Genomic DNA, 72,089 nt, shown 5'->3' on the forward strand with positions numbered 1-72,089 from the left:
TTGGGGAGTTGCTCCTCCCGGCACCGCTGGCCATGGGTCCTCCCTACTCACAGCCGTCTCAGTCCTACCAGAAGTGCCCCAACACTTCTTCCCACCCGGAATTCCCACCTGCTCCTCTTCGGTGCTTCCAGTCCTAGAATATTATGGTCAGTAGAGATGCCGACCCAGTCACCACCCTCATTTTACAGATGGGAAGATGAGGCCCAAGGAGCAAGCTGGGTTGCCCAGGCTCACAGGGTTGGTAGAAGAACCCTTAAGTAGAGCACAGGCCGCCTGGGCCCCTGTGGTCCTCTTTCCACTAGACTTGTCCTCATTTCATGCCCACCTCTAGCTCCTCTGCCCTGACACCCAAGGCTCCTTGGCTGTCTCCCCACTCTCATCCCTGAGAGCCCCGGCTGGGCTCTCTTCAGCCTGGCAATTGAGTGTGTCCATCTTCTTCCATGGCTGTTCTTGTACGGGAGTGCAGTCTCCCCAGTGAAAGCGTGACCTCCTTTTTTTCTTCTCTCGTCTCCGTCAAAATTCCCAGCAGAGGCCCAGTTACCCACAACTCTTTGGTAAATGCTTCTGGCTTGGTTAATTCATTAATCACTAGCATCTTTGATTTTCCCCCACTGGACTACCTCCCTCGACCAAAGAGGAAGTAGAGAATTTTAAACCAAAGAGCTGCCGCAAACACAGAAAACCTTAGATATTCCAGACCCTGTCTAGTTCATCTCTGGACTCCCAGTAATTTGAGTGAGACAGTGGGTAGGTGGGTGTCACAATGTCCTGAGTGGTCAGAGGGGCTGCTCCAGGGGTCCCAGCTCTTGAAGAAGAGCCTTTGTGGGGAGCCCTTGGAGGCGGGCTCGAGGGATGGATGTGGGGAGATCCCAAGGCTCTGGGGGAGCCCAGTGTCCCTGCTTATAGGATACTTGTGATCCATACTGGACCCTCCTCTTTTTGGCCAGAGCAGTGACTAAGCCGCCACCTCTCCCCTAGACGCTGTCACTGACCAGAGGGAAAGACGAAGGCGCAGGAAGCCAGGGTCCTAGTCCACAATTAACTCCTGAGCTCCCCTGTTTTTCACAGGACTTTTCTCCTGTGATTTTCTCCTTCTTTAGCTTCTTTCTGGTAGTGTTTGCAAATGGTCAACACAGTGATGTCAGCCCAGATTGTCCCAGCAGAGCCCCCTCCCTGTCCTGGCTCCTCTGCCTGCTCCCCTGGGTAACCCGTTGCCCAGCTGGCTGCTGCCTGGGGGTGGAGAGACAAAGGCCCCCTCTTTGGATCAGGCCATGACCTGTGCTCACTGGAGCTCTTACGCATCTCTGTCATTCCTGCCTTTATCAGATTAGCTTTAATTAGACAAATGAAAATCACATGGAGCAGAGGGGGAGGCAGTCTGAGCTTGCAGGAGCGCCTTTCAAAGAAAGGAGGAGGGCAGGGCGGCCATCAGGCAAGGGGAGAGGTAGATGGTGGCCGTACCAGTGTGTGTGCGCGCGTGCGTGCGTTTGTGTGTGTGTGTGTGTGTGTGTGTGTGTGTGTGTGTGTCTGCCTTCACACAAGGGCCTTTCACAAGGAAAGGTCCAGGAAGCTACCCAGAAAAGCACAATGTGCCATCATTAACTTAGAAGGAACCTTGGAATCTTCTATCAAGAAGGGCTGGAGCATTTTGTGAGTCGCAGACCAGACCCCTTTGGGGATCTGCTGAAGGCTCTAGAGCAGTGCTGTCCAATGGAAATGTAATGCGAGCTATGGATGCGATTTTTAAGTAGCGACATTTAAAAAAGTAAAAGAAAGATTTATTTTAATAATTTTAATAACATATTTTATTTAACTGAATATATCCAAAATGTTATCATTTCAACATATAATCAATTAAAAGTTACTGAGATATTTTATATTCTTTTTTCACACTAAGTCTTCAACATCTGCAGTGTGTTTTACATTTACAGCCCATCTAATTTGGACTAGCCACATTTCAAGTGCTCAGTAGCCACACGTGGCTACTGGCTGCCATGTTTATGGTGACCAACTGTCCCAGTTTGCCCAGGACTGTCCTGATTTTAGTACTGATGGTCCCATGTCCTGGAAAACCCCTGGGTCCTAGGCAAACTTGGATGGTTGGTTGCCTTAGATTGGATAGCATAGCTCTAGACCATCTCCTTGGAACAACGCACAGACAAGAGTTGCTCTATAATCTTTGGTGCCCTCTCATGATTCTTAGTTGGGGAACCCCAGATCCCATTTAACAGATAAAAAAAGAGTGATCCGGAAAAGGGAAGGGACTTGCCCAAGGCCACATAGTAGCTTTTCAATTAGAACTGCAACTAAGACCCAGGCATCCTGATCTCAAGATGCTCTGTGCTATCTCATGGGAGGTGCCTGGCAAGAGCATGGCCCATGTCTGTGGGTTCCTGAATGTGAAGAGCACAGACTGGGTGGGGCTGGTGCCCGCAGCTCTGTAATACTCTATAAGCAGGCACTCTCTCAGCCACGTAGCAGGGCTATGAGCTGTTTATCCCATGCAGGGCAGCAGAGGCAAAACCAGGGACAGTGTTGCCCAAAGTAGGCACACACACCACTCATGGCATTTAAGATGGTGTAGTGTTTAGTGATTTTGACTCCCACAGTGAGAAAGCTTGGTTCTTTTCAGAATGCCTGTCTAATCTTCTGATTAGTCAAGGACAAAGTCTTGGATGGGGTTAGGATGTCTGACACCAACACTTACTGGTCCCTCTTTAAAAGGAGAGAAAGCCAGCCTCAGGTAGAAGGCATCCATATGTGCTTAGGGTTTGGGGTTTTTTTTTTTTTTTACTTTTAATTCTTAAATAATTATGGATTCACAGGAAGTTGCAAAGATGGTTGGGAGAGGTCTTGTGTACCCTTCACCCAGTTCCTCCCAATGATTACATCTTCCATAACTAAAGTACAATATCAAAACCAGGAAATCGACATTGGTACAATGCGTATGTATAGTTTTATGTCATTTTATCAGGCGTAGATTCTTGTAACTACCACCACACTCCAGATCTGCCTAGGTTTTAATTACCTTGTTTTGTTTTCCTTGCGTTAATTTGTATTGCTCTATGCTCTTCACGCGATTGATTCTATTTTTCCGTTTACAGTAATGATATAACATTTCCCTTTTAAATAAATTTCCTTAAGTAAAAAAGAAAAAAATATCAATGGATTCGAGGAAATATATTAAGTAAATAATGATACAGACAGTACTCAGGTATGACATATCATTTGGCAACCTGTTAAAACCCAAATCTGACTAAACAGAACCCAGTCTAGGACCCAACAAGCAATGCTGCCGTTTAGGGGACCTCAAGATTATGATCAAGTCAGGGATCCATGTAAGGCCTTAGAGATCCCCAGTGCTTGCCCTCCTAAGCTCTGTGTGGACAGAGGGAGGCGCTGCCATGCTCATCTGCCCTGGCTTTGAGGGCACAGCTCACACACTTGGGGAGAGTGGGCAGGTGGAAAAGGGACAAGAAAGGCCCTTGGCCTGGAGCCCCAGGTCCAGGGTATCACTGGGATCTACCCTCAGTCCCCTAATAGCCCAGATGCTAACTGATAACAAGCACATCCTGGTTAATTATTTACACCCCGATTGAAACATCTAACAGTGTTAGAGCTGAAAGGGACCGCAGACACTCCTCCCATTTGATGGAGGACGATACAGTGGCCAGAGAGGGGAGGGAAGGGTCCAAGGTCACTGTGCAGGTGAGGGTGGAGGCCGGCCCTATCCCCATGGAGGCAAAGGGCAGCCGCACCTGTCTAAGATCAGGGCCAGATTTGGACAAATGTTTTTTGAGTGAGTAAATGAATAATCTAAGTATCTGACCTACCTTGCACTTCCCTGCTGTTATTCTCTGCCTCTTCCTAAAATAGTGGATGTGAAATGTCAGCTGCATCAAGAGCTCTTATTAAATGCATGTTCCTTGGGCCACCTTCAGAGACTCTAAATCAGGAGGTTTGGACAGGAGCCTGGGAACTGGAATTTAGGCAATGCTTCCCCTCTTCCTGGCCCACCCGAGCCCCTGGAGGGACGCAAAGATGATGCTAATGCAGGTGTCCAGGTGTTTTGACCCATTGTTTACCTCTATAGCTTCCTCTCCAACCCTGGCTGCACAGCGCCCCCTGGCTGAGGATCCCGGCAATGTTCAGAAACCTGTTGGCCCTGCTCCTCTCTTGGGATGATTGATCCACCAAGGGGGTTGGTAGATGGCAGGCCTGGCACCCCTCAGCCCCTCACCCCCACAGCCTACCACGCTTAGCCTGGGAGACCTGATGAATGTCCGTTACCACAGCAGATCCCATAAAAAGGATTATGGGGTGTTACTGAGTTTACAAGCCTGTTCTTGTAAATCTGCCAGACGTGGGGTGGTCACAGCCACTATAGAAGAATGACAAAGTTATTTACCCTCTGCCCAGTGCCACACACCCAGTCACTTTCATGGGAACTGTGGTGGCCAGGTTGCAAGAGCACTGGTGAATCAGAAGACCCAGAACCAGTGGAGAGACTACAGTTCACAGCTGAGCCACCACTGGCCCAGCCGGTGGGTCCCTCTGGGCCTCTATTTTTCCGCCTGTGAAGTGCGCCTTTCACTCACCTCCCAAAGGTGGTTGTGAGGATGAATGGAGCTCAGCCTTTGACGTTGCAAAACTGTGGTGAGGGTGTCTCTCTTTGGCAAAGTTGGGGGAAGAGAGTCATGCTCGTGGCCTCTGTTCCCATCACTGCTCTGGCCCTTGTGGGTGAAGGGTGTGGCCTCACAGGCAGAGGGCCGGGTGGCAGCAGGGGTGGAGAGAGACCCGGGGCAGCCCCAGAGACCCCACTCCCCCAGGCCTCCTTGGCACCTGACCAGGCTGGTTTTCTGGTCCGTTCACCCATTCCCAGACTTGGTTTGTGTCTGTCGAGATGTCCCAGGCCAGTGTGAGCTGCTTGCCTGCACGGGCCTGCCTGGGCCCCGGGAGCGCCTCGCCTGGTGCTTGATCTTCTGCACTCCTTCCCCTGTCAGCCTCCGAACCTGGATTGTCCGTGTCAGACCCTTTTGAAGTGATCAAACACAGAGCCTGGAGCCCATGGAGAGCTGGGGAAATGTGAGCACTTATTCCGTCAATACCAGGCAGCCCCAGAGCGGGGGAAGGGAGGCCGCTGCCCCCCTAGAATTTCATTCACGGTATCAGTGAATGCACCCAGATGGGGCTTTGAATCTTGTTGTCAAAAGACCAGAGAAGCAGTCTGCTAGTGGTGCCAGCGAGGGGGTGGTGACAGGGACCAGAACCTCGGGGCAGGGGTGCAGCCAGACCACGGTGACTAATGCCCAGGTCATCTGGATCCTAAAACTACTGATGACAATAAATAGCGATGGACAGGCATCTGCAATCACTGTGCTGAGTGAGCACTTTGCTCTCTCTCTCATCACCACCCTCACTGCCCAGTATTATGCTCTCCCCCTTCTACAGATGAGGAAACTGAGGCTCGGACAGGCAAATTGACCTGCCCAGGGGTATATAGCTGGGAAGTGGGGAACCTCAAACCTAGCACCGATGGTGGTCTCTTAAGAACCGCTCCCACTTCCCCAGTAGGGAAACGTGTCCCAAGTGGGGAGCAGGCAGAGGGAGAAAGATCGAAATGCCTTCCTTGTTTTTTGCCCACATGCCAATTTCTGTCCCTGGTATGTCTGTCCATCCTCACAGCTTCTCCCTGTCCCCGATCCAGGACTCTACCACCAGCCAAGATTTCCGTGCACACAACCTGGGTGAGATCAATTGTATGCGAACAAACCAAAAAAGAGGACTAAATATCTTTAGGAAATATAACTAAAATGATTGCTTTCAATAACAGGCTTCAGCTTGTAACATAGTCTTTGTGTGCCCTTGGGCAAGTGACTTCCTCACTCTGAGTGCCTGGGGTTGTCCCTCTGCAAAAATGGGGATAAGAGTGGCTCCTCCCACATAGGGTCCCACTGTGGTAGCCCAATGCCTGGCACTTAGTAAAGACTCAAAAAAAGTGAGTTGTTCTTTTAGCAGTAAGCAGGCAAGGTGTGGTGTGGGCAGACTGGGGTACCAGAAGCCTCCGTGGAGCCCAGCATCAAGAGGTTTCCCACAGTGATAAAGCTGTGGAATCGTGCTCCTGTGGGAACTACCCACGGCTGAGTGGCTGGGTTAGTGGAAGACTTGGGTCGGATACCCTGCTGCAGGGGAGGGGGCTCGCAGAAGGAGCCAGACCCCGTAAAGGAGGCTGGAGTCAGGCAGGGCCCCACCTTAGCAGGAGTCTGGGGAAGGAGCAGGCCGGCCAGGCCGAGGGGTGTCAGGACTGGAGCCCAAGTCGTGGCAACTCCGGCTTCTTCCCCCTCCCCCATCCCCACTGGAGTCCAGATCTCACCCAGGGGCAGCCCCTCTCGCCTCCCAGAAGGACAGGAGCTGTTCTGGGTCGTTCAGAGGCTGGAGAGGAGGTTGTGACCGGGCTGGCCCAGGTCCCCTGTCCTTGGTGATGTGCAGGAGCCACACCAACCCATACAAACCTGTTTCAGCTCACGAGACTCACTGATGTGTTTTCAGGACGTTCGTGAGCCGTTATTAAAAATTAAACAATAGAAACCTACAGTTAAATAAATAAATTATATTAAAAACAAAGGTAATAAATAATCAAAGCTCATTATTTCCTGAGCACTTTAGTACCTTTCTTAGTAGTACCATTGTCAATGGCCACGAGGTTATTTACATCTATGCTCTGTGCATGGCGGAAGCCCTATACAGTGGTGCCCTGTCTGCACCCCTCTTCCCAGCTCTGCGATCTGTGATACCACCCAGGGTGCTTGAAATTGGCCTTGGAGGGACTATTTACACCATGGAAATCAGCAAACGCCACAAAGCAGAGCTGCCCCCTCCAGAACTGGTTGTTAGATGCTTAAGAACACACCACTGCCCTGCACTGGCAAGTTGCTGGGGGCTCAGAGGACCAGAGCCCACTCCCAACAGAAGAATGTGAGTCTCTTCTTCCCTAGTGGGGTTAACTTCCACCCCCAACCCCCAGGCCTTATTTAGAACAACCGTGGAGTCTCCTAAATTGATGGGACCCATTGTTCCCGGTCTAGCCGGTGGGCTCCACCCCCCATTGTCCACGGCCCCGCCCAGCTCCTCCGAAGGAGGGGGGGGGCGGGCGGGGGGAAACTTCGTGGTCGGAGCCTCGGATGACAGCCCTGTGTGCTGGTGGCTTCTATCGTGAGTGCCCGAGGGTCTTGGGGTTTCCTTGTCCCCGGGCCTCAGAACCCACTGGGGAACTGCCTGTTTATGGTAAATGATGCCTGTTTGCTTTGATTCCTAGCTCAGACCCCAGGGCCACGATTGCGTCCCCGTAAATTAAAAGCTGCTTGTATTTGGGGGGATTAAGCAATACTGTGAAGCTCTGGGAACGATGGGGACTTCAGAGAGAGCAGCCAGCTGGGCCTCCCGGATGCAGCCATGAGGGGTGTCCATGTCCCACCTAGGCGGGACCTTCTGGGTGGCGTCGCTGGAATCAGGGACTAGGGTGACACTGTGTCTGCTCTAGACCCACATACTGTTTAGAAAGATAAAAATACAAACTTCCATCGCTGTGGGCTTTCCCCTTTCCCTCTTCTCGTCTTTGCTTAAGATGTTCCTGCTGCCTGGGAGGTGCCCCTTCCCCATCGTATATACCCCGAACTGAGGGATGGTCCCAATTTTATCTCTCAGGGTCCAAGCCAGGAGTAAATATAACAATGTCCAAGATATGCCTAGTTTCATAGTTTACAAACCACTTCCTATGCTTGATTTTTTTTTAATTGTATTAGAACACACATAACATAAAATTAACCTTCTTAACCATTTTTAAGCATACATTTCAGTGATATTAAATACATCGTTATGTAGCCATCACCACCATCCATCCCTATAACTCGTTTCATCTTGTAAATCGGAAACTCTATATCAATTCTCATTCCCGTTTGCTCCTCCCCACAAGTCCCTGGCAACCACCATTACACTTTCTGTCTCTGATTTTGACTACTCTAAGTCCTGTAAGTGGAATCATACAGTATTTGCGTTTTTGTGACTGACTTATTTCACTTAGCATAATGTCCTCCATATTCATCCATGTTGTGGCATGTGTCAGAATTTCTGTCCTTTTTAAGGCTGAATGATGTATGTATAGAGCACATTTTGGTAATCCATTCATCAGTTGATAGTCACTGGGGTTGCTTCCACACCTTAGCTGTTGTGAATAATGGTGCTATGAACATGGGTGTACAGACATCTCTTTGAGACCCTGCATTCAATTCTTCTGAGAATATGCCGAGAAAAAGAGTTGCAGGGTCATATGGCAGTTCTATTCTTAATGTTTTGAGGAATCTCCACACTGTTTTCCACAGAACTGCACCACTTTACATTCTCACCAACGGTGCACGAGGGTTCCGATTTCCCCACATCCTCACTGACATTTGTTTTCTGTTTGTTTGTTTCTTATATAGTAATGGGTGTGAGGTGGTCTCTCATTGTGGTTTTGATTTTCATTTCCCTAATGATTAGTGATGTTGACCATCTTTTCACATATGCTTGTTGGCCATTGGTATATCTTCTTTGGAGAAACGTCTATTCAGATCCTTTGCCCATTTTGAATCAGGTTGTTCATTTTGCTGTTGTTGAATTTTAAGAGTTCTCTATATATTCTGGATATGAATCCCTTATCAAACATACTATTTGCAAATATTTTCTCACACTCTGTGGCTTACCTTTTTGCTCTGTGGATGGTGTCTTTTGATGCACAAAATTTTAAAATTTTCATGAAGTCAAATTTGTCTATTTTTTCTTTTGTTGCCTATGCCTTTGGTGTCAAATCCAAGAAATCATTGCCAAATCCGATGTCATGAAGATTTTGTCCTGTGATTTCTTCCAAGAGTTTTACATTTAACATTTAGGTCCTTAATCCATTTTGAGTTAATTTTTGTATATGGTATTAAGTAAGGGTTCAACTTCATCTTTTGCATGTGAATATTCAGTTTTCCCAACACACTTGTTGAAAAGACTGTCCTTTTCCCATTGAATGGCCTTGCACCCTCATCAAAAATAATTTGACAGTATCTTTGAGCATTTATTTCTGGGCTCTTTATTCTATTCCATTGGTCTATATGTCTGTCTTTATGCCAACCCTACACTGTTTTGATTACCATAGCTTTGTAGCAGGTTTTGAAATCAGGAAGAGTGAGTCCTCCAATTTTGTTCTTCTTTTTCAAGATTGTCTTGGCTCTTTGGGGACCCATCCCATGCTTGATTTTATTGCACATGTTAATTCAAAAAATATATATTGGGTCCCCACTCTTCAGTGTGTTCTAGGCCTTGGGGATTGGAGGTGAATGACACTAAGCCTGGTGTGATGGAGCCTATGTATACTCTGGGGAGCTAGGCAGGGCCCAAAGCACAGCATTCCCATTTTACAGATCAGCTAACAGAGGCTCTTAGGTCTCATTTGGATCAGACCTTTGTGGACAGAACCCAAACCCTGGCCCCTCGGGACTGTCCCCTGAGCCCCCTCCTGAGGCCACAGTCCCAGAGAGTAGCTTGAGGCAGGCCCCTCTGCTGGGACAGCACAGCCGCACACAGCGCCCCCTCTCCCCTGCTCAGAAGGGCCTCATCTTCCCTGTTAACCGTCAGCACTTCAGTATCCACGAAATATTAGGAAAATAGGGCTGAGTATTAGGTAATGGCCGTCCAATTTATTCTGACAGCAAGAACCAGAGGGAGGAAATTGACAGTGGTGATTTTACTTAGGCTCTAATGACTTTAATTAATATTCACTCCTTTCCAGGGAGCGGGAGCCTCCACCGGCGACACAGAGCTCAGGGGGAGGCCTGGCATGTGCTGACCACCCTCAGTTGTGTGGACGAGGCTGCCCACCCAGGAGCCCTGAAGGTCCACAGTGGCTCCCAGTCAAACCAGGAGCTCATCCTGGTTACCCCCAGCCACGCTCTTTAGCCTCCACATCCTCAGCTTCCCCCAGGAAGGCAGAGGGAGCCAAGGAGCCTCTACCCACTTCTCGGAGGGGAACACTGAGGCCGAGAGAGGGGCCTCATTTCACCCAGACCCCACCGTGAATCGGCCTCACCATCCTCTAGCAACTCGGAGGGCACCGTACCACAGCAGCAAGGACGGCCGTGTCCAGAGAGTGTCCTTCAATGGACCCACCAAGGAGAGGGCCACACAGCTTGGGTCATTTGAATCCCAGGCCCCAAAACGCCACCGCTTAGAGGGCGGCAGTCCATCCAGATTCTGCCAGGCCAAAGGGACTCAGGCCCAGAGAGGAAAGGAGTCTTGCCAGCGAGCATCCCCACCCCAGCTGCCTCCCCTGGAAACCCCCCCACCCCATCCCTTGATCACCCAACAAAAGCTTCCCTGATAAAAGCCCACAGACAGCCCCTTGCCAGGCACTGGTGTCTCCACAGGGTACACTCCAAAGACCAGAAGTCCTTCAGGTCCCTAAATAAGAACAGATGCTGGTGAAAATAGACCTTCAGGGCCCCCCACGTGGACTTGCGCACCTCACTGACTAATCAAAGCAGTCCTGGGCACCACCCTTCTGTGTGTGGCTTTGAGCTGGCAGAAGGTTCTGGAAATTAAACCAAGGGTGATAAAAATAACAACAACAATAACAGCCAACACATATTGAGTGTTTCCATGTACTAAGCTCTTTATTATCATATAAGCAGTAACTATTTGGGGTCCTCTGACACCCCTGTGGAGGGTGTACCTTTATACCTTCTTTTCTCAGAAGCAGCAGCTGAGATTCAGTGAGGGGACGTCAGCTGGCCAAGGTCTCTGAGCCGGTAAGTGTCAGGACTGGAATTCAAGGCCAGTTCTGTCTGCCTCCCCAGCCCGACGTTCCACCACGTGGTCTCAGGGCACTGGCCTGGCCTGAGCCTCAGCTGATCCATCCTTACCCAGACAAACAGAACCCTGGGGATCCCAGGGCAGGTGGCACCGAGACGGCCACCCTCCCTCACCTCCTCTGAGCCGCTCCAGCCACTTTGCTTCCCGGCTCCTTGCACTCGGGCCTGGACTCCATCGAGCCCCCGGGAGGCTGGTCAGTAAGGTCCTGTGGGCAACTAGGGGAGTCCCCAGGCATGTGCGACTCATCCCCCAGCTATGCGGGGAGCCTGCAGGGAGGCCGAGGGGCAGACCCCCTCCTGCCCAGCCACTCTAATTTCGGGTGGTATTCTCCAAAGCCCCCGTGGTTCCCAGGCTTGGCATGGCTCCAGGGGAAAAAGAGCAAGCTGGACATCTCGCCATCAGTGGGAGGCCTGCTGTCCATACCCTTTCCTCATTGGGTTTCTTCTCTGGTCTCATAAGCCTCAGTCTCCCCGCCATGAAATGAGGATATTTGTATCCACCACACAGGGATGGCCAGAGGCTCCAAGGACAGGGCGATGAGGATGCTGTCTGCTCCAGTTGCTTGTGATCAGCTTCACTAACAAAATGCACACTGTATTTCCATTAATAACATGAAGCAGAGTGGTTTCTGAGGTAGAGAAGAGAACACAGGCTTTGGAGGCCTACAGCCCCGGTTTACAGCTTTGGAGGCTGTGCCCCTCACCTTCTGGGTGTTCCTTAAGCCCCAGCCTCAGTTTCCTCATCTGTAAAATGGACTTAATAATCCCTGCCTTTCAGGATTGTTCTGATTCAATGAAATAATAATATATGCAATCTGTATCAATAAAATAATATATTTTAATGAAATAGTAGCCCCTGTAAGTGCCTGGAACATTGCCGCCGTCAGGCACTAGCACTACTTTTTCCCACTGGTTGGCTTCATTTCTGACTCATCCTTGTTTTACAGATGAGAAAATGAAAGTCCAGAAGGTTAAATGGCTTGTCCCAGGTCACACAGCTGGCGAAGAGAAGAGATTTGAACCCCGGATACAGGCTGCTGTCCCAGTCGTAGGTGAGGCAGAGGCCTTGGGGCTGGAAGTAGAAAGAAGTTGGGGATTGAGCTTTTTCCTCGTGGCCTGGGCCTGGGTCACTCTGGTATGCCCATCGGGCCTCCTCCTGCCCTACCCTCTGCCTCTCCGCCCAGGCAGGGCCCCGACGTCCCACAAAGGGGACCAGCGTCAGCCCTGGAGCCACATGAAAGGTCCCACTCTGCTCTGGGATCTAGCTTCTCACTTGAGGACGCCTTCCCACAGAAACGTGTCAAAAAGTCAGTTTGACCCCATCAGCTCTGTGTGTTCCCACAGCCGGTCCCCGCCTCCAGCGCTGTGGCTGCTGTCTGCTGCCCCCAGCCTGAGGTCTGCGGTGTCCCAGTGGCTCCAAAGGTGGGAATGCCACTCCAAGATTTTCCATGGGTTCATTTCCAGAGCCAGAGGGCTCACTCCCCACCTCACATGGCCTCATCCGAGACACCTCACCCACCTTGGGGAGGGGCAGTCACAGGTCACCTCTTTTCACCTTTCAAATAGGTCTGAGGGAGAGAGTCACCAAGCAGGGAGCCAAGGTTGGGAAAATTATAGCATTTCACTCCTCTGCAGTATCACACCATCCTCTCCTCCACAGTATCACACCATCCTCTCCTCCGCAGTATCACACCACCCTCTCCTCCGCAGTATCACTCCACCCTCTCCTCCGCAGTATCACACCACCCTCTCCTCCGCAGTATCACACCATCCTCTCCTCCGCAGTATCACACCACCCTCTCCTCCGCAGTATCACACCACCCTCTCCTCCGCAGTATCACACCACCCTCTCCTCCGCAGTATCACACCACCCTCTCCTCCGCAGTATCACACCATCCTCTCCTCCGCAGTATCACACCACCCTCTCCTCCGCAGTATCACTCCATCCTCTCCTCCGCAGTATCACACCATCCTCTCCTCCGCAGTATCACACCACCCTCTCCTCCGCAGTATCACACCACCCTCTCCTCCGCAGTATCACACCACCCTCTCCTCCGCAGTATCACTCCATCCTCTCCTCCGCAGTATCACACCATCCTCTCCTCCGCAGTATCACACCATCCTCTCCTCCGCAGTATCACACCATCCTCTCCTCCGCAGTATCACCCCATCCTCTCCTCCGCAGTATCACACCATCCTCTCCTCCGCAGTATCACCCCATCCTCTCCTCCGCAGTATCACACCATCCTCTCCTCCGCAGTATCACCCCATCCTCTCCTCCGCAGTATCACCCCATCCTCTCCTCCGCAGTATCACCCCATCCTCTCCTCCGCAGTATCACACCATTCTCTCCTCCGCAGTATCACACCACCCTCTCCTCTGCAGTATCACACCATTCTCTCCTCCGCAGTATCACACCACCCTCTCCTCTGCAGTATCACACCATTCTCTCCTCCGCAGTATCACACCACCCTCTCCTCTGCAGTATCACCCCATCCTCTCCTCCGCAGTATCACCCCATCCTCTCCTCCGCAGTATCACCCCATCCTCTCCTCCGCAGTATCACACCATTCTCTCCTCCGCAGTATCACACCACCCTCTCCTCTGCAGTATCACACCATCCTCTCCTCCTGACCACAGCTGCTCCCCGGTGGAATCCTGCTTCTCAGACCCCCTGGGCAGCAAACATCACCAGGTGTTAAGGACCACCAGCACCCAACAGAGACTTTCTTCCCCATATAATCAGAAGAATTGAAGGACGGGGGGCTTCCATGGTGGCGCAGTGGTTGAGAATCTGCCTGCCGATGCAGGGGACACGGGTTCGAGCCCTGGTCTGGGAAGATCCCACATGCCGCGGAGCAACTGGGCCCGTGAGCCACAACTACTGACCCTGCGCGTCTGGAGCCTGTGCTCCGCAACAAGAGAGGCCGCGATAGTGAGAGGCCCGCGCACCGCGATGAAGAGTGGCCCCCACTTGTCGCAACTAGAGAAAGCCCTCACACAGAAACGAAGACCCAACACAGCCATAAATAAATAAATAAATAAATAAATAAAATTAAAAAAAAAAAAGAATTGAAGGACGGAAGCTAGAGAGAAAGATCTGGAAGCCACCCTGGGTATCTTCTACTGGGAAGATACATTGGAGTGTTTTACTCAGGAAGATCTCAAGAACAAAGCTCCAAAGTGGGGACAGTTGTTCCCGGTAGAAACAAGGGAGCCCTCAGGACTTTCACACAAGGTAAACATCCCAAGGACACCCAGGGAGGGAAAGAAACAGAACTAATCATCACAGTTGCTACTGATCGAGCCACCACGATGCCCAGCTCCTTCCACACGTTGTCTTGTTTAAGCGCTCCACACACTAATTTTACAGATGAGGAAGCTGAAGTTTGGTCGCACAAGCCCAGGAGCGTTACTCCCCAGTTATGGAGGCATGCAGTTGCCTCTGCTTCCCAGGTTCCCTTGACATGGAATTCGATGTGACTGGACGCCTCTGGTCTCATACAACTACATGGTCGTGTTAGGATCTGAACCCGATGCCTGGCTCAGACTCAGGAAGTTTAACCTCCACCCTCCACTGATATCAGCCAGGTGGTCCACAGTGAAGTATAAACCAGTTCTTGCCATGGGCAAGTAGCTATTTGCAAGTCCTTATTACGTGGTTCCCACCCCTACTACCTGTACCAGGGCCAGGAGAGGTGGAGGCTGCAGGAAGGAAGCCAGCCCCACTCAGGAGATGGGGAGGCCCTGCCAAATTCTGATGGCTGCTGGACATTGACAACGTGACCAGGGCCACTTTCCCTGGAATTCTTGATTTCTTCGGAGATGGCAAGTTCTGGAGCCTACACAGAGAGCGGCAGCGGGCCAAGGTGTCAGGCATCTCAGGGAGATCAGAACGGCCTGATCCATGCCTTTTCCAGCAGGGGCAGAGTTGGACTCTATGGGGACAGAACCTTACTGAGGACCTGCTCATGTCATTAACCCTTCCAACAATGGGGAATTCCTAGTATCTCCTTTCTGAAGAGACTGAGGCTCAGAGAGGTCTCATTTGTTGTTCAAAAGCACATGGTAATTAAACAGCAGAGTTGGGACCTGTACTTGACCGCATTTGACTACAGTTCACGGTTTTTTCAATTCTCTACAGGGCCTCCTGAAGGGCAGGGGATGAAGTGGGGCCTCCCACCACCATGGGGGCACTCGAGGACATCCCTCGGAGAGGAAAGCACCCCTGGATATTGTGGCACCCTGTGAGACACTAAATCTTCAGAGTGTTAGGAAATACATCGGTAACACTAATCGTAATAATATTAAAATAACAATATTAGCAGTTATCACTTACCGAGTGCTTGCTATGCGCTAGGCACTATTCTAAGCACTTTATTCTATGAACTAATCTAATCCTCAAACAACCTAAGGAGCAAGATACTATTATCCCCATGTTCTAGATGAAGCAGCAGATGATGATGATGAGCTCTCATTGCCTGCCCCCGCCCCCTTCTGATCATTCATTCATTGAACAAACATTTGCTGAACAACTGCTATGGACCAGGCACCTTTCCAGCCACTGGGGATACAAGACCAAAAAGGTTCCTGTGCTCATGGAACTGACATTTCGGCGGAGAAGGCAGTCTATAAACAAAACAACAGCAACAAAATGGAGAGGAGGGTTTCAATGGGTAATAACCACGAAAATAAAACAGGCTGGGGTCAGCGGCATTTCTTTAAATTGATGGTTCAGTGAGGGCCTCTCCAGAGAGGGGCACTCGAGCTGGCACCTGGATGACCAGAAGGAGCCAGACAGGTGAAGGGGGAAGAAGGTTCCATGCAGAGGGAACAGCAAGTGGCAAATGAGCCTGGAGGTTTGAGGAGCAGTGAGAACGTGGAGGAGGGGGAAGAGGGAGAGGCAATGACGTGGAGGGGAAGGCAGGGGCCAGGTTTTATTACCTGGTAGGTCTGGTGAGGAGTTTGAGCTGTATCCAAGTGAGACAACAAGCAATGGAAGGCTTAGCCGAGCAGAGATGGGATCTGATTTATGTCTTAGAACGATTATTCTGGCTGCTGCATGGAGAATTGATTTGAGAGTGGAGAAAGTGGAAGGGGGGTGACCAGTGGCAACTGCACCAAGAAAGGTGAGATTACAGTGATTACAGATTACAGTGAACTCAGGTGAGAGCGTTGGAGGAGAGAAATGTACTGATACAGGATGAATTTTGGGGGTGGCCCCTTCTGTTGTCCTCCCCCTAGCTATTTGGAAAGGCAACGATCAAGAAATGTATTTCCTGGGGCTTCCCTGGTGGCGCAGTGGTTGAGAGTATGCCTGTCAATGCAGGGGACACGGGTTCGAGCCCTGGTCTGGGAAGATCCCACATGCCGCGGAGTGACTAGGCCCGTGAGCCACAATTGCTGAGCCTGCGCGTCTGGAGCCTGTGCTCCGCAACAAGAGAGGCCGCGATAGTGAGAGGCCCGCGCACCGCGATGAAGAGTGGCCCCCACTTGTCGCAACTAGAGAAAGCCCTCGCACAGAAACGAAGACCCAACACAGCCATAAATAAATAAATAAAATTTAAAAAATAAGAAACGTATTTCTTGCAGAGGCAAAATTTGAATCTAGGTCTTTTGGCCTCAAAGTTCAAGGATCATGCTTCCCTAATACGGGGAATACCCCCATTAGAGATTCCTTTCCCTTAAGCCTCACTTGCTCTCTGCAGAGATGTGTGACAGCCCGAACTCCTCAGTGTGCACCCTCTCTTGGGTGAATTATGACTCTCACAACAGGACAGAATTTTGCTGCCATCCTCACTTTACCTGTGGTCGGTCTGGAAGGAGGTACTCAAGTAGGAGATGAAGAAAATTTAAAGGGGTGACAGGGCTTGGTAAAATGTCATGATCCCTTGCTGGGCTGAAACCAAGTTTTTTTTCCCCTTGTTTTCCAAATTAATTCAACATTCCAAATGAATCCAGAGAGACTTAGTTGGGGGCCCTTTCATGTGGATTGAAACTCATAAATTGCAGTTTGCTGAGTTGCAGGAAGGCGGAGAATTGAGACCCACCTCCTCCCACTTGGCACCCCCCTGGAGGGTCTGGGAGGGACAGAAAACTTGGGACCGCTCCCGAGTGGTCTTTAGGCCTCCTGCGTCAGACTCGGTGAAAGACCATAGGGAGGAACAACAGAATTTGGAAGCAGGGAAAATGGTCAGAGGTGGCTGCAGCTGATGCCATGGGAAAGAAAGCTAAGCCCTAAAATAGCAGGATTGAGGGACTGGGGAGCCGTTTAGACTCAAGGAGCTAAGAGTATGGGGAGGACCCTCTGTACCATACTTCACTGAGGAGCTCTCTGATAGTAGAGCTTGGAGAAAGGGAGTCTTTCTGACAAAGAGAAAAGACTTTGTGGCTGGATCTGAGGAGACCCTCTTTATAGATGGAACCATTCTTGCCAAGAAGGTATAGACAAAGTGTGCAGAGAACTAAGGGCCAGATTTAAGAAAGAAACATTCTGAGATCTAAGGGATTGGTTCCTATAGGTTTAATATTGCTATAGTTATCAGTTGGCTCTGCTGGACACATTTGTGCAAGCAGGCTAGGGAGCAATGTGTGGCACAGACCCTAGATCAAGGCATCACTTCCTTGGGAGATACCTCATGGGGTACCTTGGAATTCCATTGATCATGACCATTCTTGAATCTAGAATGATATGGAAGAACCTTCAGGTAAACAGCATTAGGAGACAGGAGGGGTTTGTACACTATGGGGTTGCCAGTGGGTTGGATATATCAGATGGAGAAAGGAACGTGAAGGTCTGCCCTGCTGGGGACTGCTCATACATGGCAGTAATAAACAAGCCCACTGAGTGCATGGAGCAGAGGTGGTGGAGAGGAAATTGCACACCACTAGCTCATTCTTTAGTCCTCCTGATTTTTTCCCCTACCCAAGTGCTATGGTCTGAATTGTGCACCTCGCCACCACAACAATTCATATGTTGAAGCCCTAACCCCCAGTGTGACTGTATTTAGAGCTAGGGCCTTTAAAAAGGTAATTAAGGTTAAATGAAGTCAAAAGGTGGGTCCCTAATTCAATGTGACTGATGTCCTTATAAGATGAAGAAGAGATGTATGCACACAGAGGAAAGGCCATGTGAGGACACAGCAAGAAGATGGCCACCTACAAGCCAAGGAGAGAGGTCTCCTTGATCTTGGACTTCCAGCCTCCAGAACTCTGAGAAAATTAATTTATGTTGTTTGAGCCCCAGTCTGTGGTATTTTGTTACAGCAGCCCTTGCAAATTAATACAAGAGCCGGTTTGGCTCTCTAGACGTGAACCTCTCCTTCCTCCTGTCACTTATTCCAACAAAGAGTAGCAGGCTTTCCTTACCCTCAGATACTTGAAATGACTCCCAGTTTTCCAAAGTCTAGCTCTCTCCACTCTTGGGACAAGTTAGTAGTCAAGGAACTGTTACATCCGTTGATGTTAAAACTAGTATGTGAAAGTTTGAGGATTAATAAGATATTTTCATACTCTTAAAGTATCTTTCCACAATCACTTACTTATTACAAAAAGAAAAATAGTAACTTGACGTTGAAGAAAGTTGGCAGGTATGCCCTTATTCAAGAAGATAAATTCACCATCCACAGCAATGGGACACACAGGTATCATGTGCCTCCTGATATGATGTACTGAGAAGGACACAACATCACTTCAGTGATATTCCTGTCAAACATGCACAGCTCAAATCTACATGTAAAGAAACACCAGGCAAACCTATATTGAGGGGCACTCTACAAATAAATGATCTGCTCTAGGAAAATGTCAATGAAAGGCCAAGGAACTACTCAGATTAGGGTCCAGAGAGACATTACAACTAAATGTAATGTGTGAGTCTGGATTGGAATCTGGATGAGGAATGATGTCTGCAATTTATTCTCAAATGGTTTGGAAAACTAATAGTCATATGTGTAGAGAGAAAGACCAATAAAGCAAATGAGGCAGATGTTAACAAGTGTGAATATGAGTGAAGGGCATATGGGGGTTCTTTCTTCTGTACTTGCAAATTTTCTATAACTTTGAAGTTATTTCACAATAAAATATTTTATAAAAAGTCACGCACTGCACAGTATTCCTTATAAATGACCCATAGAAAAACCTTCATTTTCTTGAGGGAAGTCAGATTTTTCCTTGGTGCTAAATGCCAACATGCTTTCTTTCAACCAATAATGAGAAGTGTGTAACCCATTGCTTTCCATTTTTGCCTTGACTGCTAGGAAACCATCCCATGCTACAGGGATGTATCAACTTGGACAAGTTACTTAACCCCTCTAAATCTCAAGTTTTCTTCATTTGTGAAATGGGTAAAATAATAGTCCCTACTGCTGAGGGTGGTTGTAAAGGCATAAAGTGCTCAACACAATAGGTGATGTGTAGTAATCACCCATTTTAGTTGTCTTCCTTTATTATTGTTATTTTTATATTGCCTATCACTCACTCAACCCTCCCTACTAAAATGAGCTTGTGGTAGACTCATCTGAAATCAGGGAAACTTAGAGCTTGCAAGGGAGGTGACTTTTCCCACGTGTACATTAACAGTATATCAGAAGTTCTGAGATCTCACCATCAGACAGCCCTCAAAACATGGTGGCAGGAACTATGGGGATATTAGGAACAGCAATAGCTTTAGAATCACACAGACTGAGATTGAAATTCCAGCTCTGCCAACTCACTGGCTTTGGAACTGTTTGCTTCAGGAAGGGCTGCTGGGCTATGCTGCAGTAACAAACATCCCCAAGACTCAGGGGCTTACAACGAGGCCCATCTCTTGCTCACGCTACAAGTCCGCTCCAAGATGGTGGGAGGCTCTGCTCCCTGATATCCTCCCTCCAGAGCCAAGACTGATGGAGTCTCCACCACCTGAAATGCCACCACTTGCCTAGGCAATGGGAGAGGATGAGGCACTCACATTTCATTGGCTAAAGCAAATTCCAAAGGAAGTACAATCCTACCACGTGCCATGGAGCTCAACTAAAAATATTTGGTGGACCTCACTCATGATTCTCACAATCCTCTTGGACAAGTCTTGATCCTCTCTGAGAGTCAATTTCCTTTCTGTAGAAGGAAGAATAATCATATCAGACATCTCAGCACATGTGTGAAGATTGAATGAGATACATTGGAAGAAGCACTGACTTGGGTCAGAAACATAATAGCTATTCATTGTAATAAATTATACTGTTTGCCCTCATCACTCAGGTGTCCCAAAGGAGCAACACCATCTTCCTTGTGAGTCTAGATAGATAAGATAGATAGATAGATAGATAGATAGATAGATAGATAGATAGATAGATAGATAGACAGACAGATATCCAGTGATTACTTTTTAGGAAAAGTAGAAGCCAAGAAGACCACAATGAAAAATAGAATTTGTCTCAGGGGCAGAGAGTAAAGACTCTTCAAGTTTTTTTTCTTTAGGTCCCGTTGGGTTTCAGGAATAATCTGGTCTGATCTCCAGACAGGATTGCACTGACACAAAACTTTACTCAGAATCCACTGTGTGCCAAGCTGTATGCAAAGCACGGCAAAGCTCAGACCCTGTGAGAGCTTTAGGGGCTTGGAGGAGGATGGTATACATGTATGGATAAAAAACTCACGTACAAGTGTTGACAAAAGTTGAAGGTGGCCGCATCAAGTAGGGGCAAAGGAAGGAGCTTGCACCAGCTTCTGGGGTCTACACTGAACACCTGGGGCAGGGGATGGGGACATGGGATCATGACTGCATTGTCTGTAGCACTGAACCTGGCCATCCCCCAACCACTGGGCAGGCTGGTACCATGGAATCAAAGGTCTCAGCATCAGCCTGAGGCCAGGTTCTAAGTGTAGCTTCAAGGAACCTTCACCAGGGAAGTTCTATCTTTGGGCCCAGGTTCAGCTTGGGCCCCTGCCAGGCTAACACACCAACTGTACACAGTACTTCCCTGTGGGGTGGAGGAGAATTTTAACTTTTCTTTCCTGGCTTATCTCAAATGTCAAATTTTTCTCCGGTTAATATGTAATTACTCTTCCTCATAATTTTTTGAAGTTTTTAAAAAAACCTCGGTAGACCATGGATTCACTTACAACAATGTTTCACAAACTCCAGTCATCTCTAAACCACATTCACAGTTTTTATCGTGTATACTATTTAGTTAGTATTTAAAATTCATTCCCCACAAAATAATCCTCTGAATTTTTAAAACTCACATACCTCTTTCGGCTTCATTTTATGCAATGGCATTTATAAAATAACAGGTTTACTGTGCTGATTATATTTTTACTACTACACATTGATGTAAATATATAATAAGGTTTAAAATTTTTTAAGTCATCCCCAATGGAGTGGGTACCAAGCATTAAAAAAAAACACTGCCTGGGCCACATATAATGAGCAGGCTTCTCTAGGGTAAAAGAGCAGATGAAGCTCTACAATAAATGAGTTTTGCAACCTTGGAAAAATTATAGAACCTCTCCGAGCTTTGGTTTCCTCCTCTGCAAAGTGATTAAACAACAGTCTGCAGCTTTTAAGGTGGTGTGAGGATGAAATGAAATGATGCACCTAAAGCACCTATCACAGAGACTGGCTGTTGTTATATGTCTCTCACTGATTCATTCCATAACCAGCAGTTAAGCCCTGTGCTCATAGCTGTGGAGGATTCAGATGTGAATAAGACACAATCAACACCATCCCAGTAATTTGCAACCCAGTGTTCCTGACCACACATATCTAGAACACAGAGAAGGACGTCTTAAATGTCTCTTGAGCAGTCCAGGCAAAATGCAATGAGAGTTTGAAGGAGGAAAAGGCAACTTCCAGCTGGGAGATGTAGGAAGGCTTCATGGAGGAGGTACCATTTGAACGGGACAGTGACAGATGGGAAAGGTGTGAGTGTGCAGAGCTGCGGGGAAGGAGGAAGGGAAGAGCTTCAGCAAAAGCTCAGAGGCAGCAAAAGGCAAAGCACCCTCACCCTCTGGACCTCCTTCCCCCTTGGAAACAGCCTTTCTTTTCTGCCATCCTCGGTGAACGACTTCCATTGAGGTGTTCCAGTCTGGCCACCAACATTCTCTTGCATCTTTAAGATATCCCATGGATCCACTCCTGCTCACCAGCGTCACTCTACCCTGCCTGTCATTTTCCTCTTCTGGTCATTCTTGGCCCCCTTGGGGGCCCCAAGGGCAGGAATCAGGGTAGCTGAGACTGGAAAAGGAGGGCTTATAGAAACATGATCACCATATTCCCATATCTGTCTGGGGGAGCAGCGATTAGGCTCTGTCTGTGAGGCCCTTTGGGGGCAGAAGTAGAATGAGTGAGGGGGGTTTACAGAGGGGCCAAGTTCTCCCACTGTCCTCTGTGCTGCCCCCTAGGGGCGGCAGTTGCTCCCGGGCAAGATGAGAAGAGCATTCGGTCTCCAAATTTTTGAGGGACTTCCTATGTTGGAGAGGAATTGGGACAACTGAATACTCAGAGTCATTTTGCCTCTAAGACTCTATTTGTTCCTGAAAATTCACTTAGAAAAGCAACAGAAAATCTACTATCCCTGCCACCTGGTTTCCTGTGAGCCCCTGGCTAAATCAGCTCGAGTGTCTATTTTGAGCCTGTCTTGGCTGTTTCTAGCACATCAGAGCCAGAAAGAGCTTCCAAAACCTTCTTCTTCAAACTCATGGAGGTCCAGGACAAGGGTTTTTTGGGTTTTTGTCCACAGACCCCAGCATAGAGCTGGGAACCTGGTGCACTCTAAGCCCCCATCTGCTGAACTGCAGACAGAACTGAAGTCCGTGGGCAAGCAAGACTCAGCAAGAGCAAGTGACCTGCCTCTGTCACACTACACAGAAGAGCCAGAGCTAGGACGGGGTCCCAGGCTCGGCCCCCAGACCACTGCCCTGTCCCCCATCCCTCCGCCTGCTCTCTTCCAGACAATGACCCCATCCACACATTCCACATGTGTGAAGGCAGCAAAAAATACACTCCAAGCTCAGAAACGAGCAAGGCCTTAGAGGAGACAGCCTCTCTTCCTGGGTCCAGCCGACGGCCGCCCAAATCTAGGCTGCGCAGATGAAGGGGACCGCCGTCGTTTCTCTGGTCGGAAAATGATATGGGTCCCCAGCATTGGGTGGGAGGCACCAGAAAGAAGCCCCAAACAAAGACCACACATCAAATGCCGTGCACACGTGTTCCAAGGGGAGAAGATTCTTGGTATTTCATTTGAGGGGCTTGGAGCCGAGAAGGGAATTTTCAGTCCCGGCGTCTTCTGAGGGTCACAATGTCTGTCTTTTTATTTTTGATCTAAAATAGAAAAAAGAAAAGAAGAAAGGAAGGCAGAGGAAGAGGGGGGAAGGAAAGGAGAAAGCCTCCTCACCATAATTGAATTACTGAGCTGGCCTCTGGGGCTGACGCTGGAATCCAAGACGCCTTTGTGCAATGTCTGAAGGGACCCGGGACAGCGGCAGGGATTTCAAAGGGGAAGAGGAAGAGCTCGGGTGGCCAGGAAGCTAATCGGGATGGAATGGGCTAAAGAAGGGAAGGGGGAGCGGCAGAAATTGAAAGCTGAAGGCCCGCCTTGCTCCAGGCCCTGCCCTGACCCAGGGTGGCCGCCCTGTACCAGAAACCTGGGTAGAGGCTGGGGCAGAAGGTAGGCTGAACAAGCAGAAAGGTCCCAGCAGGGACCAAGACCTCCACAGGAGCCGCGCCTGACCGAGGCAAGGATGGAAGGAATTAACACCCGGGGCACTTCCTATGTGCCAGGCTCTGTGCTAGGACCTGGGAGCATTCAAGTAGCACAGGCTAAGCACTCATCAGGTGCCAGGTGCTGACTTGGGCTCTTTTAGGTGCGTTGTCACAGTTAATCCTTAATTCTCAGAACAACACACTGAGGCAGGTGCTTCGATGTCTCCCGATTTACAAATGAGGAAACCAGAAAGGTCCAGAAAGTTAAGCGATTTTTCCTGAAGTCACACAGTGAGTGGCAGAGCTGGGACTCACACCCAGGTCACTTGGACACCATAGCCAGGGTCTTAACCAACAATCTCATCATCTCGTTTCATCCTTACAACAGCCCAGCCAGGGAGGCGTGGGTCCTAGCGGGGGAAACTGAGGCACAGAGAGCTTAAGAACTTTGCCGAAGCTCACACAGGCAGGAAGGGCTGAACTGGGATTCGAACCTATACGGTCTGGCTTCCGAGCCCTGCATGTCACCTCCTGGGGTGGAGTGTCCTATGTCCTGACCACATGAGCGTCCTCTCCTGCTCCCCTGCCCAGCCAGAAAGCAGGCAGCAGAAAGGACATGGCAGGAGCCACCTGCTGACATGAGGAAAGGGTTAATCGTGGCCAGCCGGGCCCCTTGGGTGTCATGTTGAAGGCCTTGAAGGCCCCTTGAATTCTCATAGACACAGCCCCCCACCTCAGGCCAGTTGCCATCACCTTGGTGCCCAGGTTAGGTTGAGGTCTGTATTGTTGGAACAAAAAGGTAGAGGTTTATTTTGTAAATAGTGATTCTAGTCGTTACTACGTCCTCTGAAAATAACAATTTTCGAGACTTTTGTACATCACACTAACAGAACCCCATCTGCAGCAGGTTTCTCAGCCTTGGAACTATTGACATTTGGGGCTGGATAAGGCTTCACTAAGGGGGCTGTCCTGTGCCCTCGAGGGTGTTTAGCAGCATCTTTTGACTTTACCTACTAGATGCCAGTAGTACTCTCCCCACCCAGTTATGAAAATCAAAAATGCCTCCAGATATTCCCCAAAGTCCCCAGGATAGGCAGGAAGAGGACAACATTGCCCCGCCTGAGAACCACTGGTCGAGAGGGTAAAGCCCAAACTCCAGTGCTGCATTCTCCTGCCTCTGCCCATCAACCCACTGCGCCCAACACACCTTGCTCTGGGGGTGCCTTGGGGTCTTTGCACATGCCATACACATGTCTGGAATGCCTAAGCATCCATAAAGACCCAATTCTGAGTTGCCTTCCCTGTGAAGCCTTCCCAGTCTTCACTTCATCCCCACCTAACCCCTCCTCCATACCATGTTGTGACCCTTTCCACTGTGATCCCATAACACCTAGAACATTTCTCCAGTGTTGTGCTTTTCCAACTGTCCCTCTCCAGGTCAGTCTGGATCCCTGGACTCCCAGCCCCCTCTGAGGGTCAGGAACAAGAATTCCACATTCCTGATATACAGTAGGTGTTCAACCAATGTTTGTTGAATGAATACATGTAATGTGTTCATTACAAACAGCCTTACTCAGTAACAAAAGCAGATCTAGTAGATCATAATGTGGGCAGTCCCTGTATTTATTTAATGAATACTTGCCAGATATCAACCAGGTGAACAAGACAGACCCTGGTCCCTTACTCTTCTGGAGCTCAGGGTCTAGTGTGGATGACCATTACACAATAGATGAACTGACTGACTGATGAACTCACACAGTTGATTAACTGACTGACTGAGAGTTTTTGTGATGAAGGCCATGACCATGTCGTAGAGGGCATGGTGGCCATGTCTAACAGAGGGGCCCCGAGGTGCCTGAGTGGTCAGGGAGGCCCTCCGTGAGGAAGCGACATTTAAGAGGGGACTTGAAAGGTGAGTACACAAGGGCCAGCTAAACAGAAGGAGGGGTGTTCCAGGCAGAGGGAACTGTACTTGCAAAGGCCATGAAGCAGCAAGAAGTGAGATCAGTAGATGGATTTGGAAAGCCAGTGCGGCAGGAGGATGTGAGGGGACTGGGGGCCCTCAGCAGTAAGGTTTGCCTGTGATTCCAGCTGCAGGGTTTCTTCCCCAAGGGTTGAATGTGCTGGTGGTGGGTTCTCCCAGCAGCCCCATCCCCATTTTCCCAGGCAGGACCTCCCTAGATTTCTCCAGCAGCCCCCCTCCACTTCACACACACACAGAATCTGATCGGAGAAGATCTGGCTGGGCTCCAGGAAAAGAAGACTTTGTGAGGGAACGGGGGCACTGGGCAGGTGAGTGTGTTTCTTAGGCAAAGGGTTTGCTTCTCACTCAGACTTGGCCTGAGTGACAGTGACAGGTGGAGGCAGAAGGGCCTCAGAGGCAAAGCTGGGTCACACTCTCCACTCAGACGTAGGGAACTGATCAACTTGACCCATGTAGACTGGGCACCAGGTGCTAAGACCTTACCCACATAGTGTTCTTGATGACATGGATTAACTCCCCTCATTGTATAGATCAGAAAACAGGGATCAGAGAAGGTTGGTCTTTGCCCAGGGTCACACAGCCAAATCCACAGCCTGTGCTCTGAACCACTTCAGCATGCACCTCTTGAGGTTCAGAGAGGGCAAGGAACATGCCCACAGTCCCACAGCCAAAAATCCCAATGGCTCCCATTTGCTAGGTAACCACTACCCACCTCTGTGTCCCATCCTCTGCTCGTCACAATACCTCAGTGAGACAAATCCTACCCTATCAGCGCCTTTTTCAAAGGAGAAAACCAAGATCAGAAAGCTAGGAAGGGACAAAATTAGGATTTGAACTGAGACAGTTGGACTCCAAAACCTGTTTTCGTAATAGTTACACCTCCCTCAGGGAGCGCTGGGACTAAACCCTCCCCCTTTCCCTCTGATGCTCAAGATGAATTTACAGAGGCCGTTTGTCTTTCCCTGGTGAGAGTGGAGACTTCAACAAATAACCTCGCAAGGTGACACACTTCCTGAAATTCATACTACAGTGTCAATGACTGCTCTGGGATCCTTCCCTCAGAGGAAGTTTTATCAGGATGTTATCAGGGGTTAGGGGATGCCAGGCAGGAATTCGTGGAACAAAGACGTTTGCTGGAAGCAGGCCTCAGGCCGCTATGAGGAGCCGGGTCTGAAGGGTAGGCCCATGGGGATGGTGATACCGGTGACCTTCTGAGAATCCTAGTGGCATCTTTAGAAGATGGTTTCCCATCTCATCTGTCTCTCCATTGAGCTCCTACCACCGGCCAAGCACTGCTCAAAGCACTGGAAATACGGCAGTGAACAGAACATTGATATTCTAGTGAGAAAAACAGATAAAAATCAAACAAGTAGGAAGAAGTGTTGGAGAGACAGTGGTGGCCCCAGGATCGGAGTCGAGCTGAGCGGCCCCCTCGGCCAGTCGGTGGCTTATCCCAGAGGAGGCTTATCCCAGGCCTGGGGACACGCCAGCCAGCCAGACCCGTCTCCGCCCTCCGTGAGCTCACGGTCGCTTGTGGTCCAGTGAGGGACAGACGTGTGTCCCTCCCAGGCCCAGCTGTGCTCCCCACAGAAACAAAACAAAGCAGCCTCAGACCCTTCCTTCAGGCTCGCTGCTGGTGGCTATTTTAAGCCCTCGTAATCACTTGAAGTGACTAACACTGATTAAGTCTTTACGAGAAATGAGGAAATTCCTCCCCAGTCCCTCCTCTGTGGCTCCAAACCACCTCAGAGCCACTTTATTAACTCACCCAGCCTGGAACCAGGCTTGTCTGGCACGATGTGGCTTTATTTTTCCATTGGGTCTCGGCCCCGTGCTGGCTTCTCTCTAATAACCAGCCCGTCAGCTTCACTATCACAGGCAAGCCCATCCCTGGGAGCCGGCTCCTTCCGCCGAGCTGGGATGGCTGTGATCTTCTCAGCTTTGAGGAATGAGGGCCGCCTGGGTCTCCAGGTGTGCACAGCTGGCCAGATGTCCTTGCTTGTCACGTACACACACTAGTCCATCCAACATAAGTGACTAGGCCCCCTCCCTGCCACCTCTTACCAAGGCACACACTTCCCTCCATGTCAGTGCCTCCCATCCCCCCAGCCCGCCAGCACACGCTTCATGCACAAACTCACCAGTATTCCTTAAAGATGGATTGGTGTGCCAGGCTCTGTAGAACACCGAGGAATCAGGCACAAGACAGCAGTGGGGCTACAGACCCTATAATCCTGTTAAAAGGTAAAATGACCTGAGTGATAAAGAAAGATGTGAGCAATGGCGTATAAAATGTGTGCTCTGGTGTATAAAATGAGGAACTCAGTTCAATGATGAAATCACAGAAGGCTCCGGGTTGGAGGTGGCTCTGAGCCGAGGATGAAGGACGGGGAAGGCATCTCACAGGTGGCAATAATGGTTACTGTTTATTAAGCACTTGCCATGTGTCAGGCCTTGTGCTAAGCACTTTGATGCATCCTCTCATCTTGTTCTTATAAGGATGGTATGAAGGAGATATTTTCCCTGTCCCCATTTTAGATTAGGGAAAACTGAGGCTTAGAGAGCTTAAATAGCTTGCCCAAAGTCACACAGACCCAAGGGGGAAACTGGGAATGCAGCACCCTTACTTTGGACACTGTCCTGCCTCAGATGGAGAAAAGGGAAGGGCTTCTGAGAACCCATTCTTGTCATCTCTTCTCAACTCTACTTTCAATGGTATCAGGTTGGCAGCTTGAAATTGGCCATGGTGGGAGCATTTGCACCACAGAAATTGGCAAATGCTACAAATCAGGGTTTTTTATTTTATTTTTTCCAGAGACCTGGTTGACCAGCACGCCACTTGCATATGAAGTGGCAGGAGAGAAGGCATCAGTACCCATGGTAACAAGCTGGAACATAGGGTCCTAAGGAAAAACTGTAGGAGGAGACTCAAAAGACAACATGGGGCAAAGCAAAGAAGCTTGGAGTTTATCCTAAAGGCACTGGGGAGCCACAGAAAGTTGTTGAGCAGGGGAGGGATGTGGCCAGATTTATGCTTTAGAAGGACCACTCTGTGGATGGATGAAAGGGGTGGGCTGTTGAGACTGAAGGCTTGTTAGGAGGCATATCCATTTCCTAAGGCATTATGGCTTCTGTAACTCCTCTCCCTGACAGGAAAGGTTGCCAGCTCAGGGGAGAAGCCCATAGCACCACATCAAATCCGGAAGGTCCTTAGACCTCTCCCCTTGACTGTCCGAAGCAAGTTCCTGCCTTTCCAATTCCAGTACCTCCTGGGGAGCCTGAGCCCAAGGTAGAGTGCCCCCAGCGTCATATCATCATTATCACTGTCTCCACCAACCCCTTCCCCATGCTTTCTCTTCTCTTCATGCTGCCTGATATATCACAACAACCAGGGCCTGTCAGGGCAGGCCACCCATTGTCCATCCTTGTAACACCTAGAACACAGTAATGACTCTAAAGATGGATGGATGGATGGATGGATGGATGGATGGATGGATGGATGGATAGATGAAAAAAGGAAAAAATAAATGAGTGAGTGGATGAACTTCCTGTCCCACTAAAGCTCCTGGGAAGGACAGGAGGGATGCCGAGGCAGGGCAGGAGGGCACAGAGGAGCCTGAGAACCTTGGCAAAGGCAGCAGATTAATGGCCATGAGATAAGTAGAGAAAAAAAATGTGAAAAGAGAGACTGACGAACACAGCCTTCCAAGGGGCCGAGAGGAGTGGGTTAATGAGCCCGTGTCTCTTGTCTCATCAGCTCATAAACCGCTTGGTTTCCTGTCTTGAGGCGGGAGAAACCCAGGGAGAGGAATGTCCCTGTCATACTGTGGGGGGGGGGGGTGTGGCTGCTTTTCTGGTGGGCAAGTGGCTTGGCACTGGGGTGTGCCTGACGTGGCTTGGTTAACCACAAGGGTGTCTCCCCTTTGGGGCAGTCTCCCTCATTCATGCACCCCTCCCCCAACACACACAAACAGGGACTGGGAAGAGGTTTTCCTGGGCTCTTGGGCTAAGAGGTCAAACCCACCTGAATTGTGAGTACTTAGCAAATTCCTCAACTTCTCTGGGACTCAGTCTCCCAGCTGTGAAATGGAGAGAGTATCTTACCCCCTCCCTCCTCCTCCTCCCTTAGAGAGCAGTTCTGATCAAGTGGGAGAAAGCCCTGTACAAACTGTAAAGTGCTGCTTGAGTGTATCAAGACAATTGCTGTTATTCTACCTCTTCCTGGACTCTGAGGGCTTTGGGGGGGAAGAAGAGGACTGAAGGAGAATGAGAGAGACACAAAGGCAATCAGGGACCATCCAACCACTGGCCACAAAAATCACTGCTTTTCTCCATGGGGCACCCAGCCCTCTCCCAACAGCAGCAAGGGCAACAATTTGATAATAGAAACCATCGAAGGCTTCCCCTTATCTCAAACTAAAGCTCCATTTCCTTAATCCAGCTTGTCAGGTCTGTGGTGATCTGCTACCATTGACCTTGAAGCTTCCTTACTCACCACCTCCCTGACCCTGAATCCTATAAAAACCACAGCCACCATCGACTTTCTATGTGCCAGGCAAGAGGTTTTATAAACATATCTTATCTAAACTCTCCTTTCCCCCCACACCAACTTTGAATTACTGAATTTCTTTCTTTTTGAGACTTGGCTTAAATGGCCCCTTCTCAGAGATGCCATCTAGCCTAGCCAAAGTAAGTCCCACTTGTTATCACTCCAGCAGCACCCTGTTTGTTTCCCATTTAGTCTGTGTTGCCATCTGTAATTATGTTATTGTTTACTTGTGCACTTATGATCTCTTTCCCCAAGTAGAACACAAGCTTCAGTGAGCTCTGTCTTTCTCAGCATATAGTCTGGGGCTTAACACTAAGGAGGAACTCAACACCTGTTTGTTGAATGAGCGAACGGCATCTTTCTGATACAAGTACCATCATCATCATCCCCGATTTTCAGATCGAAAAAGAACTGGGACTCAAAATTCAGGTCCTTTGCTGAAGGCCACACAACTAATAAGAAGTATTCTACATGACATCTCCTCATAGTGGTTTGTCCTCAGGAGAGGATGGATGGCATTTCATAGAGAGATGAACTCTATCATCACATAGGTACAATCTAAAGTCCCTTCGGTGGCTAGAAGGCTCTGCCAACCTCTCCCCTCTCTTTCCTCACCAGTTTCTCTTCACTCTGCTCCAGCCACACTGCATCTTTGCTCTTCCTCAAATTCACCAAGCACACTTCCACCTCAGGGCCTTTGTACATGCTGTTTCCTCTCCCAGGAATGCTTGCCCCGGACACCCACAGAGTTGTAATCAGCTGCTGTTTCATCAAAGGCCTCCCAGGCCACCTGTGATGTAAAGCAGCAGCCTTGCCCTCAAAACCCTTATCCTGCTTTACCTTCTTCACTGAACTTGACGATTTATCATATATTTATTTGCTCGTATGCCTACTGCTCCAAGAAGGCAGGGACTTTGTTTTTCCATTTTGTTCACTGATAGGTATTCCTTGTACATAGCCCCTGCCTGACTCATCATAAGTGTTTAGCAAATGCGTAATGAATGAATCCATGAATGAATGAGCTGACTCAGGAGCAGGTAGCCAGACAAGACCAGGCCGATGGACAATGCCGGGAGAAGCTAAGGGGAGGGTTAGAGTGGCGGTGGGGGCAGTGTGCAGGAGAGGGCAGAGCTGCAGAAGCAGGCAGGACTCAGAGACAGAAAATCCAGCAGAATTACAGCCAGCAGAATGAGGGAGTTAAAAATTAGCCCAATTCTTCTAGGCCTTCCTCCCCTTCTACTTAGCAGTTGTCTGGTGAGCAGCTTAAAAGGCTGGGGATGCACTTGGGTGCCCAGTTATGGAGACTGCTTAGGCCTAGACACTTGTGGTCATCCTCTTGGTCCCAGCCAACCTCTGAAACTGCAGAGAAAGTCTTCTTTCTCTGGGAGAAAGGGGAGGGAGTGGAGTACGCCACCAATCAGAGATTTGCAAAACAGGCTCAGTATCACGGAATTCAGGCAGGGAACTATAGCCCCTTATTCATATGGCCATTAGAACCAAGCTCAATGAGGCCTGAATGGCATGCTGGTTGGACTCTTGACACGCATGGGTGACTTGAAGGTCATCAGAACTATCCCTCTGCTCCTGCAAAACTCCACCAAGAAGCACTTGAGGAATAATCCTTGTGGCAAACATGCCCTAAAGTGACTCCCCCATGAGTCATGTCCTTTTGTAATCCCCTCCCCTTGAGTGTGGGAAAGGACCTGTGACTTATTTCTAACCAACAGAATGTGGCAAAGGCAATGGGATATCACTCCCATGGTTATGATTCCTTATAAAAGACTCCATCTTAGCAGACTACAGAAAGAGATGCCTTTGCTGCTTTGAAGAAGTAAATTGCCATGTTGCTGTGCAAGGGCCATGTAGAAGGAATTGTGGTGGCTTCTAGAAGCTGCCAGCAACCACCAGCTGACAGCCAGCAAGAAGATGGGCACTTCAGTCCTACAACCACAGGAGATGAATTCTACCAACATCCTGAGTGCATTTGCAAGTGGATCTTTCCCCAGTCAAGCTTCTGATAAGACTTCAGCCCCAGCCAACATCTGAATTAAAGCCTGAGCAGAGGAATTAGCTAAGTTGTGCCTGGACTCCTGACCCACAGAAAACATGAGATGATAAATGTGTGTGTGTTTTTTAAGCTACTAAGTGTGTGGTCAATTGTTATGCAGGAATAGAAACCCAATAGAATCCTATTTTAACAGATCTCTAAGGAAGGCAGCCCAATGCACTGCCCTTTCATCCTCATACCTTCACAACATTCCATTCTGTACTCAATTCCACGAGTATTCATTTCTACCATGGCGCAAGATGCCACCATATTTTTCACCTATAACGATGTCAAAAATAAAGAATTCAGACTTTCACCTGGGTAACTTTAATTTAATTTAGAGAGAAAGAAAGAGAGAGAGAGAGAGAGGGAGGAAGAGAGAGAGAGAGATGTCCAGGTAGAAAACCTGAAATATATACATATGTATATATATATATAGGGAAGTATGCTAGTGTCTTCTTGAAAAGTTTTTCTCTCCCTGATAAAAGCCAGGTTAGCAAGAGGAAAGATTCTTGCATCCTTGCTTCTGAATGGAATCATGATGCAAAAGTCACCACAACCATCTTGCCACCATAAGGCAACAAGCTCAAAGACAAAACTCCAGCACAGTAATACCAGAAGAATGATAAAAATCTGGTCTTTGATGATATTGTTTAGCTGTTACACCAAACTTAGAAATTTCCACTTCCAGATTTTTTTCCTTATGGGATATAATTAAATGTCTTTATTGTTGAAGTTCCTGTTAGGTGTGCATTCTATTACTCACAGGTGAAAGCATTCCTAACAGAGACACAATGTCATATGCGAGCCACTACGAAGGGCAGGGGAAAGTTTGGGAATGGAAATCTCTGCTAGAATCACGTGGAACAGAGAGGGAGAGATCCCCCAGAGGAAAAGAAAAGTGTGTCACCAGAAAAAGGGGAAATAAAAAGATGCTGAGCCAACAAGTCAGTAGCTGTCCATCTCCCACCCTGCCACCTGCCCATCCCCTCACTGCACCTCCCCAAAGGGGCTTCTTGGGGTACATGTTACTTACAGAGGGTCTAGAAAGAAGAGCAAGTCTGCATTCCCAGGTTATCACCTGGAAAGGACACATGGTCCCTCCAGCTGGCCCCTTGTCCCTTATTCCCAACCCATGGGGGTGCCTCTGTGACCACAGCCAGGGCCTTCCCTGTTGGAGGTACCTGGGAAGTGATATCTCATGGTGCTCACCTGGACAGCAATGGCCAGGAAAGCAGGAGATCTGAGGTTTAAGTCTTGACTTTGCCGTTTGCCAGGTGTGATCTTGGACAAAGAGCAGGGCTCAGTTTTTCTGCCTATAAAATGGGGCTACCCCATGATGAACAGGTTAAGTCGTAGTAAACAAGTAGGTTAAGCAACAGGACGTACCTCATAGGGTTACTTTGAGGGTTACAGAGAATATTTGTAAGGCACTAGATGGGGCTGGCCTCATCATGTTCTGGAAGGGAGTGCTATTATTATCCATTTCCAAGAGACTGTGCAGTTCTGCACGTCGGAGACCTTGAGATTTCAAGTGAAGACCTGGGCTCCAGGGCCACCCCAGGGCTCCCTTTTACAGCACAGCAGATGGGCTCCCTCTGCCATCTTGGATTAGGGGCCCAGCTCATGCTGCTGGATGATGCCTCAGCCCATGGATTTATTTTTCCAGCTGTGAGAGCTGCTCTGTTTAATAGCTCCCATCCAGCTTCCCTCCGTGATTGAACTTGAAAGAGTATGTTTGCTTAACACCCACAATGTTCCAGCTCCCATAAAACACAGAAAGCGCATGAGGCCTGCGTTGAGGGCTCTTGCTCACTTCTGAAATTGAGCTGGACAATCATAATTTTGGTTTAACCGAAAGAACCGCAGGTTTCTCTCTCCCCATCCAACACCTTCTGAGGCCTCGCATCTCTGCATTGCCTTCCAGGCCCTCACCCCAGGCGGCTCTCTGGGGTGTGCTGGGGTTTGCTTCTCAGCTACTGTCTTTGAGCGATCAGAACTGCAATTACAGGAAGATGCGGCCCAATCCCAGATGGGCTGCCTGGGCAGCCTCCACTCCTACCCCGTTTAGGTTCTCCATCCTTCTGGCTTTCTCTCCTCTATCTTTCTTTTTCTTCTTCTCTTATCCTGCCTCTGTTTCTCTGATATTTCCCCCCTACCTCTTTCTCTGTCTCTCACTCATTCTCTCTCACTCGTTATCTCTCTGTATAACCATTTGTCTCTGTCTTTCTCTTTATATCTCTGTCTGTTTCTATCTCTCCTCTATCTCTATTTCCCTCTTTTTCTCTCTCCAAGGCAGGGCCCACAACTTCTGGCTTACACATGAGGTCCCATCCCCCTCCAGGAGACTGCAGTCCACGACCTTTATAGGTGGTCTTCCCCAATAGCCACATTCAACTAATGATAAGTAAGGACTAGAACTCATCCTCAAGACACAGCTTTATCATCATGTGTTCTCACCTGCTATGGAGAGGCACCTCCTGAAGAATTCCCCTGGGACCTGGGAGCTGGGCTGCCGAAGCAAGGATGCTGAGTACCTCTTCATGGTCCGCCTGCCCTAACCAGACAAAAGTTACACCAACGTTCATGTGACTCATACCAAGAACCAGAAACACTTAGCTCAGCCTCTCCATCTTGCAGATGAAAATAAAAACAGAAGTTCAGAGAGGTGAGCCTTTGTGACCCAGGTCACACAGAGGAGTGATGTCAGCTGTGCGACTGGAGAAGTGACAGGGCACAGAGTCTCTGTTTCTTCATCTGTAAAATGAGGACAGCTATTGTGAAGATGAAATGAAACAATGCCCCTGTGCCAGGCACAGACCTGGCACACAGTGAGCTCTCGGTATGAGCTATATTAATCATTGTGATTGTTATTATATCTATCAGGGAGGGTGGAGCACCAGGTCCTGGTTCTTTCTCTGGCAGGCGTTTTGCAAACCAGAGCCCCTTCTTCACCTGACCTGGCAGAGAACTTTCCTTTGGGTCCTCACCACCAGCTCCTGCCTTCAGTTCACACCCCCAGACACATCTCAGAGCTCCCCCACCCCACTCCACTACGGCTGCCGCTTCTCCCGGACAAGAGGCCAGTTCAAAAGGTTTCCCCATTCCTCCCGCCATGGACACAGTAACCCATTCCCCCTGGACCCTGAGCTGGCAGAAGAAAGCACAGGCAGAAGATCAAACATGGGCTGAATGGAAGACAGAGGAGACAGAATGAGGGGTGAGATGGGGCAAAAAGAATAATGACTTCCATCCAAGTCTCTTCCCATAAACCCACAGCTCTTTGAAGCCAGCTTTCCTTTAATTAAATGCATTGTTATTAACGACCCTTTCATTAGAAGTGGAAGAAATGGAAGCTTTCTGGGCAGGACAATGCCCCGCTCTCCGAGGCCTCCGTGGGGCCTCGTGCATGGGAAAGTACTCCATGGCCTGGCAGATACCTCCATGTGCCAAATGCCAGTGGACACGTCAAAGGGGTTTGAGAGTGGGTGGTGACTGCACAGACACCCGCGGGTGCCCCCTGTATTTGGAGCTGCCTCTGTCCTCTCGCTAACAAGCCTCTTAGGCTGGGGCTGGGGTCAGCAGAGTCTCTACTGCTGCAGTCCAATTGGTTCCTTTATTCCACAAATATTTATTGAGCACCTACTATGTGCCCGGCCTTGTGCAGAGTCGAAAGGGCAATTCAGACACAAATCCTGCCTTTGTAGAGCACAAATCACAAAGCTTGCAGTCAGAACAGAAGAGACCATTTATAAGACAGGAGCCCGGGTGTTGAGAGGTATAGGGTCCCACATTCTAGACTTTATCTGACACTTTATAGTCCCCTGGGAAGCTCCACAACTTTTCCTGGCCACCTCGTATCACGACGACCGTCTCCCTCACTGAACTCTCTCATGAGGTAGTCCAAACTCAAGGTCACTGATTATTTGTCACTTGCTGCAGCAGACCCTTGGCCATGCTCCCTTCTGCCCACTCCCATCCACCCCCAACTAAAGGGATTGTCAAGTCACTATCTCTCTGCCGTCTCTGTGGCCAGCTGACTGGGGCAAATGACTCCCCCAGCGAGTAAGAGAATGTCTTTTTTGGAAAGAAACAAATTTTTTGCATTCTAATCCTGGAGGGAACTATGAACTAGTGTCCATTCAATGCAACAAATCAGAAGATGGAGGCCCCAGGCCACACAGCTTGCCTCTGACACCCTGAACCTAAATGTGGGAACTTTTCTGATGACTTCGAGGTGCTCAGTCCCGAGGGGACAGACACAGTGTCATATGGGACTCATATTTGAGCCAAGGGAAGACTCTCCACGCTCCTCCCATGTTGCGGCCTTAAGCAAAAACACTTCCCTTCACTGAAGCTCTACTGACCCCTGTGTGATGGGGCAATGCTAGACCAGTCAGTGTGTGGTTACCACCTGCCGTGCGGTGGGGCACTCGACAAGCACCCTTGCTTAGTACAAGCACAGACATGGGCCGTGAGCCTTGTTTCTCCCCAGTTACAGGTGAGGAAACTGAGGTCCAGAGAGCTCAGGTATCTTGACAAGATCACATAGCACGTGAATGGCAGGCCCAGGATCACGGTTGTACAGCATTCCCAGCCCTGGGGTGAGAAGGAAGATCAAGATTCTGGCCACACACAGTGGTTAAGAATCTGCCTGCCGATGCAGGGGACACGGGTTCAAGCGCTGGTCTGGGAAGATCCCACATGCCGCGGAGCAACTAAGCCCGTGAGCCACAACTACTGAGCCTGCGCGTCTGGAGCCTGTGTTCCGCAACAGGAGAGGTCGCGACAGTGAGAGGCCCGCGCACCGCGATGAAGAGTGGCCCTCGCTCGCCGCAACTGGAGAAAGCCCTCGCACAGAAACGAAGACCCAACACAGCCAAAAATAAATAAATAAATAAATAAATTTATTTTTTAAAAAAATGTTCATTTGCTTTAAAAAAACAAAAACAAAAAAAGATTCTGGCCGCCACTTCCTGGGGACTTGGGCTGGTCCCTGATCCTCCCTAGGTATCTCTTTCACCTTCTGTCAAAAGAGAGAATTGGACAATGAGGGGTCCATGGAAAGATTCTAGGGGTTTGGAATTCCTCTAAATCTTATTAGAAGCTTTGAGGGTGTGTGGATAGGAGTATGGACTGGAGAAAAGGACCAGAAACTTCATCAGATTCTCCTAAAAGTGCCTGACTCGAGAGAGCTTAAGAACACAGAACTGGGTGATCTCCACGGGTCCTTTGTGTGTGCTGTTCTGTGATTCTGAGTCCAAGGGTCGTTTTGTTCCTTCATTCACGCAAACCTTTAGCAAGCTCTTACTTTGTGTCAGGCCCAGAGGGGCCCTTCTTATTCCCACATTCCCAGGATGGCCCTCGGAGTGGAAAAGGAAGGTAAACGTGAGCTCCCCATACATTTCTTCTGGTGAGAGCCCTCCCACTGGCCCACACCAGATCCCATCCCACGTCAATCACTTCTTCTGGGACCTCCCCCTAATGGCGGCCTGTCCCTCCAGAGAAACCCTCCCCTCCCCTCGCACCTGTGCCCGGCTTCCTGACTTCCTCCTCTAAGATGTGCTTTCTGAATGATGAGCTGCAGGACGGCGGGAGAAGAGCTGGTGTCTGTCCCAGCCCCACCAGCCTGGTCACAAGAGACTTTTGGAAATAATTAGTAACAGGCCAGGGACACCTCCCCAGCTCATTCATCCCATGGGGGTAGGGCTGGGGGGGGTTGGGGGCGGGGTCTGCAGAACAAAGGGGTGAAGTGAGAAGGGAGAGAATGGAGCAACGAGGCCGCAGAAGGCCCTGCTCTGGCCCTTGATGTCCTGGTGGAGCATTTGAGCTCCAAGCTGCGGTCAAGGGGCGGATGCCAGCCTGGTACAGCCCGCGCCGGTGAGAGAGCCAGGAGCTGCCGGCCAACTTTCCATGACATCAGAGGCCAGCCTGAGCCAAGCCTACAGGGGCAGAGAGGTAGCTCTGCACTCCCCTTCCCTCCTGTCTACAGGGGGCCCCTGTGCCATGGTTGGATGGATTGTCAGGGTGGAGGAGTGTCCCCGCGGAAAGCTGCCAGGAGCATATGCAGAGCAGCCACTGGCTGCCCCCAGATGGAAACAGCCCAAACCGCCAGCGATGGAGAGATGACTTATTATACCTCCGTCCACACGATGGAGTACCACACAGTCCTTCAAAATGATGTCTACAAGCCCTTTTTAGAGAAGCTGGGCTCCAGGCTAAATGGAAGAAGAACAGGGCACAGAATGGTGGACACGTGTGATCTCTTTTTAGACACGTTTGCCTATAATTTATATTCAGTCTGCATGGGAATTGCATTAAAAATCTTCAAGGACACTGACAAGGTCCCAAAGACTCTGACCCGGCTGGCCCTCCAGCCCCATCTCACACCATTCCTCTGTCCCCTTGCTCAGCTGCGTTCAGCCACAAAGGCCGGCTGTCAGCGCCTCGACACGCCCAAACCTCCTTCTAGCCGAGTGCCTCCACTTTCTGCCTGACACCTCTTCCCCCACCCCTGCACTGCATCTTATTCATTGTCTTTCAGGTCTGGCTGAAATGTAACTTTCTCCTATTCTTTATGTTTATAAGGCTCCTGGCAACACATGATTATAAATTCAGTAGCATGTTATTTGGACCATGTGTGCCTCCACCCTCACCCCAAAGAGGCTGTAAGTTCCCCCAGGGAAGGCAACATGCTTGTTTTGTTCACCTCTGTACGCCTAGCTCCCCAGACAGTGTTTGGCACACAGTAAATGCTCAATAAATGTTAATTGAATGACTGAATGGGTTTGGCACAATAGTGGCTAACATTTATTCAGCAGTTACCATGGGCCAGGTGCTTTATATGTAATAGGTCATGACATCCTTACAACCATTCTAAGAGGCAGGCACTATGGATGGGCTAATGCTCCACTTTACAGATTGGAAAACAGAAGAGTTAAGGAATTTGCCAAAACCATGCAGCTAGCAAGAGGCAGAGTCAGGATATGAATTATGGCTGTCAGTCTGCAAAACCCATATTCTTAATCCCTCAATTCCCCAGGCTCTCCTAAGTGAAAAAGGGAGGAGTAGGAAAGACAGGAAAGAAATATGGCAGCATGGAACCGGTGAGATCTCTGGGTGATGGGAAGGGCTTAATGATTTTATTGTTTTCTTTTCTACAACTGCATGTATTTTATTTACAATCAGAGAGAACCAACAGTACAATAGTATTTTTTACTAAGAGATCAGCAAGCAGCCCTGATGGCACACTGTAAATTCTCCCAGAAGCTCCAGCAGCCCTACAGTCATGAGAAGACAATGTCGGAGCCCATCCCCTCCATGGGGCTGCCCAGGAGACCACCCAACATCAGCGAAGTTCCCACTGGAAGTGGAGGATCCCTAGACCATCTGCGTGGCCTGCCCCCCCCTCACTCTCCACCTCCTCACATTTCTCAAACTGAAGAAAAGGTGGCTGACAAGGAGAAGGTTGTCCTCTCCCTCACCTCCTCTCTCTCACCCACCCAGCTTGTCCTCCAGCCTTGACTTGTGGCCCCCCCCAGACTCGGGATGAAGAGCACAGCCCACCCCAAAGATCTTGCACATGATTCCATTTTGCTTTATGCATCCCAAATGGTCTGTCCTTTACTGGCAGGGTTTGCAGCAAATTATTGCTGGTGAAAACAGGAGGCTGGGGTTTGGAAACCAGATGAAGCTTTTACTTTTACTGGCTATGGGGCCAGGGTGATTCCCAATAGGAAGCATCCTGTACAGACAAGCTCCATCCACTCGTTCATTCATTTAACAGACACATGTTGAACATCTACTGAGTCCCAGGCACTGTGCCCAGCTGGGGAGTGTGAATGGGGAAGAGTGATGCAATCACGGCTCTCATGGAGCTGACACTGTGGTCAGAGAGAAAAGACAAGAAGCTAAGATGGAATATGGGGGTGGGGGAAGACTTGGAGAGGGTGGCGGAGGAAGCCCACCCTGGGATCTGAAGAGCAAGAGGAGGGGAGAGCTGGAAAGGAGGGGCGTGCCCATGGGGAGACAGCTGTGCCCGCGGGGAGACATTTATGCCTGAGGTCCTGAGGGGGAAAGACACTGGTGTGTTCAAAGAACTGACGGCAATCAAGCCCACTTAGACCCCAATCGAGCCCACTTAGACCCATGCAGTTGGCAAACATTAACGAGTCTGACCATATCAAATAAGGAAGGGGTCATAGACCATTCATACTTACAGCGGTAGACTTATGACCAGTACACTCATTCTGGAAAGGTTTGGCATTATCTCCTAAAGTTGAACATTTAAACCTATGATCTGGAATATTCAACTCCTGGTATACACACAAGAGAAACTCTTGCCACTGTATGGCAGGACATATGTATGAGTGATTTCACAGCAGCACTGGTCATGAGAGCAAAACCTCATAAGCACCCCAAATGCTCAGCTGTGGATGAACCAACATAGTGAATTCAAAGAGTGGAATATCATACAGTTGTCAAAATAAGTGAACCAGAGAGGAGCCATCACAGATGGGAGATTAAGGAGACATGACAACTAAATGCAGTGCAGTGTGCTAGATTAGATTATGGAACAGAAAAGCATTAGAGGAAAAACTGGTGAGATCAGAATAAAGTCTGTAGTTTCATTACTACTGTTGTACCAATGTTAACTTCTTAGTCTTGATAAATGTTCTGTGGTTACGTAAGATGTTACTATCAGAGGAAGCTGGGTGAAGGGTAGATGGAAATTCTGTACACTTTCGCAACTTGTATGTAAGTCTAAAATTATTTCAAAATAAAAAGTTAAAACAAAATTTAAAAAAAATAAGTGAACCAGGGCAGCACACAGTAATAGGGATGAATCTTAACAATAGAATATTGCCATGATCTGAAGGTTTGTGTCCCCCCCCAAAATTCATATGTTGAAAACCTAATGCCCAAGGTGATGATATTAGGAGGCAGGGCCTTTGGAAGGTGATTAGTGCCCTTATAAAAAGAGCTAGCTCACCCCTTCCACAGTGTGCGGACACAGCAAAAAGTCAGCAGTCTGCAACCAGGAAGAGGGCTCTCAAGAGAACCTGATCAGGCTGGCACTCTTATCTTGGACTTCCAGCCTTGAGAGCTGTGAGAAACAATTTTCTGTTGTTTATAAGCTACCCAGTCTGTGGTATTTTGTTATAGCAGCCCAAACAGAGTAAGGCAAATATTAAGTGAAAAGAGTAAGTTCCAAAAAGGTTACACTGCAGCATTATAACCATCTTTATAAAGATTAAAAAGAGATATAAAATAAAAATATATACAGGTCTAGTTCTGTGATGAATAAACTGTGTGCACTTGTGCAAGTCCCTCTGTTTCTCAGCTGGAAAGTAGAGCTCACGACCCCAGCTCCAGCTCCAGCTTTGTTGGAAGTTATTAACACGGTAGATTCTCCTCAACAGAGTTCCACTTGCCTGGTTCATGGGATGAGCCAGTGTTATCTCTGCTCTTGTAAACATCTGGGTGACGGGGGTGGCGTGCTGAAGGTAAGTGACTGTGACTAACGTGTCCCTGAATTTCCTCCCCATCACTGAGTTCCAGCCTTACCAGGAGGCAGTTGTGTGGTTACCACACCTGTCTGCGTATATCCCTTAAGCTCGATATCATGGACTTGAACTTAATATGAGGAAAATCATGAAATACAAGGATGAAACAAAATAATGTTAATATTTCTATGAATGCTTATTTGAATGTTTTGCAAATATTCCAAAAAAGGGTGAGTTCCCCCAAATCATGGCTTTCAAATTAGATATAAAGAAGATGACTATAAAAGATGGAGGTTGGGGATTATAAAAATCCAGGATTCTGCCATCATATTATTTCCAAGTATCTGTAAGTTCTCCCTTCTTTTTAAAGAAATGGAGATGCTGCATCATGGGTGTACTTCATACAAGAAAGAGGAAAAGGATGCCAATAAGTAAACCTATATGCCAAGAAAACTCTTGGCCTCACATCAACATGGAGGCCCATTTGTAGTTTTAGCCAAGATAAAACGTTTGTAACTGTTAGGATTCCCCTCTGACCAGCTTTGATTTCCTAAAAGGTTCTGGACAGATGGTTTCAAGCGAGGTTTCTCTTCTAGAAAGAATTCTCTAGACAAAGCACCTACTATGCACCAGGTACTAGGTGCTTTACATGCAGCATTTACCATCTTTCACCTTAGTTACTAGTCATCCCATTTTATAGATGACAGAACCGAGGCTTAGGATTCATGGTGACAATCCTAGTGTGGACAAAAATCATGGCGTGGGGTTACTTCCAGTCTCCTCCCAAGGGCAGTGGACGGAGACCTGGATTATAGCACTTGCTCTGCTCTCAACCACCATCTCTACAACCTTAGGTGACTTACTTTCTCTCTGGCCTCCGTGGTCTCCCGTGGGAAGTAGAGGGTTTGTACTTGTATTGGTTATCTACTGCTGCATAACATATGACCCCCCAAAACATAGTGGCTTAAAACAACAGCACTTACTATCTTAAAGTTGCTGAGGGTCAGGAATTGGTCAAAGTTAATCTGAGTCCTCTGGCTCAGGGTCTCTCATAGGCTGCAGTCAAGCTGTCCTCCAGGGCGCCGTTATTCTCAAGGCTCATCTGGGGAAGGGTCTCCTTCCAAGCTCACTCATGTGGTAGTTGGCAGGATTCAGTTTCTCCTTGTTGTTGGCTCCTCACCATGTGGGCATCTCCGTAGGGCAGCTCACAACATGGCGGCTGGCTTCATTAGCATGAGCCGGGGAGAGAGGGCAAGAGAATACCCGTAAGATGGAAGTCACAGTCTTTCCTAACCCAGTCACAGAGGTGACATCCCATCATTTTTTGCATATTCTATTCTTTAGCAGTAAGTCACTGGGTGTAGCCCACACTCAGGGGAGGGCATGACACAGGGTATGAATACCAGCAGGTAGGAATCTTTAGAAATCACCACAGTGCTTCATCTCTCAGAGGCCTCTCAAGTTCTTGGATTCTTGGGGAGAAATTTCCCCCAAAGTTCTGGTTAGATTGACTTAAGATTTGGGAGGAAATAAGGAGAGACGTACATCCCAGGAATGCCTCTTCCTTGGTTCTAGCATCTTCTATGAGCATTAGGCCTTGCTCCTCCCCGCTGCCTCTACCCTCTGCCAGGGCTCCTCTTCCCTCTGTGCCAGATGAGACCACGATGTGCAGGTAGAGGCGGGGAGCACAGGGTGGGGGCGGGGAGAAGCTGTTGCTGCCCCGTCAGTGCCAGAAAGTAGGAAGGCTCTTTACTGGATTATTTTGGAGATGCAAAGAAAAAAAAAAACCGAAGACAGATCATTCAAATGTTAAAAATGAGAAAGAAACATGAAGAAAAGAGGAAGCCACGTGAAAATCTGTGAAGATGCACCAATTACAGTGTTGCAGAGAAAGGCAGGTCCCCAAGAGCCAATCCCTCAGTAACTTAGCCATGCATCGCCTGTGACCTCTTCCTTCTGATACTGTGCAGCGTGTACCTCCTGCTACTTGCAGGGAGCTGGCTAATGTGTGTGGCACAGAGGGGCCCCATCGTGGAGCCTGGAGGACCGTCTGCTGCTTCCCCCGACACTCTCAGCTCTTCTAGGAGCCATGTCTATAGGCCCATTTAAAGGAAAGAGCAGGTTAAGCTCTGACAATATTAAAGTAAACTTGCAGATAGCATTGGCCTGAGCGAGTGAGAATGTCCTGCAGTGAAAATGGGTGCAACGATCAAGAATACATGTGTGTTTCAGTGTCTTTTTCGTACAGGAGAAAATAAACAAGTAAAAATCCACTGCAAGTTAGTATTTCTATTTATTTATATGCCCTGTAATTCACAAAAAGTTTTGAAGTGACTATTTCCTAGGAAGCCCTTGGCTCTAGCAGGGCTGGGTAATAAGGATCAGAACTTGAACCTTGTAGCTCCAAAGCATGACTCTGTGATAAAGGGCCCATCTAACTTGTCTGCACCCTTCATCCCACCACTATTTCTGGTGCTGTTTGTCACTAGCACATTTCAGAGCAGCACGACTGGCCTGGGCCAGTCAAAGAACTCTCAGCCCAAGTTCAGATGACCCTGGCAGTGCAATTCTGGGCCCTTCCTGGCTACATGGCTAGGACCAGGCAGGTCAGCAATATCCCTGGGAAATCACTGCACCAAGAAGGCATGTACAAGGTGATAAAATCCCAAAGAGGGCTTGGCCTCAAACATCCTTGGGACTTGGGTCAGGCTCCGTCTCTGGCCTGAGGGCTTGGTCTAAAGCAGAATTTTCCGATGCGTCCACTGGTTCCACAGGGTGTCAATTAGAGTGATGGGAGCATGTCAGCTCCTTGAGGGCTGGGGCTGTGTCTGCCCTCTTCACTGCTGTATCCCCAGCACCTAGAAGTGTGTCTGGCACATAGTAGGCTCTCAATAAATCTTTGTTGAAGGACTCTGAGATAAGGGTTCCATAGTCCAGTAAGTTTGGGAAACATGGGGCAAACCAAGATAAACAGGTTTCTCTTGTTCAGGCCTTCTTATATACACTTCAATATACTAATGTGTACTCTGGTGCCCCAAGAAGGGGTACAGATGCAGGGCTTTCCAGATTCACTGAGCCATGGACTTTTTTCTGGTAGAGCATGGGTTCTACAGTCTAGAACCACAATTGTCCAGTCTTTCCATCTATATGTCTCTCTTTATCTTCCTCTGAGTTCCTCTGGAGAGAAAGAAGACAGCTATGTGGGTTCATGGCTTCGGTTTCAGGTGGGTTCTCCCCAAGTGATGTCAAAGACACCTGCCAGCCTCTTCAAGTTTACATTCTACCAGCTTAGCAATCCCAGAGGAAAAAAGGCTGCATAAATCCCTGCCAAGTTTCTCATTGGCCCAGCCTGGATCACATGACCGTCCCTGAACCAAGCACTTGGCTAGAGAGTGGAGTGTTCCAGCTGGGCAGGCCGGATCACATGCCCAGTCTTAGAACCCAAACAAAGTCAGGTCTATCTGAGCCTCAGGAGCCCATGGCTCCCCAGAGAAAAATCTCAAGCCTATTACCAGAAAAAAAGGGAGAGGAGAAAGACATGCAGGGCTGGGAAAACAAGGAATGCCCCCCAACTTCTATATTGGGTGCTGGCATATGGCCAAGTGGGGTGAAGGCTCTGGAATGGTGGTTTAAGGCTCCCTGCCCTACTCTCATGCCCTCCCCCAAAGGCTGACAGCTTATGGAGAATGATAGTAACAGTCAGGCTTGATTTGGGGCAAAGAGGAAAGAAAATGAAAATGACACATCATATTAACCCTCACAACAGCCCTGAGAATTAGGTACTGTGATTATCCCCATTTTACAGATGAGGAAACTGAGGTTAAGAGAGATGAAGTCACTTGCCCAAGGTCATGAAGATAACAAGAGGCATAAAAGGGTAGGTGAGGTGTGTGAGTGTGTGTTGGAGGCTGTGGTAAATCAGCAGAGAGAAACTAATGTTTTGCAGGCTGTACCTTGGGATTCTGAAACCCAGAGTTTCAGAGCTTTCTGGACTGTCCAACTGTTATTCCAGGGAAGAGAACAGAGGTACTTCAAGAGAGGCTGGATCCCAGCCAGAGGGCTGCCCTGGGTTTCGGAGGCTTCAGTTCAGCCCTACAGCGTCACTGCAGTAGTTTGTAATTCGAGCCACCATCATTGTAACCAGCAGAACGAGGAAGCAGAACTTCTGCCTCTTTCTCACTGCGGAACCCCTTGCACAGGGGGCTGCAAGGCAGCATAGATGAGAAAGATCTAGAACTCTAGAACCTGTTCTGGGGCACATGGCCACTGGGAGCCTGGAGTCCAAGGGGAGGCAGGAGAGGGAAGATGGGCACTGACCGGGCAAACAGACAGCCCTGGGCTCGAGTCTCAGCTCTGCACCTACTGTCGGTGTGACCTTGAGGATCTTCCTTAGTGGCTCTATGCCTCAGTGTCTTCACAAAATGAGGATAACAGTAGTACCTATCTCAGAGTTCTTGATTAAATGTGATCTTGAATGTAATGTGCTTCATTTTCCTCCCTGGATCACCTGAGAATATTATGGGGCAGCTTTCAGAAGGTCCAGAACCTTCCATGGTTCTTTGCCGTGATAACTACTTTGGGACAGTTTCCTCAGCTGGCCCCTTGACCCAAAGGTTTCTTGCCCTATGGGCTTGGTAGGCAAAAAGCATGGGCCCCTTTTCGGTGGCAGCAAACATGGGCTCGCGGGTTTGCACTGACCCCTCGTCATGGGCCACACTTCAGGGTCCGTCCTACACTTGAGATTGGCCGTGAAGGTAATGAGGAGGGGGTCACTAGGGCCTCCCCACACTGCTTGGTTTCTGCCTCTGTTCTGTCCCAGGTGCCCCAGGTGCTGAGAGGGCAGCCGCCTGGAGTACAGGGTCAGGGCATGTCCTGTGTCAGTGACCGGCCCTGCTTAGATGCTCTATGGAAACGCCCGCCCGTTGCTCCTATTGAAGGTAGGACGTTCGCTCGGGCCCCACTTTTCCACGGCTCATCCTAATGCGCAGCAACCTGGCAGCTCCCATGCAAGGCTGGGTGGGGCAGCCGGGTGTGGGAAGGGGTCCCTGAAGTGTCACCTTGGTCTCCCGCCAGGCCCAGGCATCACAGAATGACAGCCGCTTCTGTTCCTTCTGGGGAGAAAGGAGTCCAGCCCCCCCTGTTGCTGCTCTCTGCCCGCCTGCGTGTGGTAAACGCTTGTGCACCTTGGCAAGGTGGCCCCAACTAGCGAGGTTCCCGTGGTGGGATCTGATGCCTGGAACTGACGAACCCCCGCCAAGAAAGTGAGCTTCTCAGCAGCACGGCCAAAAGCAGGAGGCTGGGGAGGGGCTGAGCCCCATCCAGGGAGCACCAGCATGGTGGGGAGGGGACTTCCAGACAGTCAGAGCCACAGTCCTCCCCCCCACCTCCATGGGATGGGATTTCAAAGCCAAGACCCAGGAGGGGGTCCAGGGAGGAGACCCACGTCTTCCATCAGGATTGCCTCATTGGCAGTTTTGCATTGTTGGAAATCTCTTCCTTGAAGGCCCAGGATTGCAGCAACGTGGGGTTTTAGTCCAGGCTGGGCACAGGGACTTGTGGCCAGGAGCCCCAAAAGGAGGATAATTAGTATCTGCAAAGCTGGTCCTTCTGATAGGCTCCGTTTCCCCTTACACCCCCCCGAAGGAGGTCTCCTATGGCCCTGCCTGAACCACATGGGCTCATGTTCTGGAAGGCTCGCAGAGACGTTTCTCACAGCTTCTGCCTGTCTCAGCCTCTTTCACACCTGGAATCGTGAGGTTTCCATCACATGCTGAGGGGAAGCAGAATGCAAATTTGCTCACTGAACAGAAGCTGGAAACCATGGCACTCAGTGTGACCTTCGGCCTGAGAGCCCCAGACGGTCTCGTTCCTCACAGAAATCACTACTCTGGGCTGCAGTTTCCTCAGGTATATATAAGGGATTTGGAGCTAAGCAGTTGCTTTTCAGGGTTTTTGATCCATGGATGCCTTTACCAGGGAAGTTGGACCTAGGACAGCAGGACCAATGGACCAGACCTGTGCTTCCACCTCCTTGAAATTCTTTCTCCTGGGCCTCAGGCCACAACCCTCACCCAGGTTTCCCCTGACTTCACTGGATGCCCCTTCTTGGTCTCCTTTGCCATTTCTCCTTATCCTAACTGATCCCTGTCCTGCAGTCTTTTTCCTCTAAACCTCTCAAAGCAGCCCAACTGATCTTCCAAAAACTGTATATCCAATCGTGAACCTCACCTGCTACTATGGACTGAATTGTGGTTCCAAAATTCATGTATGAAGCCCTAACCCCCAAGGCAATGGTGTTTGGAGATGGGGACTTTGGGAGGTTTAGATGAAATCATGAGGGTGGGGCCCTCATAATGGGATTAGCACCCTTATAAGAAGAGACACCAGAGAGCTTCCTCTCTCTCTCTCTCTCTCTCTCTCTCTCTCTCTCTCAACCATATGAGGGCACAGGAAAAAGTGCCCATCTGCAAACCAGAAAGAGAGCCCTCACCAGGAATTAAGTCCTCTGGCACCTGATCTTGTACTTCCCAGCCTCCAGAATGATGAGAGATAAATGTCTGTTGTTCAAGCTACTTGGTCTATGGTATTTTATTATAATAGCCCAAGCTAAAAACCTTCCATGGGCTGAAAAACCTTCCACAGCTACTGCCTAATTCTCCAGGCCTCCACTCACACTCTCCCCCTCACACTCTTGGTTCCAGCTTGGCTGGATATATACACACTCCAGTCAAATACTCCAGTCACACAGTCCAGGTGAAACGTGCTTCTAAAATGACTCCCAGTGATCAGGAACAGCTGTCTTCTTGGGACTCATGCCCTTGTGGAATCCCCTCCCCTTGAGAGTGGGCTGGACCCAGGGACTCCCCTCTAACCACTTCTGACCAGCAAAAGTGATGGGTGTCACTTTTTGAGGTCAGGTCATGAAAGACTATGGCTTCTGTCCTGGTCTCATACCTGCTTGCTCTGATGAAGCCTCCCGCCATATTAGAGTTGCTCTGTTGAGAAGCCCAATTGGGCCAACCCCTTGGGAAGAATGGAGGTCCTCAGTCCAACAGCTGAGGGGGGACTGAATCTGGTAAAAATCCAGTTGGTTGAGCTTGGAAGCAGATCCACTCCCAGTTGAGCCTTAAGGTAACTGCAGCCCCAGCTGAGACCTTGACTATAGCCTGTGAAAGATCCTGAGCCAGAGGACCCAGCTAAGCCATATCCAGATTCTGGCCCACAGACACTGTGAGATAATAAACATTGTTTTAAGCCACTGACTTTGAGAGTTATTTGTTATGCAGCAATAGCTAACTAATACACCAGGCTTTGCTCTCCCCTCTGCCGAGGACACACTACTCTCCAGTCAGTTGCTTCCTCAACAGGATAGCTTAGTCTCCTCTGGCCATCAGGTGTCTCCTGAACCATCACTTTTTCGGTCCCCTAGACAGTAGTATCTGTTTTTCTTTTCCTAAATTCTCACCCTACTTGATTGTAACACCTTGTCTTTTAGATTCTAACTCCATGAAGACAGGGGCTACATCTGTCTTGTCCACTGCTACATCTCCAAGGTCTTGTATAATGCCAAGCACATAGTAAGTGCTCAGTAAACATGAGGAGTATGAATGAATGAGTGAAACTTGATGAAAGAGATGCTGCTTTAAATGGGAGTGGGGCCTCCTCCTGGCCACTGCACCCCCTGAGTCCCTCACACAGCCCCAGATGTCCTCTCCTGGGCAGGCTTTTTATTCAAGATTTGCCCTGCCCCTTTGGATAGAGACAAAGTCACAAACAAACTGACCAGCTCCCTGCCTTCTTGGAACCTAGCAAGAAGAAGGCAGCCAAGAACAGAATAAAAAGAACACCCACTTATATACATGAGTTTATCTCCACGCCTTTCTAAAATGCCACTCAAACAGCAAGGGCAATGAGAATGGAAGAGGATAAACCACCAAAGATCAGAGGTAACAAAATTCTGGAAGACGGAAATTGGAAGGAGTGGGAACTGATTTTCTAGTCTGGAGAAACTGAAATCCAACTGCCAAGGGAAGTGCCTGAACAAGAAAAGCCAACATGAGCCACCAAATCCAGGAAAGGCCAGGAATTGGATGCAGCAGATATGACTGAAGATGGGGGTGAACCAGAAAGACCCTGGACTTGGGGAGGCAAGAAGAAGGTTGAAGTGGAAGTCCACAGCCAGAAGGGGGAACTTCCAGCTCCTTTTCCCCACTCAACTCTCAAAACCCAGGGACCCCAGTTTTTTCCCTCCCCGCCAACCAGGTGAAAGATTGGGTAATCCATCTCTGTAGGGACCTTCAGCCAAGGGCAGAGACCCAGAGATACTGATCTGGGGGGCTCCCAACTAAAGGTCTGGGTCGCTCTCCAATAATCCCACACAAACCCTGCCCATTCACAGAGACTTCCAGTTCACTTTACAGTCTCACCCTTATACAGACAGCCATGATCACCAGGGTCCTGAGAAATCCTCTAACATGAAAAGTAAACAACAAAATAAACAGAAGGAGAGGAGGCAGAAGAGGAGGAAGAGGAGGAGAGGGAGGAGGAGAAAGGCAAACAGGCTAAGTGAGTAATTCATGGAGCAAAAGAAAATGTCAGAAAATTATCGTTTCCATCCTCATAACATATGGGAAGATATTTCATCCATGAAACCATAGGCAGCTATAAAAAGGAACACATTTAGAAATAGCTCTTTGAAATTAAAAATGGGAGCTAAAATAAAATATTCAATAGAAGATAAAAATAAGGAAATAATTCAGAGAACAAAAAGACAAGAAAAGGTAGAAATTATGAGAGGAAACAAAGTAAAAATGAGTGGATCAAACCAGGAATTTCTACAACCAACTCACAGGAATTCCAGAAAAAAGAGTGTAGAGAAAATCGTCGTGTGGGAGCGGGTAGACAGTGAAGAGATAATACAAGAATGTTTCTTCAAACTGAAGCCCATAGATTATTAGGATAAATTTTGGGGGGAGCTATTATTTGCCCAGATAATAGATTAAAACAAAAATCACCAAGGGATGTCATCAGGAAATTTCAGAATCTCCATGATAAAAATATCCTAAAGACTTTTAGAAACAAAAAAGTAAATTTATGCAAAGAATCAGAAGAGTATCAAATGTCTCAATAGCAACCTAAATCTCTAGAAAACAATAGAGGAATGACCTAAAAATTCTGAAGAAAACTTATTTCCAACCTAGAATGAAATTCCAGACAAACTATCAAACACAGGGTAGAATGATGACATTTTTAGGCATGCAAATTCTTTTAAAACTATTTCCCATGCATCCTTTCTCAAGAAGCTACTGAAGGATGTACTCCACCAAAATGAAGGTGTAAACCAAGGGAGGGCAAACTATGGCCTGCAGGCCAAATTCAGCCTACCATCTGTCTTTGTAAATAAAGTTTTATTGAAAGATAGCTGTGCCCATTCATTTACATGTTTTCTACTGCTGCTTTCACACTGCAATGGCAGAGTTGAATAGTTGCGAGAGACCATATGGCCAGCAGACTCAAAAATATTTATTATCTGACCTTTCACAGAAATGTTTGTCAGTCCTTGGAGTAAACAACAAAAAATAAAACTCCAACAAACAAACAAATCCCCCACCCCCCAAAGCCCGGGATCTGGATCCAACATAGTAGATGGGAGGAGGAAGTTTCTAGAACTACAGCTATGCTCAAAGAGTGAACAGCCCCCATTAGAGCAGAAGATAGGTGTGCTCCAGGAGCTATGTCTCCAGGGATTTAAAAACTAGAGGTGATAAACTATCTATACTGAGAGGAGTTTTAAATCTGTCAGAGAGTTTAGGAAAGAATTAATGATAGGCAAACAGAAAACTAAGAAAATGAGGAGAAAACCATAATTCAGAAAGATACATGCCCCCCAATGTTCATTGCAGCACTATTTACAATAGCCAGGACATGGAAGCAACCTAAATGTCCATCAACAGAGGAATGGATAAAGAAGATGTGGTACATATATACAAAGGAATATTACTCAGCCATAAAAGGAATGAAATTGTGCCATTTGCAGAGACATGGATAGACCTAGAGACTGTCATACAGAGTGAAGTAAGTCAGAAAGAGAAAAACAAATATCTCTTATATGTGGAATCTAGAAAAATGCTACAGATGAACTTATTTGCAAAGCAGGAATAGAGACACAGACGTAGAGAACAAATGTATGGATACCAAGGGGGGAAGAGGGGTGGGATAAATTGGGAAATTGGGATTGACATATATACACTACTATGTATAAAATATATGGCTAATGAGAACCTACCGTGTAGCACAGGGAACTCTCCTGAGTGCCCTGTGGTGACCTAAATGGGAAGGAAATCCTAAAAAGAGGGGATATACGTATAAGTATAGCTGATTCACTTTGCTGTACAGCAGAAACTAGCACAACATTGTAAAGCAACTATACACCAATAAAAATTAATTAAAAAAAAAGAAAATGAACACAAGAAGCCATTTAATAATTCTCACATCATTGCAGAAGAAACACAAAATTATGCAAGAAAGAGAACAATGCTATTATTTCACATGGCTTATCTGTGAAATATTTACATAGTAATGATCCTAAAGAGTTGAATAGTGAATTTTACCAAAAATTGTGATAAATTATTCAAGGAGGATGGAGGGAAAGGACAACCCCGTGTATGCATACAACCATGTATGAGTATGTAAAAGTTGAACCATCAGTAGAAATACCATGAATTGTGAATAAAGTAGAAAAATCAAGGACTTCTAATACAAGGATATTATTTAGAAATATAGCAGTAAATAGAAGCAGCAGCTAAAAGAACTAAAAATGCCTGCTTCTGAGAAGCAGAGAGGAGGAGGGCAGGAGACTGCTGTTTTTTATGTAACCTTTATTTGAATGTAAACTTCTAAAGTCATGTACATATATTACTTTTTTAAAAAACTAGACATTACCTCTCAGAAAAGTAAATAAGAAAGAAATAAATAATTCCCTATCATCAAACACTGTAAAGAAAATAAAGCGGGTAATGAGAGTGACTGGTGATGGGGCTGCTTCTTGAGATGAGTGGTCATTGAAGGTCTTTTTGAGGAAGTGATCTTCGACTCAGCCCTACATGAGAAAGTGTCAGCCATGTGAGGGTGTGGGGAAAGCATTCCAGACCCAGTGAACAGCACAGGCAAAGGCTCAGAGGTGAGACCAAGCTTGGATGTTTAAAGGACAGAAAAGACAGTGTGTGTGCAGTGTGGAGAGCACAGAAAGGGGCTGGATTGAACTTGGAGAAGAGAAGGGGAGACTGGCTGCGGTGAGGTCAAAGGGGTTCTGGACTGGAAAGGTGGCCCAGAGGACACATCAGAGCTGGTAAGTCCACATGGGAAACTCAATTTGTAGATGGACGTTAAAAGTCATGGGACCAGAGATCAGCCGGGCAATGAGCAAACATCAGGTCTGCCTTGTGTACAAGAATCCCTGTAGGAAGCAAAAAAAAAAGGGAAAAAGAAAAAGAAAGAAAGAAATTCAGGCACAAGTGCCCTTTTTGCAACCTACAAAGATAAATATCAGAGAGAGAAGCTAACAGCCCCTAATGAAGAGTTCATCGATCACTTTCCAGCGCAAACCTCTTCTACTTTTCCAAGCAATTCCCCATCTACTATCACTACTTCATTTCACTCAAGGAACGAACAGATGGAGATCAGAAATGTAATAAGAAACACAACTCTTTTGCTAACTGTTAACCTGCCCAAGGGCCTTCGTTAGCTCCTCTCCCCAGCGCCCGCAGTCTCAGCCTCCCCTCATCCTGATCCACTTCTTGACCTCTTGGTCTCCTTTGGTTTTACTAATCTCTGCTCTAGGCTCTTTCTTTCTTCTGTGTTTTTGGCGGAACAGGCAGTTAGACACCCGTTCCCTCTTGCTCCAACTCCAGCCTTCCCTGTCCCAAGGCTCAAATTCTGGTTCCCTGAATTTCCTACCCTTTCCCACCAAAACTCCACGACCAGCGTCTGAGTCCTCAGCCCTGTCTGAGCTGGACGTTGCTCCCCAGGAGGGCAGGTGAACTATGTTGATAGAGAGAAGTGGGTTAAGGACAGAGGCTGAGATCTGCGTGCAAATCCTACTCTACCACCCACTGGCTGGGGGAACCCCTGTTTCCTTCCTCTTTACATTTAAAGGCATATTCTGATCCTAGGGGCCTATTCCAAGGGCTGAGCTAGCATCAGCAAGCTAGCCTCTGGTTGTCACACAGTAATGGCTCAAAATGTTGTCTTGAATGAAAAAATAAGAAAGCCTTGTTTTTGTCCTATGTTTAGAGATGGGGTACCAAATGAATTTTATACTAGGGTATAAATGACTGATGTATTAGAGACTTTTCTTAAGTTTTGTGTTTTATTCTTTAAGGCCTCGCTCTGGGTCTACCTCCTCTAGGAAGCCTCCCTGAACCACCCCAGCCCACAGGACTTCTCCTTTCTCTGAATTCAGATCTCTTGAGTGAGATAGTGTCTACACAACTTGTACAGCCCAATTTATTCTCACACACATCCAAAATAACAGACAACAGAAAATGGGGTAAAGTAAGCCTCACTTTCTCAGCAGGACTAAAACTCCCAAAGGCAGGGACTATGTCTTCTGCTCTTTAATAATGCCCACTTTAAAATCAGAAGACTTCATTTCAAATCCAGACTCTGCCAGCTACCTGTGTGACCTTGGGCAAGCTGCTTATCCTCTCTGTTTCCTCACTGATGGAATGGAGAATCACTATTCCCTTCATGGGCTCTTCTTAGGAATGACTGTATAACTGCTTTGTAAACTGTCAAATGCTGAATAGATGTCAACTTACTAATTATGATTAATACACTATTCAGGTTGTTCAGAATTCTAAGTATTTAAATAAAGAGCTTCCAATGACCTTAGGGCTGAGATTTCATCATGGGGGCTATACCACCCAAGGAGGGTGGCCTAGAAAGAGGGGAGAGTTGAGGAAACCAAGGACCCCAGAGAGCATGTTGGCCTTGACCAAGGGTGGAGCTGGGAGCCATACCCAGACATCCCGACTCTGCACAGGCGGGGGGCCAGCAGGGAAAAGGCTCCTCTGATGTGGCTTGGGGTATTGTTCAGTCCGAGGGTTTTTGTTGTTTGGTGTTTTGTGTTTTCGTAGCTGTTGTTCTCTTTCTAATCCCAATAACAGAGGCAAGAAGCCCGGGCAGTAGAAAGGCATTATTTGGAAACTGGGAGCTCTAAAAACCCCACCGCATGGCTGGCAGGTCACTCTAACTTCTCCCTGGTGGAGACAGGAATGGTGTGGGGGACGGATCTCGGCCGGAAGCCTCCCGTGGAGGAGTCAGTCCTCTTGCCCACCCAGGAGAGGCTGTCCTGGGAGCCAGATGTCTCCCGGGGTTTATCGATCATCAGTGCATGAGTTGTCGGGATGGAAGCACCTTCACCAGCTCCCAGTCCAGCATTTCCCAAAAATGGGTTCTTCAGGAACCAATTCTGCTGGATCTCAACACATGTTGTATGGAGGTAACATACCAGCGTCAAATGTATTTGAGAAAGGCTCACAGTCAGGTGTATTCTTTTTAAGTACAGGACTTCTCAGGACTTAAATTTGCACATGTAATATTGTGACTGTCCAAGAAAAGGTCATGATGTGTTATTGATTGATAATTTATTTAACTTGATTCATATGATTTGTGTGTGTGAAGATCGTCCAGTAGCACTACTGTTCTAGGTGGAGCAAATTTGCCACAAACATGTAGTTTATTTCTCTAAAGCTACTCTAAATTTCCTTACGAGCTTGCACTGCATGGGTAGAAGGAAAGAAGGTGAGAAAAGAAGAAGTCAGAAAGGGGGGTGAGAGAGAGAGGGAAGTTGAGTTTTGTCCAGTCTGGTTTACGACTCCCTCCAATCCAATCATTTTAACAATCTCTTTGCATCAGCTCATTCTGTTTACTGATGCTCCAATTCCTACCCAGCTCTCCCTACTTCTCTTCAGGTAGAGACTGGGTGTTTGGGGAAGGGGCTTGTGTAACCTCATGGCACACAGTGGGGTGGGCAGTGAACATGGAGCCAGGCCCTTTGGGGGTGGGCTGGCTGATGCCCACCAAGTTCCCATCCTTCTGGTGACTGCCACTGGCCTTTTCAGTCAGTGGCCTCACGGTCACAGCAACACTTAATATTCCCCTTGAATCAACTCACAGCTTATTAACATAAACACCTCTTTGGACCTTGTCCTCAGCATTAATATCCTCAAAATTGCAGATTATGCAATTATTTTCATAATTATTTCATGCATTATTTTCTTACAGGACCCATTTAAATCAGTACATCAAAAGATGGCGGTGTGGGAAGATGCAGAGTTCACATCTCCCCACAACTTGGGTGCCTGCTGGATGCTGTTGGGGGACCCCGACGCCCAAGGAGATGGGAAGAATCCCCAAGAGAACCTCTGGGTGTCAGGCCAAAGCTCCTGTGGTGGGAGCTCCAAGTCCAAATCACTGGATTAACAGAGAACCTCAGACCCCAGGGAATATTCATCGGAGTGAGGTCTTCCAGAAGTCCTCATCTCAGCACCAAGACCCAACTCTACCCAACAGCCTACAAACTGCAGTGTTAGAAGCCTCAGGCCAAACAACCAGTAAGACAGGGACACAATCCCACTCATTAAAAAAAAAGGGGAAAAAAATGAGACAGCAAAAAAATATGTCACAGATGAAGGAGTAAGATAAAAACCTACAAGACCAAATAAATGAAGAGGAAATAGGCAATCTATCTGAAAAAGAATTCAGAGTAATGATAGTAAAGATGATCCAGAATCTTGTAAATAAAATGGAAGCACGGATTGAGAAAATACAAGAAATGTTTAACAAAGATCTAGAAAAACTAAAGAACAAACAAACAGAGATGAACAACACAATAACTGAAATGAAAAATACACTAGAAGGAACCAATAACAGAATAAGTGAGGCAGAAGAACGAATAAGTAAGCTGGAAGACAAAATGGTGGAAATAACTGCCAAGGAGCAGAATAAAGAAAAAAGAATGAAAAGAATTGAAGACAATCTCAGAGACCTCTGGGACAACACTAAACGCACCAACATTCGAATTATAGGGGTCCCAGAAGAAGAGGAGAAAAAGAAAGGGTCTGAGAAAATATTTGAAGAGATTATAGTAGAAAACTTCCCTAACATGGGAAAGAAAATAGTCAATCAAGTCCAGGAAGCGCAGAGAGTACCATACAGGATAAACCCAAAGAGAAACACACGGAGACACATATTAATCAAACTATCAACAATTAAATACAAAGAAAGGAAAAATGTTAAAAGCAGCAAGGGAAAAGCAACAAATAACATGTAAGGGAATCCGCATAAGGTTAACAGCTGATCTTTCAGCAGAAACTCTGCAATCCAGGAGGAAGTGGCAGGACATATTTAAAGTGATGAAAGGGAAAAACCTACAACCAAGATTACTCTATCCAGCAAGGATCTCATTCAGATTTGACAGAGAAATCGAAAGCTTTTCAGACAAGCAAAAGCTAAGAGAATTCAGCACCATCAAACCAGCTTTACAACAAATGCTAAAGAAACTTCTCTAGGCAGGAAACACAAGAGAAGAAAAAGACCCACAAAAACAAACCCAAAACAACTAGAGAAAATGGTAATAGGAACATACAAATCGATAATAACCTTGAATGTAAATGGATTAAATGCCCCAACCAAAAGACACAGACTGGATGAATGGATACAAAAACAAGACCCATATATGTGCTGTCTACAGGAGACACACTTCCGACCTAGGGACAAATACAGACTGAAAGTGAAGGGATGGAAAAAGATATTCCATGCAAATGGAAATCAAAAGAAAGCTGGAGTAGCAATACTTGTAGCAGATAAAATACACTTTAAAATAAAGACTGTTACAAGAGATAAGGAAGGACACTACATAATGATCGAGGGATCAATCCAAGAAGAAGATATAACAATTATAAATGTTTATGCACCCAACATAGGAGCACCTCAATACATAAGGCAAATGTTAACAACCATGAAAGGGGAAATCAACAGTAACACAATAACAGTAGGGGACTTTAACACTCCAATTACACCAATGGATAGATCATCCAGGCAGAAAATAAATAAGGAAACACAAGCTTTAAATGACACAATAGACCAGATGGACTTAATCGATATTTATAGGCCATTCCATCCAAAAACAACAGAATACACCTTCTTCTCAAGTGCACCCAGAACATTCTCCAGGACAGATCATATCCTGGGTCACAAATCAAGTCTCAGAAAATTTAAGAAAATTGAAATCATATCAAACATCTTTTCTGACCACAACACTATGAGACTGGAAATCAATGACAGGAAAAAAACTGTAAAAACCACAAATACATGGAGGCTAAACAGTGCACTACTAAATAACCAAGAGATCACTGAAGAAATCAAAGAAGAAATAAAAAAATACATAGAAACAAATGACAATGAAAACACAACGACCCAAAACCTATGGGACGCAGCAAAAGCAGTTCTAAGAGGGAAGTTTATGGCAATTCAATCTCACCTCAAGAAACAAGAAAAAGCTCCAATAAACAATCTAACTCTACACCTAAAGCAACTAGAGAAAGAAGAACAAAGAAAACCCAAAGTCAGAAGGAAATAAATCATAAAGATCAGAGCAGAAATAAATGAAATAGAAATGAAGAAAACAATAGCAAAGATCAATAAAACTAAAGGCTGGTTCTTTGAGAAGATAAACAAAATTGATAAACCCTTACCCAGACTCATCAAGAAGAAAAGAGAGAGGACGAAAATCAATAAAATTAGAAATGAAAAAGGGGAGATCACAACTGACACCACAGAAATACAAAGGATTATAAGAGTCTACTACAAACAACTATATGCCAATAAAATGGACGACCGTGAAGAAATGGACAAATTCTTGGGAAGGTACAATTTTCCAAGACTGAACCAAGAAGAATTAGAAAGTATAAACAGACCTATCACAAGTAATGACATTGAAACTGTAATTAAAAATCTTCCAACAAACAAAAGTCCAGGCCCAGATGGCTTCACAGGCAAATTCTATCAAACATTTAGAGAAGAGCTAACACCTATCCTTCTCAAACTCTTCCAAAAAATTACAGAGGAAGGAACACTCCCAACTTCTTTCTACAAAGCCACCATCACCCTGATACCAAAACCAGAAAAAGATATCACAAAAAAAGAAAATTATAGACCAATATCACTGATGAACATAGATGCAAAAATCCTGAACAAAATACTAGCAAACAGAATCCAACAACACATTAAAAGGGTCATACACCATGATCAAATGGGATTTACCCCAGGAATGCAAGGATTCTTCAATATACGCAAATCAATCAATGTGATACATCATATTAACAAATTAAGGAATAAAAACCATATGATCATCTCAATAGATGCAGAAAAAGATTTTGACAAAATTCAACACCGATTTATGATAAAAACTCTCCAGAAAATGGGCATAGAGGGAACCTACCTCAACATAATAAAGGCCATATATGACAAACCCACAGCAAACATCATTCTCAATGGTGAAAAACTGGAAGCATTTCCACTAAGATCAGGAACAAGACAAGGATGTCCACTCTCACCACTCTTATTCAACATAGTTTTGGAAGTCCTAGCCATGGCAATCAGAGAAGAAAAAGAAATAAAAGGAATACAAATTGGAAAAGAAGAAGTAAAATTGTCACTGTTTGCAGATGACATGATACTATACATAGAAAATCCTAAAGATGCCACCAGAAAACTACTAGAACTAATCAATGAATTTGGTAAGGCTGCAGGATACAAAATTAATGCACAGAAATCTCTGGCATTCCTATACACTAACAATGAAAAATCAGAAAGAGAAATTAAGGAAACAATCCCCTTTACCATGGCAACAAAAAGAATAAAATACCTAGGAATAAACCTACATAAGGAGGCGAAAGACTTGTACTCAGGAAACTATAAAACACTGATGAAAGAAACCAAAGATGACATAAACAGATGGAGAGATATATCATGTTCTTGGAATGGAAGAATCAATATTGTGAAAATAACTATACTATCCAAAGCAAAAATCTACAGATTCAATGCAATCCCTATCAAATTACCAATGGCATTCTTCACAGAATTAGAACAAAAAATTTTACGATTTGTGTGGAAACACAAAAGACCTTGAATAGCCGAAGCAGTCTTGAGAAAGAAAAACAGAGCTGGAGGAATCAGGCTCCCTCACTTCAAACCATACTACAAAGCTATAGTAGTCAAGACAGTATGGTACTGGCACAAAAACAGAAATATAGATCAATGGTACAGGATAGAAAGCCCAGAGATAAATCCATGCACATATGGGCACCTAATTTACGACATAAGAGGCAAGAACATACAATGGAGAAAGACAGCCTCTTCAATAAGTGGTGCTAGGAAAACTCGACAGCTACATGTAAAAGAATGAAATTAGAACACTACCTAACACCATACACGAAAGTAAACTCCAAATGGATTGAAGACCTAAATGTAAGACCAGACACTATAAAACTCTTAGAGGAAAACATAGGAAAAATACTCTTTGACATAAACCACAGCAAGATCTTTTGTGACCCACCTCCTAGAGTAATGGAAATAAAAACAAAAATTAAAAAATGGGGGCTTCCCTGGTGGCGCAGTGGTTGAGAATTTGCCTGCCAATGCAGGGGACATGGGTTCGACCCCTGGTCTGGGAAGATCCCACATGCCGTGGAGCAACTGGGCCTGTGAGCCACAATTACTGAGCCTGTGCATCTGGAGCCCGTGCTCCTCAACAAGAGAGGCCGGGATAGTGAGAGGCCCACACACCGCAATGAAGAGTGGCCCCCGCTTGCCACAACTAGAGAAAGCCCTCGCACAGAAACAAAGACCCAACACAGCCATAAATAAATAAATAAATAAAAATTTTTTAAAAATGGGACCTAATAAAACTGAAAAGCTTTTGTACAGCAAAGGAAACCATAAACAAGATGAAAAGAGAACCCTCAGAATGGGAGAAAATATTTGCAAATGAAACAACAGACAAAGGATTAATCTCCAAAATATACAAACAACTCATGGAGCTCAATATCAAAAAAACAAACAATTCAATTTAAAAATGGGCAGAAGACCTAAATAGACATTTCACCAACGATGACCAAGAGGCACATGAAAAGATGCTCAACATCACTAATTATTAGAGAAATGCAAATCAAAACTACCATGAGGTATCACCTGACACCAGTCAGAATGGCTATTATCAAAAAATCTAGAAACAATAAATGCTGGAAAGAGTGTGGTGAAAAGGAAACTCTCCTGTACCGTTGATGGGAATGTAAATTGATACAGCCACTATGGAGAACAGTATGGAGGCTCCTTTGAAAACTAAAAATAGAACTACCATATGACCCAGCAATCCCACTACTGGGCCTATACCCTGAGAAAACCATAATTCAAAAAGAGATTTGTGCCACAGTGTTCATTGCAGCATTATTTACAATAGCCAGGACATGGAAACAACCTAAATGTCCATTGACAGATGAATGGATAAAGAAGATGTGGCACACATATACAATGGAATATTACTCAGCCATAAAAAGAAATGAAATTGAGTTATTTGTAGTGAGGTGGATGGACCTAGAGTCTGTCATACAGAGTGAAGTAAGTCAGAAAGAGAAAAACAAATACCATATGCTAATGCATATATATGGAATCTAAAAAAAAAGTGTTACTGATGAACCTAGTGGCGGGGCAGGAATAAAGACGTAGACATAGAGAATGGACTTGAGGACACGGAGCGGGAGGGGGAAGCTGGGGTGAAGTGAGAGTAGCATTGACATATATACACTACCGAATATAAATTTGTTAGCTGGTGGGAAGCAGCAGCATAGCACAGGGAGATCCGCTCGGTGCTTTGCGATGACCTAGAGGGGTGGGATAGGGAGCGTGGGAGGGAGGCTCAAGAGGGAGGGGATATGAGGATATATGTATGCATATGGCTGATTCACTTTGTTGTACAACAGAAACTAACACAGTATTGTGAAGCAATTATACTCCAATAAAGATCTATTAAAAAAAAAAAACCAAATAGCATTCATAGTCTAAATAAATAAATAAATACATCACAATTCCCTTAAGTTCACCCATATCATCTCTTGTATCACTAATAGTTCGTCCCCCACCCTCAGGCCAGCACCAATCTGGACCAGTCTTGGAGTCTAGAAGCACCAGTCAATTCCAAGAGGGCCTGCGTCTGCGTAGGCACTTGCCCAAAAGAACTACTAATCTGACCCCAAAACTCTATGGTAGCCGCTGGAGCTTGACTGAAGCTTCTGCAGGGGCTCAGGGGAGGGGAAGTGCATGCAGTGAAACTTACTCGAAATCCTCCTTTCCCACCTGGCCCTCCCCCTGGTCGCCCCCCTGGTCCCACTTCCTGGCAGGTGTCAAATGTCTTCCTCAATTCCAGTCAGTCCCCAAAAATAAGCCTCATTTTTTTTTTTAATTAAAGTTTTTGCAATCTCTCAGCCACACAGCTGCCCCCGGAAAGCTCCACACCTTCCCTGGACAGAGCATTTTGATCCAGCTCTCCAGTCACCCGCCTCTGTCACAGCCTCACATGTGTGGGAGCCCAGACACAGGGACCCCTACTTGGAAGGTAAGAAAAGAAGGGAGGATGGCAAAACTCTTCTTTATTTTCAAATCCTTGTCACTCAGGAGACTGAGGCCCAGAGGAGGTAACAGAGCAGCCCCAAGGTCAGCCATAAATCGATGGCAAACCTGGGGCTGGAACCCTGGTCGCCAGATTCCAAGTCCGTTTTCCCCAGTGGAGGCACTGAGCCCGGTCCCAGGCGCGGCAGCAGGGAGAACCCGGGCCTTCCTCTCCAGGAAATGAAACGACCTCCTTTCTTTCCCCCCCACCCCAGTCCCTGCCTGAGCCCCACTCTAAGCCCCCCACCATAAGAAACAGGATTTACAAGCCAGCTGCTATAATCCCTTTAAAATGAGGTTTGGGGACTATAGGGACTCTTCGGGCATTTAATTTTTTCAAAACAATATTTCTGGCTCAAAAGCTAAGATTTCACCATTCTCAGGGGAGTCAAGACAAAGATGGGCCAGGGTGGCCAGGGCCCCAGACTCCCTTCAAGCGCGAGAGGACACCCCCTGAGTTTCTCCCGGGGCTCCCAGGGCAGGCTTTGTAGGAAGAGGTGCTATTGCTATGTGGGAATCCAGACATCTCTTTCCAGTGCCTGCCACCAGTCACTGGGACAATTGCAACAATATCTCCACCACCCCAAAAAAGCTCTCCCTTCCATGCTTAAAAATGAAGCTTCAAATGCACAGCTCACATACAGAAATTAGTTCTAAGGTGTTATAACTGACAGATCATCCATCCTGACAGAGTCAGTCTTGATGGAGCAAGGGAGGCATGAGACCCCCCAAAGATGGAAAACGATGGAAATAGGAATGGCAAGGAGATGGGGAGAGATGGAGAGGAAGGAGAGGGGGTGGGTAAGGCTGCCTAAGAGAAATACTATGAAGTGCCCCCTCCGCAGGACTTGAAGACCCCGGCTCTCGTGGTTTGTGACCTGGGGCGAGGCACTTCAGCTGAGCAGTATTTTGGGAACCAGGCCTCTGCCTGCCAAGCCATCCCACTGGATAGCTATTATAATGAACAACTTAGAATGACCAGCTCACTCCAGTTTGCCTAGGACATTCCTGGTTGTAGTGCATCCCAGGGCAGCCCCTTAGTCCCAAGCAAACAGGATGAGTTGGTCGTCCTGAGCCACACCCACCTGCACTCTGGCCCCGCCCCCCCTTTCCCAGCTGGCCTGATGAGCCCTCACACAGCTCACCACATCCTCTGCATGGCTGATTCAGCAGGTTTGGGGTGAAGCTCAGGGCTGTGCATTTTCATCAAGCTCCCCTACCAGGGATTCTTCTCCTCTACCAGGGACTCAACTGGGGAAACACTAATTTAAAGGAGCCTCTAGCAAAACACTGAATAAATGCTGCCATTTACTGAGCAATGCCGCGTGCCCAGCACCAGCCAGGCTGAGTGCTGTTCTCCTCTGTGCCCCCCTGTGAGGTAGGTATGGTTATCCCTATTTTACAGACGGGAAAACTGAGGCTCTGAGAGGTTAAGTGACCTGCCCATGGTCACACGGCTAGGAAGTGCTGTTTCCTCCCAGGTCTTTCTCATTCTGGAACCCATGTTCTTGTTTTCAGGGTATAAAGTAAAGCAGGGATTGGCAAACTTTTTTCTGTAAATATTTTTCAGTTTTGTGGGCCGTCAGACCTCCGTTGCCACTACTCCTCTCTGTGGTTATGGTGTGAAAGCAACCGTGGACAATACATACTGGAGTGGATGTGGCCATGTTCCAATAAAACTTTATTTATAAAAATAAGCATCAGGTGGGATTTGGCCCCCAGGCTGTAGTTTGCTGAGCCCTGGGGAAAGCACGCTCACAAGCTTGCCCACACCATCACCCACCACAGACACTCCTGAGAACAAGAACAGGAAGACAAATCCAGGTTGTCTCGCGGATCCCAGACCTGCCCAGGTGGCCGCAGCTGCCACCCCCCCATCCCCCCACCCCACCTTCTCCCCGTGGCCCTGAAGGTTTCCTTCTCTGAAGTGTTTAGACCCAGCCCCTGGCGGCAGACAGGCGCACATGCATGTCTTTCTGCTGGGCCCACTTCACTAGAGGATCAGGCTGTCCTCAGGTCAAAGATAGCTCTCTTAGCCTCCTGGAGTCCCCTGCAGTCTGCCCCCAACGCAACCCAAACCCAGAAGGACTGGATTCTGGGACAGAGTCAGCCCAAAGACGCAAAAACTCAGGACACAGTAAACCCCGCGAAGGCCACAGTCACTACCTGCAGGGGAGGTCTGGGGGAGCTTGCCTGGCCGTCACCATCTCAGAGGCAGAAGGCTGAGCCTCGCGAGCCCACTGCCTCCCCCTGTTTGTACCCCAGGCCGCGGCAGCTGATGGTCTGACGGCCAAGGAGCTGTGACACAGTCCGTGTAAGGTTCCAAGCGTGGGACCTTTCACCATCACTGTCCCCTCTAACCGCCTGCTAACGTGCACCCGGGGTGGCGGGGTGCGGTAGCTTCACTCAGCCTGCTTAGTCCGGGGCTCACACATCCCTCCCAGCGGGCGGAGTGGGCACGGGAGCTGGTGGAGGGCTATGTGCCCTCGGGTCCCAGGCCCCACCTGGGAAGGCTCCCTTCTCCTCCCAGTACTCGGTCCACCTCCCTTTTATCTGCAAGGCATCCTGTGGCCTGGCCCGTGGGCACCGATGCCAACCCCCAGCAGACACTGGGGCCCAAGGGGAGCATTCATCACACCGCCACCCACCGCACCCACACGCTCCTCGCACCCCTTTGAAGAGGCCTCACCGAAAAGGCTGGTGGAGGCGAGGAGTTGAGGTGCCAGACGCTGCTGGGTCCTGGCGGGGCGCACACGCGTCCGCGTCCCTGCGAGAGCCGCGTGTGTCGGTTGCGCCATCTGCGTGTCCAGGTGTGTGAACACATGTGCCTACGTGTGTGGTGTGTGTGTGGGGACGTTATGTGTGGGGACGTCCGTGTCTGCTGGGTGTGTGAACCGGCTCCTGGGGCCTGTGTGACAATACATGTTGCATATGGGGTGTGTAGGGGCCACGTGCACCTGTGTGCATCTAGATATGTCTGAGCACCTCAATTGGGTGTGTCTGCATATGAATGTGTTGTGTGTGTGTATGTGTGTGTGTGTCTGTGTGTGTGTGTGTGTGTGTGACAGAGAGAGGTAGACCCCTGTGTTCACCCTCAAAGAAGCTCTGGCTTTAAAATAATTAAGTTCTGACTCAGTGACCCACGGGCATCCAGTCTTATCTTGAAAATTCCTGGCTCATTCACAAAAACAGTAGGAGAGCATCGTTTCAGTCATAGCCTTTTCAAGTACTTTACATGGTGCCTTATTTCACCCCCAAAATGTGCTATGAGTTCAGTGATTGAATTCATGGCCCCAAGTAATGACCTCCTTAAAGGTGCCCTTTGCAATATAACTTTGTTTCAATTCCCATGTAGAGGTGGAGTCTATTTCACCTCCCCTTCATGTGGGCTAGTCTGGGACTCTCGCCTTGGCCAGTAGAATGGGGTGGAAGTGATGGAGTGCTAGCTCTACACCTAGGCCTCTGGAGGCCTGGCAGCTTCCACTCGCTTGCATGGAACTGTGTCGCAGCGCTGTGAAGAAGCCTGGGCCAGCCAGCTGGGGGATGGAGACGTAGCTCTGCATGTGTGGTGTGCCAGGTGGCCTGTGCAGCATCTTCATATGCGTGTGCCTGTAGCGATGTACCTGAAGGCAGCTGGGACCACCCCAGACCTGCCCATAGTCAGCTGACACCCGAGGATGTGAGGACCCAGCAGAGACGAGCAGAGCTGCCTGCTCAGCCCACAGCTGCCTGCCCCGCGGAATGTAGACTCATGAGCAGGAATCGATGCTCCTTGTCTTCAGCTGCTCAGCTGTGAGGTGGTAGCTCCTGAGGAAGCAGGTATCATTATTCTCCCCATTTCACAGATGAGAAAATTGAGAATAAGTAAAAACTTCCCAAGTTCTCATGGCTTAAATGTAAACAGGGGTAGGATTCAAACCCACCTAGTCTGGCCCCAGGGTTCAGGAGGGTCTTAGCCAGCCCAGGTTGCCAAATAAAATAGCACAGACTGGTGGGACTTAAGTAACAGAACTTTATTTTCTCACAGTTCTGGATGCTAGAAGTTCAAGATCAAAGTGCCATCAGGGTTGGCTTCTGGTGAGGCTTTCTCCTTGGCTTGTAGATGCCACCTTCTCACTCCGTCCTCACATGGTCTTTCCTCTGAGCACGTGGAGAGAGATCTCTGGTATCTTGTCCTCTTCTTAAAAGGACACGAACCCTGTGGGAGTAGGGCCCCACATGTATAACCTCATTTAACCTTGAGGCTTTGTCTCCAAATTCAGTCACCTTGGAAGTTAGGGCTTCAACATATGAATTTGGGGGTGGGTGGGGTACAATTCAGTCCAGAACAAGGAGTGAACCTCTTTACCCGGCCACCTTCACAGCCACAGTGCGGGCCACAAGTAGGAATGATGACCTCCATCTTACAAGGCAAGGAACCTGAAGGCCCTAGAACTCAGCTCTGGGCTGCCGTGTGGGCGAGGAACGCAGCGAGGATGGCTCAGCCTGTGTGCTCACAGCAGCCCCGCCAGTCCCAGCGTACAACATCCCTCTTCTGGTTCTCCTCGGGCAGGGAAGTCCTGAAGGACAGGGGCTGCATCTCTGCACCCTCCATCCTTGTGTTCTTGTGCCTGGCAGGAGCCTGGTCCGGCGTAGAAGCTTTCATCCAGAATCTGCACCCTTCCCTACCCTTCCCCGGGGCATGCGCTACACTATTTCCCCAGATGAATTAAGCCCCAGTTGCCCATGGTAATCAACTTGATAAGTCACCCTTTACCGGCTTCCTCCTCTTCCCTCTCTCAATTCCCCGCTCCTCTGCTGGTGTTTCCTGGGATCACCCCCTACATCAACTACTTGCAGTGGACATCTCATCTCTGGGTCAGCTTCTGGGGGAACCTATACTTAGAGACCTCTGGAAAGGACATCTTTTCTCCCCTGAGAGCCTGGCAGGAACTGGTCCAGACCCTGATGTCTGAGCTGATTCAAGGAATCCCAGGGCAGGGGATGAGGGGTGGAACACACACACATCCTCTAGAAGCTCCAGAGAGATTGACTTCTGCTCACCCCCTTGACCAAGGCTGGAGACCCCCAAGCTGGGGGCAGCTTCATCTTGAGCCTGGGTCATTTCTCACATCGAGATGTCCCACAAGAGGTCACATTTGCGGCCAGAGCATAGCTGGGAACAAGCATGACCCAGTTGACCGTGCCAGAGGCCTCGCTTCCTAAGACTTTCCTTTGCGTGTTGAGTGGCTCATACACAGGCCTGTAAACAAGGCCACATCCGGACCAGTGCCTCTCTTGACCTGCCAGGTCCTGCCAGACAACGGGGCCCAGGGTTTCTCTCCCTGAAGGGAAAAGGAAAGTTCCAGTGTCCTCTTGCTCTTCTCTCTCTCTGGGCCCTCCAGGGCCTTTCTGACCATTACCCAACAGATAAGGACTTTCCTACTTCAGAAATGCCCTCAAAATCAGCAAAACGCTAAGAACGTGCTGACCCCGAGCCCGAGCTGCTGGGCTCAGACCTCAGCAGAGTCTGCTCCCGGGAGCTTCTTTCTGTGGTGGCTGGATTTTCCCAGCCCTGCCAGGGATGGCCAGTAGGTTTCTTGTAATCGGTTTCTCAGCCCATGTCCCTTTTTAGCATCATAAATTTTTAAATGTTCTTTTATAAAAAAAAAAAAAAAAAAAAAAGCAGGGGTGGAATAACAAGGGGAAAAAACGGGCAACTATAAACAAAACATAAAAGTTGTTTAATGGACGGCATAATGAGGCCGCCAGGAAACAGCCTGGCATTGATTTTTCCCTGACATTTCACCTATTAAATTATGAGCTTCTTAAGGACGAGCTCAGATTTTTTTTCTTCTTCTTCAGTCCATTAAGATACTTTAATGAAGAACAAAGCTGCTGTTGTCTGAGCTCCGCATGGGCCCAAGTTCCTTGACAGGCAAATGGCGGTGCTTGGAGGGTGAGGGGCCTGGAGGTATAAGATGCCTCCTGATTTGGAGACCTGGTGGTGAAGCCCAAGCCAGGCCCTAACCCTGTAAGCCTCTGATGGGCTGTCTGGTTCTGTTTCTGAAGTCAGGGTCAGGAGCCTGGAAATGTGGGGGGATTCCTTTGGGTGGGGTTGCCATGAGAACACAGAAAGATCTAGAGCCACCCAACTGCTTTCAGGAAAATCTAGGTTGGTAAGTCAAAATACAGGGTCTTGAAGTATAATTCACAAATCCTGGTACTAACCCTGTCAGGGTGTCAGTAGGATCCCCATTTAACAGATGAGGAAACTGAGGTTCTGAGACGTTAAATGACTTGCGGAAGGTCAAACATTGTGTTTAATTGGCAAAGACAGAATTCTCTTCCCGTCCCCGATGTTTCCAAAGCCCACCTTCTTTTCATTACACGTGCTGCCACCCTCTGCATGGCCCCAGGCACCAGGGAGCGGCAGGGCAGTGTGAGTAGCTGGTTCCACAGCGTGGGGCAGTGCCGCGTGGAGGAGACGGCCACAGCCTCCCTGTCCTGAAAGTTCTCCCCATCCGTAGGGCCCAAACCCACTTCCTTTTATACCCAGTGCCCCCTTCTCTCCCTCTCTCATTTCCCTTATAAATCTTGTTTTCGGTGCCTTCATTTACAGAGAGCTGTCAACAGTTATTAACTGCTTAAAGTCAAACCTCTCCCAGGAGTATTTATATCTTGGAAAGGATGAAAAGCCTAAAACTGAAGTCACAGAGCCGTGATAGGGCACTTCAAGCATGTGGCAGGCTTGGGAATAGACAACTTCAAGCCTTTTTGGCTGCTGAATAAAATACCATAGGTCTCTTGTGTAGGTCAGTCTGGGAGAGTGAGCCCAGGATGGTTACGGATCCCAGAAGGGGCAGCCTGCGTTAGGTCTCCCGAGTCATTCTGCCCACATGCATGACTTTGACGTGTGACTGACAGCGGGAGTAGGGGGAAGTGGGGGGCATGCCCAGGCTCACGGACTCCAAGGAACCTGCTTTCCCCACCCTGATATAGAGCTCCAATGGTAGGTATAGCCAGTGGGCTAGGACCATCCAAACATTTTACCTACCCAAAGACGGAAAGATGGTCCTTCTGACAATCCAGGAATCAAAGCTTTGCCACTTCACCCTTAAAAGGACCTCACATGGACCAATAACCACCAAAACCCTCCAGAAAGGTTAGCGCTGCCATGTGCCAGCCCCAGTGCCAGGTGCTCTACTTGCTTGATAACACTGATAATGCTGATGCCATCTATTCTTGACTTATAAATGGGGAAGCTGAGCCACAGAGAGGTAAAAGAACTGGCCCAAGATCACACAGGCAGAGCTGGGATTTATTCTAGTTCTTCATGGTCTGTAACCCCAGACCTCTCCAGGAACAGCAAGAATGTAGACTTGCCTTGCCCAGGAGGCCACACGGGCTTAGCTGAGTCTGCCTCTTGAGAGAAGGCTTTAGTCAGGAGGAGGTGGATCCCCCTTAGTGGGCTCCTGCTGTTTCCAGCAATCCAGTTCCACTTCCCACTGTGATAACAGCACCACAATTTTCCCCTTTCACTCTCCAACCCCTAATATGGGCACATGACCCAGGCCTGGCCAATCAGGTGACTTCATCTTCCCAGACCACAATGATTGGTTCAGGAAACGGCGTGTGATAATTCAGGCCAATGAGAGTCAGGCCTGAAACTTTTGCTGGACCAGCTGGGAAGGAGGCGTGCTCTTTTCCTGGATTCGCTAGGCTGCTCGGAAGGAGATCCTGGAGCTGCTCGTGACTACCTTCATACTGTTTGGGAATGAAGCAAAACAGAGGAAAGCAGAGCCAAGAGACAGAGAAAGACAAATTCCTGATGGCGTAATTAGAGCTCTGGGTAGGCTGCCCCCCCAGGATCAGGTTCATTAGCCTGAACCAATGGGATCCTCACACTTACTTTCCCCTGACCTAAAATACAGGATAAAATACAGGAAATTTGAATTTCAGATAAACAACAAAAATAATTTTTTGTATATCCCAGATATTGTATGAGATACACCTATACTAAAAAAAAAAAAAAAAATGTTACCTGAAATTCAATATTAACTGGGTGTGCTGTATTTTTATTTGCTAAATCTTGCAAACCCTCCCTGACTCCACAGGTAATAGTGCACTATGGGAGGCCCCACGCAGGCCATCTCCTACCAAGGCCACTCGAGGGGTCAGGGTTCATCTGTGTCCTCTGTCCCTCCTCCCCTGTGCCAGTCTTGCTGAGCATAGCTTCTGGAACTGTTCTCCCTTCCCCCTTTCTCCCTCCACACAAGGATTATCAATAATTTGTTCAGTCCAGGGACATAGATATTTATTATCCTCCTTTTACAGATGAGAAAACTGAGGGTCAGAAAGGTTAACTAAGTTTAACAATTACAAGTAAATGGCAGAGTCCAAATACAGAATAAATGGCAGAATTCCATCACTGGCACTGAGATCTGCCCATTCCCTCATGGCTGCCTGAAAGCTTGGCCAAGACCTTGACACTTCCACCCTAACTCCATTATATTGTCATCCACAGACACCGTAGCCCCAACAGGAGGCTCCCAGTGTCCTCTTCAGGCCAGTGACATGATTGGAAGAGCCCTGGACCATGGATAAGGACATCGGGCTGAATTAGACTTTGATTTTTAGCCCTAGGGTGACACCAGGCCAATCGCTTCCAGGGGTAGGCAGCCCTTGTTCATCTGCAGGAGCCCTCTGTCTATTAGGGCATCCTCACCACATTCCAAAGCACAGAGGGGAAAAATCTCAGTGCCCTGTCTATCCCCGGATGACCGAGGTGGGAACAAGATCCATACCTACAAACCATGGGACCCCACCCTCCAGTCCACTGTGATTGGTCCAAGAGTTGGGCTTTGCTATATGGATGCTGGCAGAGATCCATATGAGTATCTCCTCCTCAGGATCCCAAGCTGTCAGCACCATGCATGCCTCAGGTTTCCAGTGGGTATCTTTTCCGCCACAGGGAGAAAGCTTACCTGCGAATGAAGCTACACAGAGGAAAGCAGAGTCAAGAGGTGGAAGAGACAAAGACATAGAGCTCCTGGATCCAGCCATGCCTGAAGACAGTGACCCCTGGAATTCCTTGTTACAGGTAAGCAGGGCAGTGTTTATATGGCCTCTGAAACCCAGACCTTAGGAAATCTAAGCCAGAGGCAAGGACTATCAGGACCTGACTGCTTTAGGGGGAATTTAAAAAAATAAAACTATAAAATCTTGACTTTCAAAATACTAATATATCACTTATTCTTTACTTCTCCAGCTGTGAATTTTGTCAGAAGCTGGGGTTTTTGTGTATTTTTTAGTTTTGCTGCTTCTTTTCCTCAGTGTGGAGATATTTTGAAAGCCAATATTGAGGTAGATAAGAGTCTGGGGAAGGGAGATGAAGGAGAGGGCTACTCCAGGAAGAAAGGGGGTGCAATCCCCCAGACCTACGTGCTGCAGGCTAGGGGGAGCAGAGCGCAGGGAAGAGATCCATGGAGCAGGGGAGGCCATGTCCTTTACTCACGGCTCCTGGGTACCCAGTGCCAGCTTAACTCCCTGCAAAACCTTCTCTCAGGAAAGATTGGATCCCAGTTTTCAGCAATTTTGGATTAAACTTATTGTCATTAATATTAAAAATATTTTCACCAGTTTGGATTAAAGTGCAACAACCCAGCTCTCCTCTTCGCCAGGTATTCAGTCTGATCTCCAGCTGTAATAAAAGTGTTGGCACCT

The 72,089-nt window shown here is 47.9% G+C and overlaps 1 long non-coding RNA gene across 1 annotated transcript; it reads right to left on the reverse strand.

Moving 5' to 3' along the window:
- Positions 1-10,727: 10,727 nt before the first annotated feature.
- Positions 10,728-32,570, reverse strand: LOC309606177. The gene is made up of 3 exons (XR_014231684.1): positions 27,697-32,570; positions 27,324-27,570; positions 10,728-11,961 (listed from the first exon to the last, which is right to left on the reverse strand). It is a non-coding gene; the product is annotated as an uncharacterized lncRNA (long non-coding RNA).
- Between the last annotated feature and the right edge of the window lie 39,519 nt (positions 32,571-72,089).

The sequence above is a fragment of the Balaenoptera borealis genome (genome assembly GCF_965194805.1).
Source record: "Balaenoptera borealis genome assembly, chromosome: 11".
Taxonomy (NCBI): domain Eukaryota; kingdom Metazoa; phylum Chordata; class Mammalia; order Artiodactyla; family Balaenopteridae; genus Balaenoptera; species Balaenoptera borealis.